This window comes from Nansenia antarctica (genome assembly GCF_963989245.1).
Source record: "Nansenia antarctica genome assembly, chromosome: 6".
Lineage (NCBI taxonomy): Eukaryota > Metazoa > Chordata > Actinopteri > Argentiniformes > Microstomatidae > Nansenia > Nansenia antarctica.
The window spans coordinates 51161254-51232516 of record NC_137676.1 but is presented as its reverse complement, the minus strand read 5'-3'; the positions used below and the strand labels follow the sequence as shown (position 1 = coordinate 51232516).

The 71263-nt window shown below is 44.6% G+C and overlaps 7 protein-coding genes across 7 annotated transcripts in view; 3 read left to right on the top strand and 4 right to left on the bottom strand.

Moving 5' to 3' along the window:
* LOC308160686 (protocadherin-23-like) overlaps positions 1-11474 on the bottom strand; it is a gene marked incomplete at both ends in the record, with an annotated part of 73220 nt that extends 61746 nt beyond the window's left edge. Inside the window, 4 exon segments of the mRNA XM_080534629.1 lie at positions 1017-1361; positions 1802-1864; positions 10430-10597; positions 11130-11474. Coding sequence (XP_080390755.1) covers positions 1017-1361; positions 1802-1864; positions 10430-10597; positions 11130-11474 — 921 coding nt within the window.
* Positions 11475-14830: 3356 nt separating this feature from the next.
* On the bottom strand, positions 14831-16808 carry LOC308160685 (uncharacterized protein; the record flags this gene model as incomplete). Its single annotated transcript, XM_080534628.1, has 5 exons — positions 14831-15039; positions 15287-15427; positions 15665-15930; positions 16293-16493; positions 16672-16808. 5 exons carry the CDS (start codon positions 16806-16808, stop codon positions 14831-14833), a joined length of 954 nt encoding a protein of 317 aa, XP_080390754.1.
* An 11740-nt stretch (positions 16809-28548) lies between these two features.
* Positions 28549-37775, top strand: LOC308159876 (serine hydroxymethyltransferase, mitochondrial-like). Its single transcript, XM_080533700.1, has 12 exons — positions 28549-28619; positions 29637-29831; positions 31312-31391; positions 31736-31936; positions 32066-32147; positions 32551-32673; positions 33089-33228; positions 33325-33487; positions 33852-33951; positions 35847-36002; positions 36691-36798; positions 36972-37775. Exons 1-12 carry the CDS (start codon positions 28587-28589, stop codon positions 37097-37099), a joined length of 1509 nt encoding a protein of 502 aa, XP_080389826.1. The 5' UTR covers positions 28549-28586; the 3' UTR covers positions 37100-37775.
* A 131-nt stretch (positions 37776-37906) lies between these two features.
* ndufa4l2a (NDUFA4 mitochondrial complex associated like 2a) lies at positions 37907-43818 on the bottom strand. The gene is made up of 4 exons (XM_080533703.1): positions 43719-43818; positions 41596-41681; positions 40976-41036; positions 37907-40637 (listed from the first exon to the last, which is right to left on the bottom strand). Exons 1-4 carry the CDS (start codon positions 43758-43760, stop codon positions 40581-40583), a joined length of 246 nt encoding a protein of 81 aa, XP_080389829.1. The 5' UTR covers positions 43761-43818; the 3' UTR covers positions 37907-40580.
* Positions 43819-47036: 3218 nt separating this feature from the next.
* actr5 (actin related protein 5) lies at positions 47037-53790 on the bottom strand (the record flags this gene model as incomplete). Its single annotated transcript, XM_080534627.1, has 9 exons — positions 47037-47354; positions 47618-47750; positions 50185-50324; positions 50504-50611; positions 51199-51360; positions 51598-51815; positions 51979-52148; positions 52451-52689; positions 53395-53790. The coding sequence occupies 9 exons, from the start codon at positions 53788-53790 to the stop codon at positions 47037-47039; spliced, it is 1884 nt and encodes a 627-aa protein (XP_080390753.1).
* An 8260-nt stretch (positions 53791-62050) lies between these two features.
* LOC308159481 (vesicular inhibitory amino acid transporter-like) lies at positions 62051-64449 on the top strand (the record flags this gene model as incomplete). The annotated part of the gene is made up of 2 exons (XM_080533278.1): positions 62051-62443; positions 63268-64449. The coding sequence occupies 2 exons, from the start codon at positions 62051-62053 to the stop codon at positions 64447-64449; spliced, it is 1575 nt and encodes a 524-aa protein (XP_080389404.1).
* A 3159-nt stretch (positions 64450-67608) lies between these two features.
* Positions 67609-71263, top strand: part of bpifcl (BPI fold containing family C, like) — a gene marked incomplete at both ends in the record, with an annotated part of 4943 nt that continues 1288 nt past the window's right edge. The window contains 7 exons of the mRNA XM_080534626.1: positions 67609-67640; positions 68572-68700; positions 69428-69583; positions 69827-69890; positions 70205-70265; positions 70493-70584; positions 70880-71056. Coding sequence (XP_080390752.1) covers positions 67609-67640; positions 68572-68700; positions 69428-69583; positions 69827-69890; positions 70205-70265; positions 70493-70584; positions 70880-71056 — 711 coding nt within the window. The remainder of the gene's footprint in view (positions 67641-68571; positions 68701-69427; positions 69584-69826; positions 69891-70204; positions 70266-70492; positions 70585-70879; positions 71057-71263) is intronic.

The window sequence follows — 71263 nt, the reverse complement described above, 5'->3', positions numbered from 1 at the left end:
TTGTTATTTTCTATACTATTCATATACGTTTCGTGAAGTGTATGTATTGTTATTGTAATGTTTATGTATATGTTTGATGACGTGGTATATCCGGGGTGTGTCCGTGACCCGGATGCTAGGTTCGGTGGTGTATATATAGGAACGGAAGTGCTCAGAGTGTCAGTGTGTGATGAGAATCAGAACGAGAGAGACCAAACGAGAGAGAGTAACGAGAAGTCAATCTAAGATGGCGGATTCAGTAACACGCACACCGTGCTGCAGCTGAAGACCAAGAGTGATTATCGAGTTCAGAACTGTTATAGCCCGTTTAGTTGTGTTCCCGTTAGACAGCCTTGCCAGCAGCCGGCTGTTAAACGTTGGACCAAGCGAGACGCCAAACTGGACAGAACCGTCGCCTCCACTAGCGGACTGCGACCGAACGCTGACTCCATCGGAGCTTCGACGTGGACCACCCGGACCTGAGCCCTTCACCCCTCGGCGCGGACTACGAAGAAGGCCCTTTCCCTCCGCGTTGCTACGTCACCCCCCCCTTTTGTCTGCTACCTTCCTCGACGCACATGCCATCCAACCAGGCCTCAACGCGCACCACAGTCCGGGACTATAAGCCTGTTCAGGCCAGATACTATGAGTGAGTGATTGAGTGTGTGTGTGGCCGGCGGGGAGGGAATGTATATATCTGGGGATGTATACATCAGTTATGTAAATAAATGTGTTGTTCATATGGGATACCGTTACCGTGTGTTTAGTTGTTTGTATGCGAAGGCTAATGCTAATTCCAAGGCTAATGCTAATGCTAATTCCAATGCTAATGCTAATGCTAATTCCCATGCTAATGCTAACGATAGTAACTGCTAGTCTAACGGTTTGCTGGCGCCCCCTGCCTGTATCCTCCTACACTGCCTATTTAGCTCAGAGTTAGTTAGATAACCAGCCCCTTCCTAAGTTCTACAGTCCTTTCAGCTACTCCCTGGTTACAATAAGCATGAGGTTGTTAAGAGCGTTCCTTCTCCTCGTACCTGGGGCGAGGGTCCTTCCTGGGCCGTGAAGAAGTAGGCCTGGCTGGAGAACACCGGAGCGTGGTCCTTCTCATCCAGGACCAGCACTACCACGGTGGCGGTGGCGTTAGCGATGCTAGCCTGGTGGCTACCGCCAGCATCCACAGCCATAGGGTTCACTAGGGTAGCCTGGACTTTGAACCGGTACATGGGCTCCGTCTCGTGGTCCAGACCCCGGGAGAGAGACAGCCACCCGCTGTCAGGGTGGATCCTGAAAGGTGGAGGGGGGAATCCCGGTTCGGCCTCCAGGGAGTAGGAGAGGCCGGGGTCCGGGTGGTGGGTGGAGCGACTGCGGTGGGCCCTCACCTGGGTGGGGGTCAAAAACGTTAACGATCCGGCTTGCTCTGCTCCTAAAAACACACTATTGTTATTTCGACGCATCACTCGGTATCGAAGCCCGGAGAGAGTGGAACATGAAGGTGAAACGGCCGGTGTAGGTACTGAATTTGAACGGTTGTCAGAATTTGAAGGGGGTCCTGCCATTACTGATGACGCATCACCCTATGATTGGCTGTGATGACGTAACACATTATGATTGGTTGCAGAGCTGTAAACGGAAGCCATTTGGGCTAGTTTGCTAATGTTAGCAAACAATGTCAATGTGAACTCCACCCTAACCCTTAACCCTAACCTTAACCCTAATGCTGACGACGTAAGCAAACTAGCCCGCTCCTATAACCCAGATGGCTTCCGTTTATGGCTCTGCAGCCAATCATAATGTGTTATGTCATCACAGCCAATCGTACGGTGATACGCATCAGTAACGGCAGGACCCCGTTCAAATTCAGACAACTGTTCAACTTGGGTACCTACACCGCCACAGATAGTGGAACGTGTCCGTTACAGGCTCCGTAGAGGGATGGACACTGGCCTTGTCAACAAAGACATGACACCCCTGAGCCTTCAACAAAGACATGACACCCCTGAGCCTTCAACCAGCCGCCACCAGGAACTCAAGTAATCTGTGATTGTGTGTGTGTATGGAGTGTGTGTGTGGAGTGTGTGTATGGAGTGCGTGTGTGGAGTGTGTGTATGGAGTGTGTGTGTATGGAGTGTGTGTATGGAGTGTGTGTATGGAGTGTGTGTATGGAGTGTGTGTGTATGGAGTGTGTATGTATGGAGTGTGTGTGTGTATGGAGTATGTGATTGTGTGTGTGTGGAGTGTGTGTTTGTGTGTGTATGGAGTGTGTGATTGTGTGATTGTGTGTGTATGGAGTGTGTGTGATTGTGTGTGTGTGATTGTGTGTGTGTGGAGTGTGTGATTGTGTGTGTATGGAGTGTGTGTGTATGGAGTGTGTGATTGTGTGCATATGGAGTGTGTGTGTATGGAGTGTGTGTGTGTGGAGTGTGTGTATGGAGTGTGTGTGTATGGAGTGTCTAATGCACTTTATACCTTTTGAGAGGAAGGCATGTCTGTTAGGGCTTTCACACCGCCACGGAACCATTCCCGCTCACGTTCTGAAACCTCTGAACCTTGGTGCTGTCTGGCAAACCAGCCCGCGTTCATACCAGTGTAACCGGAACCATCCGCGTCATCAACGCTGGGTGAACCAATTTATTTTCAGTCGGGACGCGCTGGCCGGTTCCAGACGGTTCCTTGGCGGTGAGAAAGCCCTATGTGTGTCTGAGGTCTGGGAATGTCAATCTCCTTTTCTAGGAGATGTCTGCCTCTGCCCAAACCTCTTATGGGTTCAGACCCAAGCAAAGACTCCCGATATGATTGTTTGTTTGAGGTGGTAAGATATGGAGGAGAACAACAGCATCAAAACTCCATTCTTAAATTGACCCCTAGATCCTGACCCCCCTCCCCCCATCTTCTAGACCAGGGGTAGCCAACACGCCCGCAGAGACCACGTGAGTCGCCCGTAGGGCAAGTTCTAAAAATAGCGCTATTTACCATGAAGGTCCCTTTAAAACATGGGTCTCCAACACGTTGCTCGCGAGCTACCAGTAAAAAAGATGCAGCCTTCCAAAAGAAAAAAACCTAATAAATTCACCCTGGAAACCTTTTCCAATTTCAATCCCTTACTGATGTCGCACCCCCTCCAACACAAAAAAATGATATCAGCTGTCAATCAAATTGCTACCGCCTGTCAACACGTAGTCACGTGATACGTCGTAGTGTAGACTACTACTGTATCTGGGGTAAAGTTAGCGACTGAGCTAAAGCAGAGTTTGGTGTTAGCAAGGCAGTGTAGCTTATACAGCGAGTGGCAAGCCCATGAGCTCGTTGGTAACATTAGTCCGCCAGTAGTCTCGCATAGCCAGACCTATCTCTCCACACTTCGCTTCGCGCTGTACCAGCGCTGGAGAATAGTTGTTGTTTTTTTGCGCAAGTGTGCGCGCGCGAGACCTGAGAGTTTTTGCAGGGTGAGATGTCTGTAGAAGAAAGTAAGCAAGTTGAAATGTTAGCAAATATACTTGCTGAGTGTTCTGACAGAGAAAGGTTGTTATTATTGTGACTAGTGTCTGATTATAGTTCCATGGTGTGAATAGTGTTAAAGAACTAGCTAGCTAGCTCAGAGATGATGAGATGAGCTAGTCTGCTTGCACACTTGCCAGCTAAAGAGCTAACTGGAGGCACTTTATTATTTTACTTAAAGTAGATACAATCTTTCTTATTCTGCTAGAATTGGGCTTTATGGTAATACCATAATGGCATATTTACAGTACATGGACAGTGGATTGAAGCATTGGAACAAACCCTCACTCATTGGAAATGTCTGTTTTATATAGATGGATATACAATTTATTTTTCAGCAACCCAATATTCAATTAGAATTATGTTATGAATTGATATGGATCAATGTATACCTCTTATTAAATGATAAATACTCTGATTGTTATGTTTGCCTTTTGGTTGACAGCAAAAGAGGGAGAGAGGAGGATAGAGAGGGAGAGAAGGAGAGAGAGCAGGACGGTGTTGGCACACCAAAGAGAGAGAGCAAGAACCAGGTGAGAAAGTGGACAGGTAGTCAAGACCACATACTATGGCACAGTCCATGCCACCCCCCCCCCCCAAGGCAGCAAACCTAGGGGAAACACTGAGAGCAGATAGCTGAACTGTTCAGTGTCAAGCCTGTAGAAATGGAGATGGAGGTTATAGAGAATAATGAGTCCAGCTACAATGTCCAGCTACAATCGCAACATTCACAACATTTCTGGAGCTTGGTAGACCCAGAAAACTATAAGAATATTCACCAAGCAGCCCTGAAAGTATTTGTTTTATTTGGCTCTACATACCTTTAAGAATCAGATTTTTTTTATATGAATGTAATGAAATCTACTACTTCTGAACAAGACTGACAGATGAGCATTTAAATTACTCTATAAGAGTGAACCTAAGTGGATACACTCCAGCATACACAATCTTGTAGACTCCATGCAGTGACATTCATCTCAAGTGTAGGAATGAGTGAATGCACTTATTATACACATGCACACATTTTTTTGAAAGAGACAAAAGAAGAAATAAATACTAATGTTTTCTGACTGAAAAGACTAGAAAAGGTGAATGCACTTATTACACACATGTGGACCATACAATTACAAGCTTTTGATATGTGAATGGAGGTGATGTGATACATTGATATATGGATACAGAATATACTGCTACTACTATAGTGAGCTTACACATTGACATAAACAGAGCATGCTAATGAAGAATGAGTGTTTTGATACGTTATGTGAATGAATGTAAGTAATAAGATATGAGTAGCTCTCGGTCACTAAACATTTTTCAAAGTAGCTCTCGGATGAAAAAAGGTTGGAGACCCCTGTTCTAGACACTAGAAGATCTGAGAAGTGTAAGCGTTAGGGTCAAAATAGATTCAATATTCCATCGGGCCAATCGGGTGGCAAGGTGGAGCTTCAATGATATTCCTCGCATCCAATCTGTTCCTCACAGATCTCCGCAATAGTTTAGGGAGTTGGATCAATTTGGGATTCGAGTTGAACAGAAAAGCAGTATCACAAGAATCACAGCGCTAAGCAAAGCACAGTGCAAACACCTCCCATGTCTAGAAACAAACTTTTAGTGAGGCCTGACTGTGGTGTATTGAAATACGTAATGACATATGCAGTTATTATAAACCACTAAGAGTTTAACAGTGTATGTTAAACCAATAAGAGTAATTGTTTTGATTCTCTCTTGGTTGAGCCAGTTGGGAACTGTGTGGTTCGTAAAAGGCAGTTAGGGGTAATTAAATATCTGAAGTGTATCTGATCATATCTGTATCATATCTGTATCATATCTGTATCATATCTGTATTGTAGCTGAGAAGAAAGAAATAAAACAGACTATTGAACTTCAAGCAAAGCTGACTTGGAGTTATTGATTATTAAGAACTCGCATCTGAGATCTGAGGATGCAACACCGACCATTTGGTCAGCCAGAGGCTTTGACAATGACGGGACAGATCGGCCTAATGTGCTGCTGCTTCCTCCTAACCCCCTGGGCTGATACAGACGTGGCCCCTGTCCCTCCTCCTCCTAACCCCTGGGCTGATACAGACGTGGTCCCTGTCCCTCCTCCTCCTAACCCCTGGGCTGATACAGACGTGGCCCCTGTCCCTCCTCCTCCTAACCCCTGGGCTGATACAGACGTGGCCCCTGTCCCTCCTCCTCCTAACCCCTGGGCTGATACAGACGTGGTCCCTGTCCCTCCTCCTCCTAACCCCTGGGCTGATACAGACGTGGTCCCTGTCCCTCCAGATCTGCTGTCGTAGGGAGGAGCAACTCTCCTAATCAAGGCATTAGGCTGTTAATGATACACCCAGGTGGTGCACCTTGACCACACCGTCTAAGAGGTGAATGTAGGATCACACGCACGCACACGCACGCACCCACCCACCCACCCACACACCCACCCACCCACACACCCACACACCCACCCACCCACACACCCACCCACCCACCCACACACCCACACACCACCACACACGACACACACGACACACACGCACACACTCCCTTTGGCACTTACAATGTGTGTTGTATTCTCATATAAAGATAATCAAGAATTGTGAATCAGCCCTCCCTGCCTGGGCTGTCCAGTCTGGTTTTAACACCCGTAAGCAACCAGGGGTGGCACCGTCATCTGGTGATGGACACAGACAAGACCAGAAACAGCCCAGCGAATTATTTCTTACAAAATATATGGCACTTGGCAAACATTATCTGGGCTTATACAACATCTACATCAGTGATAAGAGAGCGATCTAATACAGCTACGTCTTATCATACGGTGCAGTGGTCCGTATAAGGGGCTTTACCATGGAAACCTTCCATTGACAAACTTCTGCTCAAATTGCATATTTATGTTAATGGAGGTGTATATAAGACGTATACAGTGGGGTGCAAAAATGTGGGCACCCCTATGTCTGTTACAATTAATCTCCAAGGCCCAGTAGTTCAAAACTGTTAATCCCGATCGGATCGGATCAGATTTGGATTTTGGGTAAATTCAAAACCAAAAAACAGGATTAGGATCACTTTGATATCCGATCAGATCAGGAAATCAAATCCAAGCTTTAATCTGGATCAAATATTCAAAACACAGGATTGGGATCAGTTTGATCCCAAAAAACTGGATTATCTTGATCCCACCAGAGGGGTGAATTTCCAGTGGATTACCAGAGCAAAATGTACTATACAATTTATTTAAAAATATGTTTCAATATAAATAAGATGGCAAAGTTTGTTAACTGAAATAATACACAATTTTGGGCAAATAAATGTTATCCAAAAACTGTGGTCACGTTTGTGGTGGCCTATTTTGTTTTCAACCAAATGTTGATGACATAAATGTTTATGCTCATAAAAGTATCACAACAAAGATTGTCAATCACAAATGTAATTTAGATTAAAGAAAATATTATTATTTTTAAAACAAACTCCATCATCTGTCATCACCTTTCAAAAGTAATTGCGGACAATAGCGTCTGGCATTGCACCACCACTCAGTCTCTCATTTAGAGGGAAATCCATAGGTGGGCCGAGATCATCAGCAGGTGCAAGGGGCTCTGGGGGATCATGGATGTCAGAGAGGGGGACTCTGCGATGGACAGGATATTGTGTAGCACAATACAAGCCAGTGTTATGCGGCATGGTCGTTGGGGTTCCACTCTCAGATAGTTGAGGCATGCAAAACGCCTCTTCAGTACTCCATTATGATGTGATGTCCTTTATGTATTTAAACAAATAATTAGACATTACAGATGTCTCTGCAATGTGGTCTCTTGTCTTCCTTGTATTATTTTTCATATCCACTATATGGAGATCGGTAGGATTAAAGCACTGATATTAAGGATCTAGTCATCTTGAAAAGTCTGAATCTGGATCAGGGTGATCCTATCCTGAATTGCATTGAAATACTGGGACAAAACCTGGCCGAGTTGTCTGATCCTGGATCACAAAAAATGGGATTTCAAAATCTGATCGGATCTGATTGAGATTAAACGTTTTGAACTACTGGGCCCAAGTGATTGAAAGCAAACGCTTCTGCCAGGACGAATGTGGAAACATTCCAAAAAGGAAGGCTACAGGAAGCGTTTGCAAGCTGTTATAGTTGCCCGAGGAGGAGTTACAAAGTACTAGCTGACAGCAGGGTTCACAAACTTTTGCACAAGGCTTTCCTTGTTTTATTATTTTGAAACTGTAAAAAGTTGTTTTTGTGTCATGTTTAACTTTGTACCATTTAGAGGTTAGGTTTGCTTCTTTTCACTTAGATATAAATTGTAAAAAGCATTTTGACCAGGGGTGTGCACATTTTTGCACCCCACTGTATAAGCCTGTAGATGTATATAAGATATATAGTAGCCTGTGTATCTAAAAAAAGGATTTGTCTGTCTGAGTAGAGACATATCATGAGGAGAATACAAATGCTCATTCGTACTGTATAATAGATACAGCTATAATAGAACTGTATATGTATAATATCATATCCCATACTGTTGGTGTCCATATTATGACCTCATCACACCACACTGTAAAAACAAAGAGAGGAGCCAAGAGACCACCATAAAGATTGTCTTTGAACCTGGGGCGAACCACTTTGATGCCAGTTCATAATTGTTTATAACAGTTTGTCTTTACCATATCGTGACACTCCCAACAATAGCGTGTGAGATTGTGGGAGAGTTCCAGAACACCTGCCTGTAGATGACACGAATTAATCCGACCGGCCGCCATTTGATGAGTGGCCTTTCCCTCCGACTCCTGCCATAAAGGTGATATCCCGGCCGGCTTTATGGGGCCGTGGGACGATTAGGTGCTTTACAGCTGAGGGTTCAAAGTCTGAGAATGGTTCAGGGATGAGTCAGGAATGAGCACCAAACATGCCCACTTACTGTTTATCGAAATGGACTGACTTACATAACGGCTTATTCCAAAGCGCTTTACAATGGCCTCTCATTCACCCCTTCACACACACATTCACACACCAATGGCAGCAAGCTACCATTGCAAGGTTCAGTGTCTTGCCCAAGGACACCTCGACATGTGGCCAGCCGGGGTTCGAACCGCCGATCTTGTCATCATTAGACGTCGGCTCTACCTCCTGCACCACAGCGCTTTAACGAGACCTACACAGTAACGCATTGAATGGAAAACATGCAGGTTCACAAGTTCACTCTTTCAAACGTACCTTCAAGGAGACTCCCTTTGAGTGCATCCTCCTAGAGCGATGTAAAGACTATCCTTAGCCTGACTGCACCACATTAGAGAAAGCGTCTAATCTTTTCCTCAACAGGGTCTACCCGCACCATTTACTTAGTAAATTAGATAAATTAAAACTGAAAGAGGCCTTAGTCTATTTCACTATACTCTCTGTTCCTCTGGAATCTCTTTCCCCAATTAGTGAGAGGGCCCAAGAGGGCCCACATACCTTGAACAACAAAGACCTACATGGCAGAGTTTCCAGAAAGCAGCCTTTCCTAAAGACCTCAACACAAAATTAAGTGTCTGAAGTATGCGTACTCCAAGTATGAGAAACCTGAAGCCTATTGGAACAATGTGCTTTGGACTGACGAAACCAAAATGGAACTTTTTGGACACAACCACAGATGGGATGTTTGGAGAAAAAAGGGTGAAGCATTTGAAAAAGAGAAGAACACCTTGCCAACTGTTAAGAATGGAGCCATTATACTTTGGGGTTGTGTAGCAGCTGGGGGCACAGGCAATATTGTGCGGGTGCAAGGAAGAATGGATTCCACCAAATATCAAGACATTCTAGAGGGCCCAAGCTGCTCTCTCACTCTGTTAAGTGCATGGACATGCACTCTGCTAGTAATTACTTTTCCATCCCAAACTAAATCGCTGACATGTGTTCTCTGATGGCCGGCGACGGATGGCTCTAATCAACAACTGTATTTGGTTTGTATTGTTTTAGACCGTGGGTCCTGTCTGAAACATCCTCCTTCCCTCGCTCCCTTCCTCCAAGATCATTACTCATCTGAAATGACTTGTTTCGTTGAAAGCAATGCGGTGGAAAAACCTGACATCTTCTTCCCCCCCAATGGCATATATAGGGTTGCAAAGTTCCCTCACATTTGGGAAACTGATCATTTCCAAAGTTTCCATAGGGTTTTCCATACAATTAATCAGAAAGTTTCCCAAACGTACAGCAATTTTGCAACCCTAATGGCATCCCATCGTTCCCTCTGACTGCTCCATGCAGACAGTAACGTGGCGAGTCATCGTCCTCGGGCTCTGCCAGTGCCAGGGTAGAGGAGGTGGTGCCAGGTGACAGATCGGTCATATGACGCAAACAACAACAACACAACGTAGCACTGGGGCTAGGCTAGGCTAGGCAGGACTAGAGTGGGCCAGCATGCGTCTGTCTGTCTCCTCAGGCGGTGTGTGAGTGTTTAAGTGTGTGTGTGTGTGTGTGTAAGTTGAGGTACTTCTTTCAGAGTGAATGAGGTAACTAGATTCCATAGAAACAAGTGTTACATAATTGTGTCAATTCATTTTACTTGGAAAACAGCCGTGCCTTTTTTACCTACTAAAAGAACTGCCTCGCCCTCTTTACAATGCTCAAGCTGCTATTTACACACAACGACCACTAGTTGGCCGCTTGTAAATTAGCCTACTTCCTACACAGAAAAACAGCAAAATAGCTTTATATTAGCTTATCCTGATGTGATTTTGAAAATGTAAGGATACTGGGTGATAGAACGCACATATCTAGGAAAAGTCATGAAAGAAGGGTCCTGAAATTTGATAGAGTGCAAAGATATAACACTTTTCTTTATTCACAGGCCCCTTGTGGCTGTTCTAGTGTTAAAACCAAACCCATGGCCAGGGTTTAGGCCAGTTTGAATGAGATCCGATTATAAAATCCTCATTTGCTGAGTAGCATGTAGCATGGGTACCTGGAGGAAGCAGCTGCCTCTCCGTGTGTGCTCTGGTATGGACACCCTGTAGAGCTGCTGTTGGAACACCGGCTCGTTGTCGTTGACGCCCGCCACCGCGACTGTGACCGTCGCCGTGGACGACAGGGCATGCCCCCCTCCGTCCGCCGCCACGACCAGGAACCGTACCTGGTGAGTTGGCAGGGATTAAAGGGACGTTACACTCAAAGATCGAAATGTATCCGATTTTTTTCAGATGCGACCCACTGTGTTGTGTGTCTGTTTGGTGTGCCCCCCCCCCCCCCCCCCCCAACCCCAAATGGAAAAAAGATCAGGGGGGTATTCCATCAACGTTGCTAAAGGAAAAAATCCAGGCTTATTCTGATAAATCTCACGAGAGTTATCAAAAATAAGCCTGGATTTTCTTTTAATGACGTTGATGGAATACCCCCCCCCCCTGGATATCACACTGTGCTCATCTTTTACGATTCGTTTCAGGTAAATGTATGTATGTGTGTCATGTACTTAGGGTTGCAAAATTCCCATACGTTTGGGGAAACTTTCCGGTAATTTCCAAAGTTTCCCTATGGGTGTCAATATGGAAACTTTGGAAATGATCGGAAAGCTTCCCAAATTTACGGGAATTTTGCAACCCTACATATGTACTGAAATCATAAAAATAAAAAAATAAAGTGTTCGAAAGAAAGAAAAAACACAACACCTCCGTCTCCCTCTCGCGGTCCAACCTCGCTGCCGTGGTGACAAGTCCCGACGCCGGGTCGACATTGTCTCTGTTCTCTCTGTCCAACACTACGGCTGTGGAAATAATCCCGGTGTTTCCGTCTATCTCCAGATCTTTAAACACAGAAGAATCTCTGCTTTCCGAGATGAAAAATCCACTCGCTGGCGTCGCTAACACCGCTCGTAGATCCCCGACAACGGTTCTTGTAGGTAGTCCCTCTTCAATGGAGAGGCTGAGGTTGTACACCTGTGCCGATGTCCGAGGCATACATAACAGCAACGCGACGAGGAGCTGACGCACCGTCGCCGCGTTTTGGAGACTCATCTTTCCCTTCAACATGTTAAGCTTCCATATCTAAGTTGAATGTGCATATCTCTAAAAACCAATCTTAATCGAACATACTCACGTTTCAGACCACTTTTCGTAATGAGGGCAGGTGCACGGACAGAACATTTTCGTGTGCCGGGATAAGGTTCATTAAAGTTCACCTCTCCAACGCGTAAAACGTTCAACAAACTCACCAGAAGGTAATTTAAGGACAAGTCCGTCCAAATATAACAAATATCCAGTCCATAAGTCTTTGAAATGCATCGTATAGTAAATAAGGTCTAGTTAAATTCTCTCGAACAGTGCTCTGAATCACCGGAGGGCAGCAGTACCATGAGCTCACTGTCCACTCACCGCACTTGCTGACCTTGGCCGCGTTCGTAAATGCGCTCTGAGAGCGCCGGAGCGTCCATGTGACTGCCTCTTGTTCAATCAAATGACTTGGTTCCTTTATAACGTTGAACCCAGTGTGCGCTCTGGCGACTTTACGAACGCGGCCCTTGATTCCCATAGATGGAATTAGCTCACATAGGACATTAGATGTGTACCTTGATATCGAAAGTGAATCAATTAACTAATCAAAGTAATGATGTTAGTTACTTCCTGACATTATTGATACAAAATAAGGCTCAAGTTGGAATATGTTTCAAAACGATTACATATTTAAAAATACAGTATGTTGTGTTATTTTACAATTTAATTATTTCTCTTTATGAAGGACGCATGAATCAAGGTTGTCCTGGAAGAGAATTTCTGCTTGAGCTCTGACAATGTTCCCCAACTCTGAGGATTGTTTTTTCCAGCAGGACAATGCTCCAAACACAACCAGGTCAATCAAGGTGTGGAGGGAGGACCACCAGATTAAGACCCTGTCATCGCCAGCGCAATGTGATCAAGAGATTAAGAGCCAGATGGATGGTCACAAGCTATCAAACAATGCAGAGCTGCTTGAATTTTTGCACCAGGAGTGGCATAAAGTCACCCAACACCAACAGCAATGTGAAAGACCGGTGGAGAGCATGCCAAGACGCATGAAAGCTGTGATTGAAAATCAGGGTTTGTCCACCAAATAATGATTCCTGAACTCTTCTTAAGTTAAAACATTAGTATTGTGTTGTTTAACAACTTTTTTGTTGTTGTTGCATTATTCGAGGTCTGAAAACGCTGGATCTTTTTTGTTATTTTGACCATGTTGTCATTTTCTGAAAATAAATGCTCAAAATATTTTTATTTGGAATTTGGGAGAAATGTCAGTAGTTTAGAGAATACAATAAATCATTATACTCAAACATATACCTATAAATAATAAAAACAGAGAAACTAATAATTGTGCAGTGGTCTATTAATTTCCAGAACTGTATAATGCATGTAGCCACCTTGATAGTCAACAAAATAGCTGGATGCAACGGTCCGTTATGAAATTATAAATAATCTACGTTATTATATTCATGTTTCCCTTTTTGTTTTATTGTCAGTGAAAATAGAACAACATAGAAATTTGTGTCAAAAATGTTCTTTGCAGTGCCATAAAAACACTGAATCCAGTATGTATTTGGACTAGTATGTAAACAAGGTGTTTACAGGGGTTATTGTGATTATCATTTATCATTTGGGTTCCTAACTATTTATTCTTTGTTTTCTTTTTTTTTCTGTAATTAAGTATGTAAATACGATATTTGTATTTTGGGTACGCAGTATTTGTATATATAATGACATTGTATTAAATTGAAGCATCTTTATGATTTATGGAGAAGAGGTGGGATTGAATAAATTGTACTTCCCACTCCTTTTCGAATATGTGTATTATTTGTTTGTTTGTTTTCTGTTATATTCATTATTGTTGCTTTATCTTTTTTGCACATATTTGAAATAAACATACCAATAAATAAATCAATCAATCAAGACTAGTCTGCAGATGGACACAAATAGAGTCTGTCTTTACTGATGGGCTTTGGACACGTCGCCCTCCAGTGGCATGTCCTATATTGCACAGGACTATGTACAAGTCCATTCATTAGCTTGTGCTCATGACCATCAATCAACACATTATTGTGGCATCATGTATTGCATACATTATTGCACACACAAAAAGATTAAACAAACAAAAGCTAAGTTCCAACATCCACACCACACATGCAAGGCGTCCTGACCACCCAATCAAAAGTTAATGGGTTATTTTTCCTGAATTGTTGATACTCCGGTGGCGTGTTTGAATGTTTAATCTCATATTTACTGTAGGTCCATATATATACAATGTCTATCTATTTAGCGTTGCCCATAGCCACAACCAGTCTTGCTACCGCCCCTTATTTTTTCTGTGTTACGCTTGCATGAAAATGATCTGTAATAGTCATAGGCAAGGAAAGGCACATTTATTTATATAGCACATATTCAATATCACACATGGAGGAATGTCTTAGTGTCCCCCACATGTCTGGTAAACCCTGGGCACGTACACTTTGTCAGGCTGCCCTCGAACAGGAGGTACAGGACCCCGGCCGCTAAGACAAACAGACTGAAGGACTGCTTCTACCACAGGGCCGTCAAGGCCCTGAACACAGAAAAGGCCTAAGTTCTGGGCCCAGGACAGTCCGGACGGATTGTATGGCAGCTAGTGCTGAGGCACAAACATGTACATTTTCAAGCCTGCAAACTGTGACACTTTAAAATAACGTGAAAAAATACTTTTGTGCAATATGACAACCCTAGTTGACTATCTGTGCAGTATAGTACAGTGGATTGTGTACATAGCCTTTATTGATGTAAACCAGCTCCTTACCTTCTTGTGATTTTATGCTTTTATGCTTTTTCTAAAATGTGTTTTTTTTCCCTTTCCTAACACCAGGGGAGCCACCCCTCCTAAATTTCGTTGTTTGGTACCTGTACTGTAGCAATGACAAATAAAGTCCATTCCATTCCATTCCAAATATTGAGGATCCCTATATCTATCAGGTTGCTTTAAGGCTTGATGTTTACACTTCTATATTACAGTGGATGTGAAATCAGTCAAAACCACTGGATTACCGTAACTATTGAAATTGAGGTATTTGTACTTTCTGACTAGACGGAGGAAAGCCACCCTGGTGAGGGGGGGGGTTCTCGCTAGATTGTTGTTTCTGATACACTGTCATGGAATACAACATCAGACTTGTCTCTGGTCATTTCTGTTGAAGATTTCCCAAACTAGGTGCCCTTCCTGTTAGTAAAAGATGAAATGTACCACTTGAAGTTTATTCACAAAACACTATAATTGCAAAAACAAGTGATTTATTGAGCATAATTTTATTGAACCAATATGCATTTCTATTTTCACATGTGTATGTAGCCTACTATGTCATATTTGACTGTACTGCCTATTCCAAGTACCATTTGCAGTCTTCGGTGTAAGACGTTTCTCCAACAAAGGCACCATTTTGGACAGCTAAGAACCTTCCAGAATGTTTGTTCTTCATAACGACAGCTCTCTCATGGCTGTGGTCGCTCTGGTCCACTAGTAGTAGCCACTCCTCCGCAACGTACGCGCTGGCTTTGGTGTACACACAGTCCCCCTGGGGGTCAAACCCTGTCACGCAGAAGAGCAGAGAACATCTTCACAACAAAGTTATGTTTGGTTAAAAAAGGTTCATTTTTATATTGCTACAATAGTCGACTGTACATACAATAGATAATTAGTCTTTTTGTTGACGGTGTCAATTATGGTATGATTAAACAAACATCCATTTCTAAAATACCAAACGTGTCTTTATTTATTTGAAGTGTTATTGTTAAGGAGGAGGTTTCACCACCAACAAGGATCGTTGAAGACTTACCCAGGTAACCGTGGGTGATGACATTGCGGTACTGTTTGTAGCCGTTTCCTTTGATCTCCTCCCAGCAACCGTTGGCACCGGGGTTGCCATGGAGCTCCAATGTGTTCCTGGTCTCACTGGTTGGATGGAACTTCTGCTCACCTGTGAGATCCAGAGCCATGCATACAAACCGGAAGACACGTTTCAATAGGCTAATGCTACAGGTAAATAATTATCCCACGTTTGACACAACTACTAAGGCAAACTCCCCAATGGAGTCTTGAAATTAACTGAAACCGGTCCCCTCCCCCATGTGTTGGTAAGCCAAAAATGTAATCTGTGTGTTGTTGATACTCTGTATCCATGGTAATTGCACCAATGTGCCACGTCATGTCTTACCTGACTCCCAGAGGTAGAGGCGTGAGAGAGCGTGTCGGAACCCTCGTCCAGGCTTCCTCTTCAGGCTAGGCCTCCTGGCTAGTGTGGGTAACGGCGGTGGGGTTGGGGGTCCCTCCTGCTGGTCTGAGTGGTCCTGGTCTTGGTTCTGGTCCTGGCCACTGGGGGCAGGCTCCTCCAGGGTTAAGAGGTGGCCAGCATTGAACAGGATCTCCTCCTCCAGAGAGCGGACACGCCTCTCAAAGTCATCCTCGCTCTTCTCTGCGTTTCTGGACAGAAACAGGAGGTTCAGTCAGGTGGTGTGGCGTGTTTCTAGTCTCAGTCAGGGGGTTTAGTTTCCTGGGGGAGAGTCGTTGTATAAATGCAGCAGGACATGAAGCCCTAGGACTGACCAGACTGTGCTGTGCTGCTCAGCTGTTTACCTTTCACATCCTCTATTCCAGCAGCCATTAGATGGATTTTGGTGGCGCCAGCCTTGATTTAAACATGTATAACTATTTACAACTGAACGAGCCTGGCGGACATCCTGAAGATGTCACACCCTCCCTCCTGAGGCGGGGATCGAACCAGCGACCTTCCGATTGCTAGCCGGGCTCTCTAACCTCTAGGCTACCGCCCCCCCCCCTCTCACCTGAAGTCGAGCCACAGGAGCCCAGCGGTGATCAGGCCCAGCCACTCACTGGCCTCCCAGTTCTTGGTCAGCATGACGGGCACCATGGCGACCTGCCTGGCGTCTGCGTAGCTCAGCTCCTTCTTACAGCTACGGGAGGCCTGGTACTCTGGAGTCAGGAACGGGCAGATGACTGCTGCCTCCTCCACACCCGCCGCCATCCTGACCACGCACACGGACGGACAGACAGACAGACACACAAATGTGTCATTTTTGTACATCTGTGGCAATTGCACATCTGCAAAATACAACCCATTAACAATTACTGAGAAAATGTGACATTTACCATATGTGACAACAGGTTCATGCGTTGCTAACGTCTGTTAACGTCTGTACTCACGAGTCATTGATGTTCCCTGTCACTCCTCCCTCTATGTCCATCCACACCTGCAAGCCATCGTCCTTCAGACGGTCGTAGACCCTCTTCACCAGGGCCTGGTCGTCCCACTGGTACGACAGCATCACATGGGGCGCCATTTTACTGTCCTCCAGACTAAACAGGCCAGTTGTCAGAAGCGATACTTGAATAGATGTGTGTTCTATTACTCCTGGCAGTGACTTTAAGTAGGCAATTGTTGGAGAACTGGACTTTGTGACAATGCAGAGACGCTGTGTCTGTCTGTGGAGGTAGGAGGACCGACAGGGGCCAGTGGCAGGCGCTGCTCAGCGGGGGTCTTCTCTCTCAGTTCTCCGTGTGACTGGGGGCCTCTCTCTCCACCGTCTCTCTGCGGGCTACGCCCCCCCCCCCCCGGATGTATTGTGGCGACAGTAGATATACGTTGTTATTACTTCTACTTCTTTTCACTTTGCCCGGAAACCGGCTCTCACCCAGTCAATACGCTGCTGTCCATTCATCGCTCTTCCTCCCCTTGGGGCTTCTCCGCTCCTCCTTATCTGTGCCTCCCGTAAGGGGACCCAGGTGTGGCGCGTCAGGCTAACGAGGCCATCCGCCTGATTGCAGGATGCAGGGCAGCTGTGCTTCGTTATGGTGTAAATGGTCTTAGGCCCTGTCCACACCTATACGTTTTTTTGATAAACGTGGATTTTTATATTCGTTTTGGGGGGTTCGTCCAGACGCAAACGAGTTTTTGCCCCCTGAAAACGAAGATGTTTAAAAACGCCTGCCAGAGTGAAGATGTTTAAAAACGCTGTATATTCGCCGTATATTTTTGACGTGTGGACGAGATAGACGGAGCTTTTTGTATTCGTCACGTCATCATGCGCGGAGATTTCTATGATCATGCGCACTGCAGCTGTTTGCTGTTCCCTCCAATGTCATATCCTGCCACCAGAAACTACTATGTTTACAACAGGCAACGGTGTTCGAGGCTACACAAGCGAGGAAAATGGACGTGTACAAAGTGCTTCTAGTTCTTTCACTGTTAACTGGACTTTGACAACTGTCAATATACAAGTCTGCGTATTTATGACATCAATACTTACATACAGCGTGACATTCGCGTCAAAAATCTGTATGTGCGCATACTCAGTTGTAAACATGTACAAATCTTTTTTGCAACTTCAACTCTGAATATGCAAGTCTACAAATCTTTTTTGCAACTTCAACTCTGAATATGCAAGTCTACAAATCTGTTTTGCACCGACAACTGTCAATATACAAGTCTGCGTATTTGTGACATCGATATCATTCCATACAACTGTACCGCCCCACTTGCAGGCATCCTAGTGGTTGTGAAATATGTATGTTCCGTAAAAAGAACGTAGGCGCAGGCGTTGTCATTGTGTCTGTCAACCTCGGTCTGTGGCTGAACCAGGGACAGCGCGGTCGGCTGTCAATTTGTGCCCGCTTAAAGTATCCCCTTTCTGGTATGAATCATAACAAGCCAGGGGGTCTGGTGGAAGGTACACAGTAGCTGCTGTCAGAGAGGGTCGTCATCTTCAGGATGACCTAACACACAGTGCAACCATGCGTGTGTATTGTGTGTGTATTGTGTGTGTGTGTGTGTGTGTGTGTGTGTGTGTGTGTGTGTGTGCGCGTGCGCGCGTGTGTGTGTGTTAAATTACCGACCAAAATCCATTGCATTGAGCAAAAATGCGAAATAAATGGTTTGTAAAATTATGTTAATCAATTTAGCCTCATTATGCAAATGACAAATTAATGAGGACGTGTATCTATGGCACAGGAGAGAGAGAGAGAGAGAGAGAGAGAGAAAGAGAGAGAGAGAGAGAGAGAGAGCGAGAGAGAGAGAGAGAGAGAGAGAGAGAGAGAGAGAGAGACTGCCCAGGTATCATTTCTCAAACATGCGCCTGTCTCCCAGTTCCTCCTGTTCACATGTTACTCGATTAGACGACCTGACAAGTGTGGAATGTATGCTGAATTAAACATTGGATTTTTAAGCGACATGTTTTATTACACCTAAGTGTAGCAGGTACAAATATATGCTGCGCCTTTAAGACGAGGTCACATGAACGCGCAGGGGTGAACGCGCAGGTGTGCTTGAGAGAGGAGCAGTGAGTTGGAACGAGCAACGTGGTCGGAGCGGTAGCGGTGTGGGCTCTTTGCAAGTACATCGTTTTGATAAGAAGATATTGACGAGTGGTCATACAAAGTACGGGATACGTTGATCAGCGAGTGTTTTGTTTGGGAGGAGCCGGCCTGAACGTCGTCGGTATCGAGAGGTGAAGCGTGCGCCAGCTCACCCCTCCCCCACCCCGTGTGTGAACTGCGAGAAAAAGGAGCTACACGTGGTTGGTGTTCATTGTCCTGGACAGAGGAGAAGCGTGCGCCAGTGAGGCGTGGGTTCAGCAAGGTTTCTCGGAGTTTACCCTGCCAGCCATCAGACACTCTTGACGTGCGATCTCTGCTGGATGGGTAATCTCTGCACTACACCTTGCCATTAGCACTGGCCAACCACGCATACCGTGCGCAGACGAACAGAACTGAACTGAACGGACTAACGCTCGCACGCGCACACACACACACACACACGCACACACACACACACACACACACACACACGCACCCACACGCATACACAAGCCCACACTGGAGGAAAAGGACTGCTCATTCAGACTGAGATGTGTTACATGTCAATGTGAAAGTAAGAGTGAAATGCCTGTTTTGAGTTTATCTGCATTCAGTTAAGTTGATGATGTTGCATTTAAAGGGTATGGTTTATTAAGTGTACATTTCAAGCATTCAGGGTTGGATGGTGAATTAGAACAGATGTATTGTATGCATTGATTTGCCTTTCATGTGATTTCTTGCTAGTGACCAGTGTATTAATGAAACCATACCATATTGAATTTCTTGACCCAAAGTTAACCGTTTTGTGTTTGAATATGTTTCCATAAGCTCTGTGTAATTTCCCATTTCATTTACTTACCTGGGGGTAGGGGCGCCTCACCTGTTTAGATAGACCTAGGTAAAGTAGGGGGTAGTGTCAGGTCAGTTCGGCACTTACCTCGCACACACTGCACACACTTTTCACGGCCACCTACTAAACAGGAAACAACTTGCTCACTCACCTGAACATTGAGGCCATAGGTATTGGGTGTGGGGGACCTAGATCCTGTCCCACTCAGTCCTCCCCAGACTAAGTACTTTGTAACCCCTACAAGGCGGCGGTAATAATCCCGACCGTCACAATTGGCGTCACGAACAGGATAGAATAAGCAACCATTTTTAAGTGAAAGCCATGGCAGAATTAGAGGAACTTAAGAAGCAATTTGAGGGGATGATGGAGAGGTTCAATGACCAAGCCGAGGCCCTGATACAAGCTAGAAGCGAGCATAGAGAAGCTCTGGCATTAGCTAAAGCAGTCATAGATCAGCAGAAAGAAAAGCCCCCTGCATCTATTGTGTATATCCCCAGAGACCGCAAGATTTCAGATTTCAGTGGTAAACAAGGTGATGTAGATATTGAAGAATGGATCACATCAATTAAATCTGCCCTTCAAATCATGAAGGTCCCTATAGAGGACCAAGCCGAGTTCATCAAGCAGCATCTTCAAAACGAAGCCAAACTCACAGTCAAGTATATGGCAGACAAAGCTAAGGATGCAGAGACCATATTTGAAGCACTGCGTAAGACTTATGGTGACAAAGTCCCTTTAGGCACCCGGCTCAAAGAATTCTATGACCGCAAGCAGTTGGCAGGAGAGACCATACGTTCTTACGCCTATGACCTTCAAGGAAAGCTAATGCGAATTCGTCGTAGAGATGCCAAGCGTGTCCCTGATTCAGACGGAATGCTGAAAGAACAGCTTGCTCTTGGGCTTAGAGATGATATCTTAAGAAGAGAGATCAAGAGGAGACTGAAGGAAAATGAGAGTCGTACTTTTGCTGAGCTAATGCAAGACGCCATCTCATGGTCTGAGGAGGAAGAGGTTCAGGGGTCTGATAGTGCGCAAAGCAGTTCCCGTGCCAAAGGTGCCATTAATGCTACCAGGGCTACCGACGAACCTGCTTCGCAGTTGACAATGGAGATGTTGTATGAAGCAATACAAAAGTTAGCCATCCGTCAAGATGAACTGTTCCAGATGATGGGCCACAGTGGCACTGGCATGACACAAGGGAAAGGCGAGAAGGCAAGAAGCCCCCCTTTGAAAAACGAAGATGGGCAGTTCATCTGCTACACGTGCAATGAGCCAGGACACATCAGCAGACACTGTCCTCTGAACAGGGGAGCTATGGGCATGGCACGTCCTCCACTCAGAAGGGATGGGCCATCTGGGCCTGCAGGAAACGACCCCGGAGGGGCGATGCGCCAGAGTCCAGGTACCCCTGCAATTAGAAGTCACCTGGCAAGGCAGCCCTGTAACACTTCTCAAGCCTCAAGTGTAAGTGCCTTTGGAAACTGCTTGGTCGTTGAAGTGAAGATAGCAGGCGTGAAGACTGACTGCCTGTTGGACACAGGCTCAGAGGTGACCACAATCCGGGAATCTTACTTCAGAGAGTACTTTGGGAAGTCGGCGTTGTCCTCAGCCAACTTGGTCCAGCTTGCCGCTGCCAATGGCCTCGAAATTCCCGTCCTTGGATGCCTGGAGGCGGAGGTAGAGTGCATGGGGAAGACCGTTGGCAGGAAGTGTGTCTTTGTCCTTAAAGATGAAAGCCCAGATGTGGAAGAGATGAGAGGCCTCCCAGGTATCCTGGGAATGAATGTTCTAAGTGAACTGAAGGATCTTTTCGTTGCCACGGACGGCATGAAGAAGATGAATAAGTATCGGGAAACAGAGGCTAAGGTCCACAGGGTGATAGCGAACATCAGAAAAGAGGCAGGGTCCCTCGGACAGAGTGACCGAATAGGATATGTTAAAGTGGCAGGCAGAGAGACAGTCATCATTCCCCCACTCAGCGAGCGCATCCTGGAGGGTTCGCCTCGACTACAGAGAGGGCTCGCCTCGCCTACGGAGAGGGCTCGCCTCGCCTACGGAGAGGGTTCGCCTCAACTACGGAGAGGGCTCGCCTCGCCTACGGAGAGGGCTCGCCTCGCCTCGCCTACGGAGAGGGTTCGCCTCGCCTACGGAGAGGGCTCGCCTCGCCTACGGAGAGGGCTCGCCTCGTCTACGGAGAGGGCTCGCCTCGCCTACGGAGAGGGCTCGCCTCGTCCACGGAGAGGGTTCGCCTCGCCTACGGAGAGGGCTCGCCTCGCCTACGGAGAGGGCTCGCCTCGCCTACGGAGAAGGTTCGCCTCGCCTACGGAGAGGGCTCGCCTCGCCTACGGAGAGGGCTCGCCTCGCCTACGGAGAGGGTTCGCCTCGCCTACGGAGAGGGCTCGCCTCGTCTACGGAGAGGGCTCGCCTCGCCTACGGAGAGGGCTCGCCTCGCCTACGGAGAGGGTTCGCCTCGCCTACGGAGAGGGCTCGCCTCGCCTACGGAGAGGGCTCGCCTCGCCTACGGAGAGGGCTCGCCTCGTCTACGGAGAGGGCTCGCCTCGCCTACGGAGAGGGCTCGCCTCGCCTACGGAGAGGGTTCGCCTCGCCTACGGAGAGGGCTCGCCTCGCCTACGGAGAGGGTTCGCCTCGCCTACGGAGAGGGCTCGCCTTGCCTACGGAGAGGCACCCGTCCAGTCGCATCGTCATTTGGATGTTGGATGGCATGGCAGGGTTTCGCAGGGGGGAATGTAGCAGGTACAAATATATGCTGCGCCTTTAAGACGAGGTCACATGAACGCGCAGGGGTGAACGCGCAGGTGTGCTTGAGAGAGGAGCAGTGAGTTGGAACGAGCAACGTGGTCGGAGCGGTAGCGGTGTGGGCTCTTTGCAAGTACATCGTTTTGATAAGAAGATATTGACGAGTGGTCATACAAAGTACGGGATACGTTGATCAGCGAGTGTTTTGTTTGGGAGGAGCCGGCCTGAACGTCGTCGGTATCGAGAGGTGAAGCGTGCGCCAGCTCACCCCTCCCCCACCCCGTGTGTGAACTGCGAGAAAAAGGAGCTACACGTGGTTGGTGTTCATTGTCCTGGACAGAGGAGAAGCGTGCGCCAGTGAGGCGTGGGTTCAGCAAGGTTTCTCGGAGTTTACCCTGCCAGCCATCAGACACTCTTGACGTGCGATCTCTGCTGGATGGGTAATCTCTGCACTACACCTTGCCATTAGCACTGGCCAACCACGCATACCGTGCGCAGACGAACAGAACTGAACTGAACGGACTAACGCTCGCACGCGCACACACACACACACACACGCACACACACACACACACACACACACGCACCCACACGCATACACAAGCCCACACTGGAGGAAAAGGACTGCTCATTCAGACTGAGATGTGTTACATGTCAATGTGAAAGTAAGAGTGAAATGCCTGTTTTGAGTTTATCTGCATTCAGTTAAGTTGATGATGTTGCATTTAAAGGGTATGGTTTATTAAGTGTACATTTCAAGCATTCAGGGTTGGATGGTGAATTAGAACAGATGTATTGTATGCATTGATTTGCCTTTCATGTGATTTCTTGCTAGTGACCAGTGTATTAATGAAACCATACCATATTGAATTTCTTGACCCAAAGTTAACCGTTTTGTGTTTGAATATGTTTCCATAAGCTCTGTGTAATTTCCCATTTCATTTACTTACCTGGGGGTAGGGGCGCCTCACCTGTTTAGATAGACCTAGGTAAAGTAGGGGGTAGTGTCAGGTCAGTTCGGCACTTACCTCGCACACACTGCACACACTTTTCACGGCCACCTACTAAACAGGAAACAACTTGCTCACTCACCTGAACATTGAGGCCATAGGTATTGGGTGTGGGGGACCTAGATCCTGTCCCACTCAGTCCTCCCCAGACTAAGTACTTTGTAACCCCTACAAGGCGGCGGTAATAATCCCGACCGTCACATAAGGTTTATTTGTATGGTTACTTGCAAGAGGATTTCAGACTGATTGTTTAAGACAGCGTCCCGCTCTTTGCAGGACTTTAATACGCAGTCATTTCACAGGCGACATGAGGATTTTGTGTTTCAACTTTCTCATCCTCAGAGTATGGCTTCTACCAACGGTAAGACATTTCCATCGGCTCAACGTTCACGGAAACAAATTATAGGAATGTTGTACTGTAGTAGCCAACTAAATTACAGCCTACATAGTGAAGATTATTTGTTTCAATAGAATAGTTTTTCAATGAAGCCTGTGTACATGTAGTTAAAAATCAAATAAAGTGTAGAATCTTTGTTCCACTTAGGAATATGCAGGAGAAGGAAAAGGCTGTCCAAAGTCGCTGATGCTTTGCTCAAGAGGTTCTTTTATTGAATGTTAAAACATGATGCACCCATTCTGCAGAATAAGGAGTCTGCTACCACCACAAGCTAGGCACACCGAGCTCTTTAGGCTGAACAGCAGTTCCTTGTCTCTGAAAACGATACAAACTCTTATATGTGAACTTGTAAGTAAGTCTATCATCTGTATCTTCAAGACCATCACTTTTTATAACATCCCTACCATATGATATGATATGATATGATATGAAAATATAAAACAAAAGCCAACATTTAAATGAAATTGGACCTGTCCTGCTTTGTGTGCCCTCATAAGACTTCCTGCGCTAAGGTAGGCTGAGGGCTGTCTAATTGTTTGTGGTGCTGATGAGAGAGAGAGAGAGAGAGAGAGAGAGAGAGAGAGAGAGAGAGTGATTGAGTGAGAGAGAGATTTAATGCTGCATACATTGCCTCCAAGATAAGATTTAAGATGCAGATATATAATATAGAATGTCTATAAGGACAATAAAAGAGTAACCTGGAGATCAGATCACCTACAGTAGAGTATTCATCGTCCTCCACCATGAGCCCTAGGCAACAGATAACGGGAGGCTGGTGGAGGTAGAAGTCAGAAGACGGGCTCATAAATGCATAAAATGGAATGATAGCATTGATACCATTCCTTATTCCATTCCATGCATTGCAATGAACCTGTCCACACATGTTTGATACCATTCCTTATTCTTATTCTGTTCTGTATAGTGCATTCCTCACAAAATGTGACCCAATGCGCTTCACATGATGACAGAACACGCAAGCAGGCAAGGGCAAAAAAAAAAAAAAAAGCTATACACTCATGGCTTTGCAGCTGGGTTTACAGGAGAAATTAAGTACTACTTAAGCGATGAAGCTTTGGGAAAACTCATGCCAGATCCCCCTTTAGAGACTGCATTAAGGTATAGCGCCTTGCAAAATAAAAATTAAAAAAATCCTGCCCAAGTGACCTTTTTATGCATGCACAAATGGTCCTCCTGAGCATTAACAGTAGACTGGATATTGTTTGATCAACACCATGTTGCAAAATAATATGTAACACATCATCCTCAGAGTGTACCAGTAGAGGCCGATCGGAGGTAGAATTCATAGGACAGGCTCATTGTAATGCATGAGCGTTATCAATTCCTCATTCCATTCCATGTATTACAAAGATCCCGTCCTCCGATTTCTACCTCCACCAGCCTCCACTGCTGTACAATCTACTAATAGTCTAATGTGACTCACTGTAGTTTGTTACTCTGCTAGTGGGTGCTGCCCAACAGCTTCCATACTGTAACCAATAGGAGCTTGTTAACCTTAATGGGAGCTAGCTCGTTATCCTCCAGACTCACCTAACCTCAGCCAGGCGGCTGGCTCCAGATTTGCATGTGCTTTAACCAACTTCCATAAATGTACAGCGGGGGAGGCTGGTGGAGGTATACATCGGAGGACAGGCTCAATGGAATGGAATGAAAATGATATGCATTGCAACGAGCGCGTCCTCCGATTTCTACCTCCACCAGCCTCCCCTGATGTACATTACGTATAGCAGACGAAATATACTCATAGTTGCCTAAATCACATACTGCTCAGTTCTGGAGCCAGACTGTAGAGTACTAACATCCAACCCACTTTCGCCCCCACTACACAACATTTCCATGACAATCGCTGAGATTGTGCCAACTGTGAGCACAATATAAACCAACTAACACTATTCCACAGAGCCACAGACAGTGCTGTCAAAGTGTGGGGCCAATTAGAGCCTGGAGCCACGAGGCTGAGTTGAGATCCCGTTAATGGAGATAAGAGGATATGAAAAGAGGGGCTATAACTTCCTTAATCTGGTTATGGAATGCAACATTGGTTTGACAGTGTGTTACAGACAGGAGGGTGAAGGGTTAGTTAGTCTGATGGTCTCACGGTCTGGCGGTCGGCTGGTCTGTCATTCTGTCTATTTGTCTCTTACTGTTATACACTGTTGTGCACTTAATCTAGAAATATGATATTTGACATTTTATGACAGTTTTTTTCTGTGTTTTAAAGGAACACACCAGCAGGTGGTAGCCTTTCTAGATAAATAATCATCCCTCATTATCCATCCAAAGATAATTGTGGCGTACTCTCTTCTTTGATGTTATGTAATTAACATAGTTTAAATCTGACATCAGAGAAAACTGTTTTGTTTTTGTTAACCACTTCAAACCTCTTGAAACATCCACTTTCTTAAAAATGTGGAAAGTGTGTGTGTGTGTGTGTGTGTGTGTGTGTGTGTGTGTGTGTGTGTGTGTGTGTGTGTGTGTGTGTGTGTGTGTGTGTGTGTGTGTGTGTGTGTGTGTGTGTGTGTGTGTGTGTGTGTGTGTGTGTGTGTGTGCAGGCGGGAGAGAGGCAGAGACAGAGGGCCATAGCATCAGAAGACAGTAGGCCAGGCTGACTTCACACTCAGTTGTGGGTGAATATAGCTCTAAGTGCAGCACAACCTATAATCACCAACTCTATGTTACACTCAACCAACCAATTAAAACACTCCTGGACCAAAGGGCTCGGGGGAAGAGCAAAGAAGTTGTACTTCAATGTCATTTAAGTGCATAATGGATTGATAAGATGAACATTTTAATGGACTAGCTTTTCAGCTGGTGGTGCTATCGTCCCATCATTTCAATCATGTCTATGTCAATCACCCGTTAATACTCATGTTATGTACTCAGAACTGTATTCTATTTTCAGAAACATCAATAGATGTTCAGATGTGTAATTTACTTTATCAAGGTTGCATGAGGCCCAGAGGCATATGAGGATAGAGAGAGAGGTTATAGTGTGTTTGTTTGAATATGATTGTGTGCTTGTGTATGCAGTTTTAGACAATACGTATGTGTCTATTCCTTGACTCTTTAATTTGATAAAGGTATTGCCCTGAAGGAACCCCTCAAACTCATTACAGTCAACTTGAATGAAAATGTAATTAATTTAATTGATTAGCCATTCTTGTCTTTAAATAGAACTACAGTACTTTATACACAACTGATCCCTCATGTATATGTGTTATTTGGCCCAGGAGGAGGAAGCCACAAAGTCCTTGGACTATCTGAACCTGGGTCGATACGACTCCATCCCCCAGACCCATGGAGGACTGGAGGAAGCAGCAGGAGGAGGAGGGAGCCTGGCCTCTATGAAGGTCAAGCACCCCTCCAAAGACCTCCAGATGATATCCACCAAGTCCAAGCCCCCCGGGTACAGCTCCATAGGTCCCTATGGGTGGTCACAGAACCTCTCCCTCTCCCTGGACCCGTCTCAGTACCCATCCAAAACCAAACCGCCCATGAAAACACCCATGAAGACCAAGAAGAGTTTTGGCTGGGGTGACTTTTACCTCAATGTCAAAACGGTCAAGTTCAGCCTCCTGGTGACGGGGAAGATAGTGGACCACATCAACGGAACCTTCAGCGTCTACTTCCGCCACAACTCCTCCCGTCTGGGGAACATATCAGTCAGCATCGTCTCCCCCTCCAAAGCAGTGGAATGGGATGTTCTAGAACACAAGCCTCTAAGACCAGAGGTCCAGATCCAGGATCCCCAGCTTCCAGGCCCAGAATTCCAGCTCCGGAATCAGAACCCACAACAGTCCACCAGTGAGGACCAGCAGGAAACGAAGGCCCTCAACTGCCGAGTGGAGTACCAGAGAACCAACCGGGCCAAGAAGACCAAGCCATGCCTGTATGATCCGTCTCAGACTTGCTACTCGGAACACACCCAGTCCCATGCCGCCTGGATCTGTGCCAAGCCATTTAAGGTCATCTGTATCTTCATCTCGTTCCTCAGTATGGACTACAAACTGGTGCAGAAGGTCTGTCCGGACTACAACTCCCAGAATGACCCTCACCACCAGCATTTTGGATGGGGATAATTCCATTTTCTTCTATTGTATTTCTTTATTACTTACTGCTGGCCTACACTACAGGGTGGGGGGCAAAAGACCAGGAGGGCCCAGAGAGAGAGAGAGAGAAAGAGAGAGGTGTGTGTGTGTGTGTGTGTGTGTGTGTGTGTGTGTGTGTGTGTGTGTGTGTGTGTGTGTGTGTGTGTGTGTGCGTGTGCGTGTGCGTGTGCGTGTGCGTTTGTGTCTGCGTGTGTCATCATACTGTACAATATCTGCTTTCTGTAATTTCTTTACTTAATGTCCATTTAATGAGTTAATATGCCGTTGATATTGTATAGTTGCGTGACAATTCGAATGTAATGTTTTTTTTTACAACAACAAATGTACCTATTTGTGATGGCTTTAATATAGGCTAATGCATATTAAATATGAGTATAAGACCACAACGTTTTGTAAGTTCATTTGCCTGTAGAACTTATATTGTAACTCAACATTAATAGGAAAATAAATTGAAAAGTAACATGAGTTGTCTTAAAAGGCAATTGATTGAATAAATAAACAAAACATGATTGATTGTCATCTGTAATTCATCAAAGAATTAATGCGCATGCTCTTGCCCTGGTCTATTGATTTTACTTTCACCCGCACCTTTGAAAGTTGACGCATTACTGTCGGTGACTTCAGACATGCTCTTCCTGTCCCTGCGACAAGTGCTACGGGTGAGTACGAGTTTGTTCATCTGTTGCCCGGTCCGTTGAACGGGTGTGCATTTACTTTAGAGCTCAACTATGCCAATTTGCGCTCTGTGACGATATTGACGATATTATCGCTATTGTACGTTCGCGCATATATTTCGCATGGCATTATAAAATCTAATCTTTGAATACCATAAGGATCTGTGCACACCTGCACCGTCCAAAGCACGGCATACCCTGCATAGTCAAAGTTTGTAGAAAATAGGCCTAACTTATTGTCACAATACTAAGGCAGATTGTGTTTCGCTTGTTGGACTTATTGTACATTGGCACATAATGATCAGTTGCAGTACGGAGTATCGACGGAGTTGATGACCTCAGACAACCCGCTGTTAAACTGAAGTTCAACTGTTAGACTTTTGATTAATAAACCATGAAGTGGTGTTTGTGCTGAATAGCCATGGTCATTACCACTAATTGACTAATTAACTGACTATTTCATGAGAAGGAAGGTTGATATTCTACTTTATAATCAACTTTTGAGTTGCAAAATGTTCATGAAACTTTCTGCCGTGTGTGTGTGTGTGTGTGTGTGTGTGTGTGTGTGTGTGTGTGTGTGTGTTTATCAGGCCAAAGTCTCAAATGTTTTGTAACTCTGGTGCAGTGGTGTGGCCTTCAGCAGACTAACCAAACATTACCTTGATAACGTTGTTCAGTAACGCTGTATAGGTCCCTCTGCTGTGGTGGCAGTATTAGACTAGAACCTCAATTCCAAAATGTTCACTACTACACTTTTGTATACTTTTGCAGAAGAACGGAAGAAAAACTCATTTAGAATTTCTAAATACATTCTAAATACATATATATGTATTATATATATACATACATTACAAATACATATATATGTATTATACATACATTACAAATACATATATATTTAGACATTCAAAATGAGTTTTTCTTCAGTTCCTCTGCTGCGTGTGCGTGTGTTTGCGTCTGTGGAAGGATTGTTAGTGACATACATCTACCTCCTCTCCCAAGCCCCTATGCCTGCGAGCCCCAGGTTTGGGGGGGCGAGCGGGGCAGCCTCTCCTTCAGGCGACAAGGCGTGCCCTGACCAGCGGACAACCATGGACGGGCCAGGACAGCCTGGCCAGTGATGACCCAGAGATGTGGAGCCTTCTGCAGCAGGAGAAGGATCGTCAATGCAGGGGTCTGGAGCTTATCGCCTCAGAGGTTAGAGAGCACTGACTTAGATAGTGAGAGGGAAGTGGGAGAGAGAGAGAGACAATGATGATAATAATAATGATAATAATAATAATAATAATAATAATAAACATTAAATATATAGCACCTTTCAAAACAGAGTTACAAGGTGCTTTACAAATGTGCAGATAAATAAAAACAAAATATCGGTTGGAAAACACAGTAAAACACAAATACAAATAAAGAGTTTTAAGAAGAGATTTAAAAGAAAATGGTGATCTTGCTCAGCTATTATCCTCATTCCAGAGTGTCAGGGCCCTAATGGCAAAGGCACGGCCACCTTTTTATCTTCAGTCTAGATAAAGACGAGAGATTTCTATTATATGGAAAATGAGAGAGAGACTGGGTTAAACTGAAAAACTTTTTTTTTCTTCTATTGTGATTGGTTGGGATCATGATTAAATGAGAACGCTCATTCAACATTAAAGGAGTTCTATGGGCATGTGTGACAGGGTCTGGTGTAAAAGTTCCCATTTATTTTATTTGTTTTTCCAGATTATGAAAGTGCAGAAAATAGTTGAAGAAGATATGCTTATTTGAATGTTGGTACACCTCAAACCAAATACCGGAGAAACTCTGTTAGGAAACACTAAGTGCTAAACCTTGAAACCAGGAGACTGAGACTGATCAATCATTGATCAAGGATTTATTAAAATCTTGCTAGAGGAGCAAATGTACATCAACAGAGTGTCTCAGCACAAAAGCTCAACGGGGCAGTCCCTGTTGATCACATGTATAGGGTGACATTCAGTTCTTGCACAATATCACATGAGCAGTTTGTCCTTGGTTTCCCCCCATGTACGTTTAACTGTTGGTCAGTCTGGACTGGAGATAATATAAAAAAGCAGGAGAAGGAGATAACTTTGCTTCTTTACCTCAAATATGAATGTATGTGTGCTGCCAGTCATTCATAGCTGCAGCCCCACAGACAAACAAACTAGTCAAAAGCTCCCATTGGAGTTGATGATTGATCCCAGCAGCCACCCACTGATCCGTTGTCTCCTGTGGAGAACGTGAATGAGAGACGTGAATGAGAGAATGTCACACTGAAGACTCATTGAAATCCCACTGGTGCGACTAAAGGATCCCGAAACGCTGACAGTTCTAGGGTAACACAAGAAAGACGGAGAGAGAGAGAGAGAGAGAGAGAGAGAGAGAGAGAGAGAGAGAGAGAGAAGGAGGGAGGGAGGAAGGGAAAGAGGAGGTGTAGAAAGAGGGAGATATTCTCTTCCTGAGAGGCAGTTGTTCTTCTCTCTCAGATGTCTTTGTAACATAACTGTGACACACTGATACTGATGTACACCCAAAGGGGGGGGGGCAGTTTCAACTACATTTTAGTCTTTCCTGCCGTAACTATTGAGTATATGCACATCTTAATATCTCCAGAATAGAGGTTGCAAATAAGAGTTTTCTATCATAGGACTTGGAAAATGTCTTTTGTGTTGGTCAGAACTTTTGCAGCCGAGCAGCTCTGGAGGCCCAAGGTTCCTGTCTTAACAACAAGTACTCTGAAGGCTACCCTGGACAAAGGTAACTGTCTATCTGTCTGTCTATCTGTCTGTCTGTCTGAACAACAAGTACTCTGAAGGCTATTCTTGACAATGGTAACCCTCCCCTCCTTCCCTTTCCCCTCCTCTCCTCCCCTCTCCTCTCCTCTCCCCTCCTTTCCTCTCCCCTCCCCTCCCCTCCTCTGCTCTCCTCTCCTCTCCTCCCCTCCCCTCTCCTCTCCTCCCCACCACTCCCCTCCTTTCCTGTCCCCTCCTCTCCCCTCCCCTCCCCTCCTCTTTTGTTCCCTCCTCTCCTGTCCCCTCCTCTCCTCTCCCCTCCTCTCTCTTGTCCTCTCCTCTCTCCTCCCCTCTCCTCTCTTGTCCCAGGTACTATGGCGGTGCAGAGATTGTGGACCAGATAGAGTTGCTGTGTCAGAAGCGAGCCCTGTCATTATTCCGCCTGGACCCTGCTTTGTGGGGGGTGAACGTCCAGCCCTACTCCGGCTCTCCTGCCAACTTTGCCGCCTACACAGCTGTGCTCAAGCCCCACGACCGCATCATGGGCCTGGACCTGCCCGATGGAGGACAGTCAGTACCCCCGTCTTATGCTTTTTATGTGTATTTATGGTTAAATACTTTACTAACTTTACTTTATGAATGTAGTTATTATGAATCTCTCCACTAATATGATTTTCCACTTTATAATGTATTTTGCAGTCTTACACACGGCTACATGTCTGATACCAAGAGAATCTCAGCTACCTCCATCTACTTTGAGTCCATGCCTTACAAGTTGGACGTGAGTACTTACAGTGATGTGTTAACCCACATTCACACTGTGCCTTGTATGGATAAGAACATTGTGGGCTCCTCAGCCCAGGAAAGGTTAAGTTAGTAAATGAACTCTCTTCTCCCTCTCACCTTCTCTCCTTTTCCCCTCCCACCCTCTGACCCCCCTTCTCCTCTCTCACTCTCACCCTCTCTTCTCTCTACTCCTCCCCCCATGCTCACACCCTCTCCTCCTTCCTCTCCTCTCCTCTACTCCCCCCCTCACCCTCTGCCCTCTCCTCTCACCCTCACTCTCTCCTCTCACCCTCTCACCCCTCTCCTCTCACCTCTCTCCCTCTCCTCTCTCCTCTCCCTCTTTACTCCCCCCCCCCCTCTCTCCCCTCTCCTCCCTCCTCTCCCTCCCCCTCTCTCAGCCCCAGACAGGGCTCATAGACTATGACCAACTAGAGAGGACGGCCCGTCTCTTCCGCCCAAAGATGATCATCGCAGGCACCAGTGCCTACGCCCGCCTCATCGACTACGCTCGGATCAAGAAGGTACTGCAAGCTGTAAAACAATAGAAAAAATTTGAACATATAAATAAATGTATTTATCAGGAGTTAAGTCTACCCGTGGAGACGGGTGGAGGTGGAAATCAGAAGGAACGAGTCATTGTAATGCATGGAATGGAATAAGGAATGCTATCAATTACAATGAGCCTGTCCTCCAATTTCATTACAACAAACCTGTACTCCGATTTCTACCTCCACTAGCCTCCCCTGAAGTCTACTCTATATCAGGCAGACATAACAGGGTACAGTTATTTAAACAAATCCAGCCATAACTTACGGCTGTAATGATATCCATTTATTTACTTATTTCCAATTGTGTGATATTTTTCTATATCACTCATTTAAAAGGTTAGGGTTAGAACAATTTTATTTGTATTTCCCTCACTGGTGCTGTGTGTAGTTGTGTGTGGAGCTGAATGCATACCTGCTCGCTGACATGGCTCACATCAGTGGTCTGGTAGCGTCCGGAGCCGTACCCTCTCCCTTCCAAGATGCTGACCTGGTCACCACCACTACCCACAAGTCTCTGCGTGGAGCAAGGTGAGGGCCCCAATGCCTGATAGGAATAGTAGTTTTGCACTGCAATTACTATGATACTGGTGTGCTTTGTTAACATGCCTGAGCTCTGTGTTGCAGGGCAGGTCTGATTTTCTTCAGGAAGGGTGTGCGGTCTGTGGATAAGAAGGGTCGCGACGTGACCTATGACCTCCAGGACCGGGTCAACTTCGCTGTGTTCCCGTCTCTCCAGGGCGGGCCCCATAACCATGCCATCGCTGGGGTGGCCGTGGCCCTCAGACAGGTGGATACAGGGCCATGGTGATCATTTACAGTGCTTTCTAGGCCAGGCGTAGACTTAATCTGGGTCCGGACAACCAGCCCTTCATTTTATTTCATTCTGAATGTGGTGCAGCTGTGTTTTGAAGTTCCTTTCCTCTGGTCTTGTTTGTCATTAGTGCCGCTCCACCATCTTCTTCGATTGTTTGATTATTACTTCAGGGTGTATTGTGTTATTATTATTATATTTAAAACATGTTCCTATCCTTATATTCACTGAACTGTTGAGTGGTTGCTTGTAATTAAGAATGTCTTTGTACACTCACAGCTGTATTCTGGGCACATGACAAATAAACATTGTTTTGATTTTATTTTAATTTGACCACTAGGCGGCGACCCCCATGTTTAAACAGTACATCTCCCAGGTGATACTGAACTCCAGGACTATGGCCAACGCCCTGCTTAAGAGAGGCTACACTCTGGTTTCAGGTACTGTGTTCCTATGTATACACAGTGGGGGAAATAAGTATTGAACACATCAACATTATGTCCAGTAAATGTATTTCCAATGAGCCTATTCAAGTGAAATTTGCACCAGACTTTGGTATTAACTCAAACAACCCAGACAAAAAATCTAATGTAATAAAGTGGAATGAAACAGGAAAAAAGTATTGAACAAACTAACTGAAATTAATTCAATACATAGTGGAGAAGCCTTTGTTTGTAATGACAGCTTCAAAGTGCTTTGTGTATGAAGTAACTAATCGCCTGCAGTATTCAGGTGTGATTTTGGCCCATTCCTCTACACAGATCGTCTTTAAATCTTGAAGATTGCGGTGGGCCCTCTTGTGAATCTGGATCTTCAGATGCTTCCACAAATGTTAAATTGGGTTTAAATCAGGTGATTGACTGGGCCATTCCAACAAGTTGATTTTCTTTCTCTGAAACCAATTTGCTGTATGCTTTGGATCGTTGTCCTGCTGGAAGGTCCACCCACGTGTCATCCTCAGCATCCTGGTGGATGGCAGCAGGTTCATCTCATGAATCTCTCTGTACATGGCTCCATTCATTATTCCTTCAATGAAATGAAGTCTGCCAGTACCACGAGAGGAGAAACAGCCCCACACTATGATACATCCACCTTCAAACTTCACTGTTGGTATAGTGTTATTCGGGTGATGTGCAGTTCCATTTCTCCTCCAAACATGGTGTGTTGTGTGACAGCCAAAAAGTTTAATTTTGGTCTCATCTGACAGTAGTTCACTGGCTTGTCCAAATATTGTTTGGCAAACCTTAAACAAGCATCAACATGTCTTTTTTTCAGTAGTGGAGTCTTGCGGGCTGAGCGTGCACAGAGGCCATGGCGGTGGAGTGCATTGCCTACTGTCCACAGTTGTACCTGATGCCTCCAAGTCTTTTTGGAGCTCTTTCCTAGTGGTCTTTGGCTACTCTTCTAAGTATCCCTGATCAGAAATCTCCTGTGCGTGGCCGGTTGAAGGTGGAGTGATGTTGTTTCCACTTCCAGATAATGCCCCCAATGGTGCTTACTGGAAGATTCAGAAGTTGTGAAATACGGCTGTAGCCAATTCCATTTTCATGTTTTGCAACAATCTGGTTGCGAAGGTCTTGAGACAGCTCTTTGCTTTTACCCATCATTAGATGTTTGTTGTGTGGCACCGTGGTAACAAAAAAATACTTTTATAGCCCATCAATATATTCTATCTAACCCAGCTGACATTAATTAGCACAGATTGGAGGTAGAGTTGCCTCCTAATTAGTTATGGTTTTCAGCTGGTTCCTTGCCTTTCCTTGCTGTGGTGTACTGCTTTTTCTTAGTGTGTTCAATTCTTTTTTCCTGTTTCATTCCTTCTTTATTACACATAACTTTATTTACATATGGTCTTTAATGTTTAGATTTTTGTCTGGTTTATGTTGTCTGGATAATGTTTGTTTGGTTAATACCAAAGTCTGGTGCAAATTACACTTGAATAGGCTCATTGGAAATACATTTACTTAAATAAACATTTAAAAATATTGATGTGTTCAATACTTGAACTATTTCCCCCACTGTATGTATACAGACCTGGGGAGGCTGGTGAAGGTAGAAATCAGACGATGGGGCTCATTGTAATGCATGGAACGGAATGAGGAATAGTGTTTGATACTATTCACTGAGCCCGTCCTCCGATTTCTACCTCCACCATCCTCCTCTGATTCAGAAGCCTGATTGGGATTAATAATGTAAATATTATTATGATTTCTTTAATCTAACCAGGCAAGTCAAATATTAGCAAATGATTATTTACAATGACAGCCTGAATGATAGCACTCTGTGACTCTTATCCTTGATCTGTAATTGACCTCTCATTGACCTGCTCCTGCAGGAGGCACAGACAATCACCTGGTCCTCGTTGACCTCCGACCCCAGGGCATAGACGGTGCCCGGGCAGAGAGGGTGCTGGAGCTGGTGTCCATCACGGCCAACAAGAACACCTGCCCAGGTGACAAGAGTGCCCTCACACCTGGAGGACTCAGACTGGGTAGGTGTCATCCTAGAGGACGTTTACTGTGGCCAGAGGAGGCTGGTGGAGGTAGAAATCGGAAATCTGCATGACAATGAGCCTGGCCTCTGATTTCCTGTGCCGGATTAGTGTCAATGGGTTATCTTTATGTTTCGTAAGGAATAAGCAACAAATAAGCAGCCATTTTGCATCCACAGATAAAGAAACCTCTTTCCTCATGTTGTCATATTGTTGAAATCTAAATGCAGTGAGGCAGGAGGGAGCAGAAGCAGAGGTACTGGCTCAGTCAAATGAGATGAGTGATCCTATTGTTCATTGTTGTTGAACACAACATAACGGACAATAGGATAACTCATCAAATTTGACTCAGAACGGTCATAGTGATCCAAAATGGAAAACCACAACTCTCCTTTCAACGGATTCCTTACATTAGCCGATGGAATACATGACCAATGGGATTCAGGCATTGTACGTCTTGTCAGCTTCTTCTTATATCCCTGTGTGATGTCTGCAGTAGAGGCTGTCGGAGGTAGAAATTGGAAGACGGGCTCATTGCATGGTATGGAATTAGGAATAGTATCAAACATGTGTGTTTGATAGCGTTCCTCCTTCCATTCCATGCATTACAATGAGCCGTCCTCCGATTTCTACCTCCACCAGCCACTACTGATTATCTGGTAATATTGTGTGGTCTGCTTTCTGATAGGATCTCCTGCACTGACCTCCAGACAATTCAAGGAGGCAGACTTTGAGACGGTGGTGGCGTTTATGCATGAAGCGATCCACATCGCTCGGGATGTCAAGAAGAAGACCAGTAGGTTCACGTTGCATAGGCAATGCACAGAGCAGCTGGTCACCTAAAATTAACAACATCAGAGAAAGGGAACAATATGTAGAGATCATTTAACACAATTGATTCTGATCCATTTGAATTATTTTCTCTCTCTCTGCCTCCCCCGACTCTCTCTCTCTCTCTCTCTCTCATAGATAATCTCCAGAGCTATAAGTCCTTCCTTTTGCAGGACTCAGAGACGGTGTCCCGCATCGCTGACCTGCGTTGCAGGGTGGAGGCCTTCGCTAGGCCTTTCCCCATGCCTGGCTTCACTGACCACTGAGAGAGCAGAACACACACACACACACAGACACACACACACACACACACACACACACACACACACACACACACACACAGACACATATGCACACACACACACACACACACACATACACACACACACACACACACACACACACAGCCCAGTGAATGAACTGATTCCTCAGCCAAGTAGCCAGGTAGATTAACAATCTGCTATGGGCTTCATGAATATATAATTCCGCTTCACATTGTAATTTTCCGCTTCACGTTGCTCTTACTGTGATGGACGGATGGATGTTTTTATATTATCCTCGAGATAATATCGAGGGAGGGGCTTCTGAGAGTTCATAAACACAGCGGTAATAAACCTCTGGTATTTCCTGTGTGCTTCCTCTCAGAAATAAACAGCAAAATGATGTGGGTGTGTGTTGCCCATCTCAGCCATATTTATCCTAGTGTGGTTGTATAAGCTTATTACTGTTGGCAGAAATCTCTCTCTCACCCTCTCTCTCTATCATTTTTGTTTATTATTAGTTTTTTTTTTACATTTTTACATTCCCTCCCTCTTTCTCTCTCACACCTCTGTTTATTTGGAATATTGCGTCTCTCTCCTATTCCCAGACTCCTGTGTTGTTCATCAGGGGAAATAACTGTCTTTGTTGTCAGGCTTTATTAAAGATGTTGAAGTTGCTGCCTCTTATTGCATTGCTACATCTCTAAGTCAGTGCTCTTAAATGTCCCCCAGGCCCAAACACAACAGTACAATGTGTCCTTGGAAGACTGTGGAAGAATGTGTTAGCCTCCAATCAGAGGCTCTGACATGGGTCAGCATTTGTGTGTGTGTGTGTGTGTGTGTGTGTGTGTGTGTGTGTGTGACCTTTTGACACTATGTGACATGGTGAATGACAGGTGCTTATTTTATTAAGTTTGCATGTGTTTGTGCACGTACACAATGTATGTACAGTACATGTATACAGTGTGTGTGTGTGTGTGTTTGTGTGTGCTTGCCTGTGTGTGTGTGCCTGCCTGTGTGATAGCGTGTGCCTGTGTGTGTGTGTGTGTGTGTGTGTGTGTGTGTGTGTGTGCTTGACCATTTGACATTATGTGACATGGTGAATGACATGTGCTTATTTGATTACGTTTGCATGTTTTTGTGCACGTACACAATGTATGTACAGTACATGTATACATTATGTGTGTGTGTGTGTGTGTTTGTGTGTGTGTGTGTGTGTGCGCGTGCCTGCCTGCGTGCGTGCGTGCGTACGTACGTACGTACGTGTGTGCACCAGAGGACAGTGCTTCCTCAGAGCCAGGCCACAGTCCAGCTGCTATAAAGGTCAGATGAACGTTGAACTCTGTCGACAGAAAAACAAACATCTCCGTATCCTGCTCTTAGCTCTGTCTCTCTGCCTGTTTCTCACGGCCTGACAACTCTTTGACGCAGTGTGTGTGTGTGTGTGTGTGTGTGTGTGTTTATGTTTTGTGGCTTTTGATAATAATCATTTGGGAAATCATTCTGTCCCTTCATGTCCTTTGGTACAGGGTCACTGGGTGATGTTTGTTCTGTGGCTTCCCATCCACTCCTGCTGTGCTGAACAAAGGGGATGTACTGTATGTTGGTGTTCTATTTGTTCCTATTTACTTTACTTCACCGTAGATATAAGACAGGGCAATGTTCCTTCACCAACATGACTGTGAATGCACCAGGTTAAGCGAGATGGTTCTTTTCTCATCTGTACAACGCATTATGAATGTGTCAGTGCTGTGTCAAGAGTGAGGGTTATGGTAGGAGTGTGCATTACCTGATATAGAACTCTGTCTCTGTTTGAAACACTGAATTAGGGATGAACTTCTAGAAAGCATCACAATGCTAAATAAGATCATCATAAATCCAGTGTTGTCAATGGATGAAAGATGATTTCAGTGCTTTCTGGAATGAGGACTGCTGTCATCAAACACAAACAATTTCTCATTCTATTCCATCCATTACAATGAGCCCTCCCCCCCCTGTTTTCTGCCTCCACCAGCAGGTGTACAGGAAGTGCTGCTGTCATATATCAGCGTGTATCTGTTCCCCAGCTAGCAGAGTCTGCTCCCAAAGATGAAAGATCTAACACTGTTACCTCAGGACCAGATCTGCAACACTGTATGTCAGTGGAGGCTGGTGGAGGTTAAAATCGGGGGGGAAGGGGCTCATTGTAATGCATGGAACAGAATAAGGAATCAAACAAATATTGATGGGAACACATGTTAGATAGCGTTCCATATTCCGTTCCATGCATTACAATGAGCCCGTCCTCCGATTTCTACCTCCACCAGCCTCCACTGCAGCACGTACTCAGAGCTGCAGCTGTTGCTGTTTGTGTTGCTGACTGACGAGTATTCAGCCATGATGATCATGTTATTGTTTTGGATATGAATGAGATCTGTATCTAATAGTTGAGGACAACCATGTAAACAAGTCATTAGACCTTATTGTGTTTGAGGTAGCCCTGCCTGTGACTACTAAGCCTAGATATAGCCTTCGATGTCCTCTTAGTATAATGTTTCATGTCTATGGCATCTATGCGAGAGGTCCCTGCTTTCAAAACTTGCTGGTTACAAGCAAACTATGAGATAGTCACCCTCTATAAGAGGGATCACAGATCAGTGTGAACAACTCGAGACAGGCTAGCTTAGTTTGTTTAGTTTATTAGGATCCCCAATGGCTGTTGCTCGTAAAAAAGATCACTCAGACTCACAGAGCCGCAGGAAGATATTTTATTCATATATTTCCATTTAGAAATGAACGTCTTTTCAAGAAACATTTGTGAACAAATCTATGCACACTCGCATGTTTCATAACTCACACATTCCTTGTTGAATTTAGTGACTGCTAAACTAACAATGGAGTGTTTGATATGATAAGACAAATGAATAGATTTAATCATCACAACGATCAATCAATCAATCCCACAGTATTTATGGGTCAGTATTGTCATATATCAACTCTTTTTTTTACTTCATAAATGCATTAAAGATCAGTGACAACATCTTTAAGATTGTAATGAGGCAAATCAGGTGTACAATAAAGGTGGATGAGAGCAAAAATGCAATTCAGATGTCCATTTGTTAGTGTCCATACAGACCAATTGTTGCCTCTTACAGGAAAAGGGTAATTTTGAGACAAACCCAAATGAAATGACAGCAGATCCACATTCATCACACTGAGAGGAGGCCATTTTATTCAGATATACCTGGATGAGTGTTCCAAAAGCTTCATTGCACCAAGATCATCTTTCCTCCATTGACTACACTACAACAGACTTAAAATGGTGTCAATGCTGCAAAGCTTACAGGGAACTCACTCCTTGTCAGTTGCTGCTGCTGTGAATGTGTCTGATAGGCACAAAAAAGCACTAAAGTCTATTACTGTAGTATATGTATATACCTTCAAGGCAGCCTAGCCTCACTGGACTAGGTGCCATCAGAGCAGAGATGGGTTAGAGGTGGGTGGGGGCTTAGAAGTCTGGCCCCTGCTTCTTCAGTGCTTTGTAGTCCTGGGTGATGGCCACAAACTATATGGGAGAGAGGAAATGCAAGAGTGAACATTATTTCATCAAAAGCAAGAATTTTTATGTAATACACATTACATACACTCATATACATTCACTCTGGGCACTTTAAATTATTTCACTTTTTATTTGTCACTTGAGGTTGTTATTGTCAATGAGATCAACAGCCTGTGTTCCAGTTACATTAATTTGACAAGCTTGTGTGTCAGCTATTGTGACTATTTACTTATACACTGTTAGGTGGGGCAAAATGTGTGGCTTTTAGGGTATTTACAGTAGGCCTACCATGTACTGATAGGATCGAGTGTGTGGTTGGCTACTAGAGTATTTACGGTATGTACCTTGTACTGATAAGTAGGATCAAGGTTGTTCCAAGGCTCTGGGTTACCGGTCTTGTTCCAGCTACAATAGCACAGCATACATTAGCACAGCATACAGTAGCACGGCATACGGTAGCATAGCATACAGTAGCATAGCATACAGTAGCACAGAATACGGTAGCATAGCATACAGTAAGATGGCATACAGTAGCATAGCATATATTAGCACAACATGTAGCAGCAAAGCAACCAAACCAGGTTAGATGAGGGGTGACACAAATAGGACCAGAGGGAGGAATTGTGTTAGTCTGGCTGGGATCAACAATACATGAGACAGGAACTAGTGTCATAACAGTCTTGGCTGGGTATACAGTAGGCTGCCACTATACAGTACAATAGCCACTGACAATAGCTGTCAATCACCAAGATAGAAGTAGAAGATAGAGTAGAATGGAATAGCATATTATCTATAAATGTCCCCAAAGGACAATAGAACATGCAATTTTACAAAGCAGTAGAAAAATCATCACATCAGGGGAGGCTGGTGGAGGTAGAAATTGGAGGATGGGCTCATTGTAATGGATGGAATGGAATGGAATAAGGAATGGTATCAAACACATGTGAAAGAGAGATTGCCTTACGTGACGTGGGGTCCCCTCGCCAGGCGGAGCAAATACATGGAGGCTCCTCCCATTCCCAACAAGATAAAGAAGAACTGGGGGATGAGCTACCAGAGAAAGAAAAAAGGAGTGGAAGAGAAGAAGAGAGAAAAAAAGACAGATTCACAGTTTGTTACAAACAGAATGAAAAGCTCTACAAATAAACTACTATGGACACCAATGCTGTCACAGTCAACACAAGAAGTCTGATTGAGAGGGATTCAGGGATTAGAGTTTTGCCTTGTCATGCATAATGACAGTCACAAGACTGAGGATTGAGTGTGCTGACGCATGGAGCCACAGTGTGTGTGTGTGTGTGTGTGTGTGTGTGTGTGTGTGTGTGTGTGTGTGTGTGTGTGTGTGTGTGTGTGTGTGTGTGTGTGTGAGTGTGTGTGTGTGTGTGTGTGTGTGTGTGTGTGTGTGAGTGTGTGTGTGTGTGTGTGTGTGTGTGTGTGTGTGTGTGTGTGTGTGTGAGTGTGTGTGTGTGTGTGTGTGTGTGTGTGTGTGTGTGACTCAGCATGTATATGTATGTATATGTATATACATATATCTATGTATATGTATGGATCCTGTTCGAAGAGGTCTACTGAGCACTCACCCAGGTTGAAAATAAATCTCTCTTTCTCTTTCTTTTTGCTGAATGCTCTCTCTGTCTCTCTGTCTCTGTCTCTGTCTCTGTCTCTGTCTCTCTCTCTCTCTCTCTCTCTCTCTCTCTCTCTCTCTCTCTCTCTCTCTCTCTCTCTCTCGCTCTCTCTCTCTCTCTCTCTCTCTCTCACCCCCCCCCCCCCCCCCAACAACGAAGGAACAGTGAAATCTAAAATGTTCAATTAAATCGACCCAGTTCGTTCTCGATAGTGACATGACAAGTACACCGCTCTATCATAACGAACCCGAGGCCTTACGTGTTTATAAAATAACCATAATAATAATAACAATAATAAATCTATGGAAACACTGGATTCATTTCGGTGGAGATTAATGTGTTGGTTGTAAACTTGCCAATATATCCCCACAATCCACAGGTGGCCAATGCCATCGTTGATGCCATCAACACATGTTCACTTGTCAACCTCTACACACGGGCCGTTCACGGCAGCGTTTGGCACGAAATCAAAGTAGCCTACCGAATTAGATGTGCGGATTAGATTAGATAGTACATTTAGATTTCCGAAAGCCCTGCTTGTCAATGCGACTTGATTGACTGACTGAGTATACTAGAGTTTAGGCTAATAGCATACTATTGAAGGTTGAGTGCTTTAGAGCTGTTCTTTATTTCAAGCGAATAATACTCAGCGAACTGTTGCCCTGTGCCTTTTCCGCTGAGAAAAGACGAGTCTTTGGACTCCTGGCGAATCCAGTGGCGTGGCGCTGTCCAAATGCTGAAATGTCTACTAATGAGTAGCCTATGGTTGGCGTTATCGAGTATTTTGCACTGGTTTTCAGTGCTAATGATGTTTAATCCTGGTTTATTTGCCGTTGAGGGCACTTAGCCTCATTTGTTGGATGGTAATTGCCTCTTGAAACCCAGAGTTCTCTTGTTTGCACGCGTTTTGCCTATTTGGGTCAGTAACCTAATAAATCCAGTCTTATTTTTCAATCTCACTGTTAACAAGCAACAAGGCTCAGAATGTGCTTGAGACCTTGGGTCCAAGGTGCGTGTTCTCCTCACCAAAACCATTAATTAAAAGTAGCCTATAGCCAAAGTCTCACTTTTCTAAAAATGGAGGCTATATACCTTCTTTCTAACATCCCCAAATAAGTCTACACCAATAGGGTAACATCACAACATTGACAGAAATACATTTATTATTTAATGAATTTCTGTTTTAATAAATGACTATTTCGCTACTGGTGACATCTCCCAGGTCACTGGTGGCATTGTGCGTAACACTTAGCACTTGGTGACGAGCTGTATTTTCCCAGTTATGAACATCAGTGAATGAACATTGACAACATAGTGCCTCATTTGAATTCAATTTGGTGAGGCTAAACCAGAAACAATCTATCTTAATATTAACCTGCCATATAACCAACAACTAAGCAACTATAAATGATTGTCCTTTCTCATAAAAAATGTGATTAAAAAATGGAATAAGAATACTTACGCCAGGATGCGTTTTTGCATGTTTAATCGCTGTTCGAATCATCTTTGGTTAAAGTTGCTAAACAGCAACAAGTGCAAATGTATTCAGATGTTGCGGTCGCGTCCCCTTGTTTGAGACGGTTCTCTCTGTACGGGAGGGGCCCGGTGGAAGGAGGGGCCCGGTGGAAGGAGGGGCCCGGTGGAAGGAGGGGGCAAAGAGGGAATGAGGGAGGGAAGAAGGGACGGAGGGAGGGAGGGAGGGAGGGAGGGAGGGAGGGAGGGAGGGAAGGAGGTGAATATATGATCCGCACATTACATCTGCCGTCTTGGGACATTTTACGCCCGCACATTTGGGGGTCTACCGTAAACAATATAGCAAACGTTTTCTTTGATTGGATAACAGATTGTTGTAGGAGACCTTTTTCTTTACAAAAGTTGACTAACTATGTTAACATTGTGAATCATAACAAAGTCAACATAACAACTTAACATCTTCTGTAGGATTCTCAGAAACCGATTAGTGCTTATTTCCCTGGTCCAGCCTTTAGAGCCCCGGGCCCCACCCCTGGGACACAACAGAAGGAAATGGAAAAAAAATACTGTACAAATATGTGTCCTTCTGAGCCCATTTTACAAGCCACTGTGGCTCCTCTAACAGCAACATCTCTGCCTCTGAACTTTTGAAATGGTCTCACAAACTGTCCACTTGAACAATTTTACAAAAAGTAAAAATGTAAAGATGTCATCTGCTCCAGCCATATGATGATGATGAAAAAACACAAAAAAGTCTGAATGCTTACCATTGTGTCCCTCCAGAATAAATAAGGTGGGATGATGCATGTAGATAGACAGCTCTTTAAAAATACAGTTAGCAGTTTTCAGAAGTGTGGGTGGGGGAGGTGTTTATGAATACGGTTAGCATAATGAAAGAGAAGGGTTCTTTAAGGGTGAGGGTGAATGAAGAACCTCATATTGAAGAACTCCTAAGCATCCCTCACTTTTAATTTCTCTGCGCTTCTGGACAGATCTGAAGGACCTTGTCCAGTGCCTCTGTTCAGCTATATTATGTGTGTGTGTGTGTGTGTGTGTGTGTGTGTGTGTGCGCGTGTGCATATGCGTGCATGCTTGCATGCATGCCTGTACGTGTCAATATGTGTATGTGTGCGTACGTGTGCCTCTGCATTTGTTCACGCGCTTGCGCGTGTGTGTATTTCCATATATTCTCTCAACTGTGATGATGGTGATGGTGTGTTTGTCAGGTGGCCAATGCCATTGTAAGGCACACACCTGCAGCATCCCCGACTTGACTGAAATACAACAATACAATACCTCTCTCATTCTAACGTTTAATTGTTTTCACACAGCGGGTATGATAAAGCACGTGTTTTGTTGGTGTGCATCATAATGTTGTGTTGGTGTGTATCATACTGTTGTGTTGGTGTGTGATTATCCAGGGACAGTAGTGCCATTGTCTCTGCCAGCCAGCAGGACAGGCTGTGTTATGTCATTGTCATGCATGGAAAGGAATGTAGAATGGTATCAAGCCCGTCCTCCGATCTTTACCTCCACCAGCCTTCTTTGCATTATATAGTACTGCCTCTGACACCTTCAGAAAGGAGCTGCCAGACTTCCACAGGACTTCCACAAACTGACAGACATTCATCTGTCCCGTCAAGAGGAGTCACTTCATAACACTTTGAAGTGACGCTACCCATGACACTGTCACTGTAGTCAGACAACAAAGATCAGTCTAGACTAGAGATGAAAGATGAATCCACAGTCACCATTCTGAAGTCTTCTGTGGGGAATCTCAGTGTTTGATCACTGTGATTGATAGAATCTATCACAACAACCATTCTCCACCACAACAACTACTGATTTGACTGGACTGCTTCTGGGTATGATATTCATCAAATGGAATCTCAAATACACACCGCTTCATTGTTGAGTGAATGCGATATGCAGCGTCATGATGTCACCCCTGAAGTTCAATTAGAAGTAAAAAAAACGATGAGGCAGGTCATAGTGTACTGAGAGGGTCTATAAAAATGATTTCACCAGCGATAGATCAGTCTCTCCAGATGATTAGGTAGGATGGCACAGAACACAGACACACACAGAGACACACACACACACACACACTCTCTTTATGAGGTTGACTTCATCCCAGGCAGACTGATGTATGGCTCTGCTCTCATGTCTGTGTCTGTGTCACTAGCCTCCCCTGATATTGCTCACTTAGTATACTTCTATTCGCTCTCTCTCTCTCTCTCTCTCTCTCTCTCTCTCTCTCTCTCTCTCATAAAGCTGTTTAGAGATTAGAGTTGGTGTAACTGTTGACCTGTGTGATGTAAAGCCTCCTACTTGGCCATTTGTCAACTCTGCAGAGGCAGCATGTGTGTTTTGTGGCCTTTAATAATCCATTGGGAAATCGTTGTCCCTTCACAGTATGTTTTTTGGTACATTGTCACCAGGGGATGTGTGCGTGTGCGTGCGTGTGTGTGTGTGTAACACAGGGGGCCTGTGTTACTTACATGTACAGGCCAGATGAGTTCTAATGTGTACTAACTGGACACAGGGTGGCTGACTATACAGCAGGGGAGGCTGGTGGAGGTTTGATAGCATTCCTCATTCCTTCCACATGCTATATAGTACCATTGGGTTGAAATAAAATGTGGGCTGATCACCCTGTCAATGTTGAGCAAACTTCTGTTTGTTCTCTATAGCCAGTTAGAAGAATTATCTATTACATTGTACAACACTGCCGCCATGTGGCATGATAGTGAATTGCAGGAAAAATACCACATACAAGTCATATAATTTTTCAGCATGTATGTACATTTCAAAAGAGCAAGTCATTTAAGAGTCTTACCCACAGAAGTTTTTTTTATTTCAAATATTTTAAATGACCAATTTCAGAAATGCCAGTTGGTGCTGAAACCCACATTCTGACATATGCTACTTTTCAACATAGCTTGATTGAATCATTGTTCCTTCTAACAAATTAGAAACTCTACAAGTACATTTACATTTTACATGATGATGTATATATATATATACATATTAAAAAAACATATAGCACAATGCCACTGGACCAATGATCTTTACAACAATAACCATTCAATATGAGTGGTCCATTGGGCCATTGGTCCATCCCTCCCAAATGTCGTTGTTTGGTACCTGTACTATATCAATGACAATAAAGACCATTCATTCATTCATTAAAATCTATGCTGCTTTGTGATTACAAAACGCAATTTCGAATGTACACAGGGTTTCTCCTGTGGCATCAGGGACTAAGGGTCCATTTGGGGGGAGGGGCTCAGGTTGGGGGCGGGGCTCAGGTTGGGGGCGGGGCTGTGGCGTCAGACATTGCGGTGGACGACAAAGACGCTGAAACACCGGTGGCGGGCGAAGGAGCTACCATCGGGGTGACAGGCCCTGGTGGTGCATCCGTGGGGCGTGGTATAAGCTTTGCTATCGACATCGGGATGAAGGTGTTAGAGCAGGCGTGCTCGCTGAGGTACTCCCCTCCCTTCTCCTCGTACTCTTGTCGGCTGATCCAGCCGTCCGCTGCCCCCCCTCCAGAGGGGTTCTGCAAGGCCCAGTCCCGAGCCCCGTACCAGGCATCCAAACCTGGCCTCGATGCCATCGACACCTGGGGAGGACAGACAGTGCACTGTTTCACCATGCATGTTTATATAATGTCTACTAGAATAGAATAGAATCCAGGAGAGGGCTCATTGTCATGCATGGTCTTCCAATTTCTACCTCCACTAGCCTCTCCTGATAGAATCTGCTCTGCTCTCAACATTCCTAGACAACATATCACTACTAGTAAGCTTACTGTGCTATCTAACTAAACCTTGTCCTTATGCATTCTTAAAAAACAGAGTCCTTTATAGTTTAAAGTCTGTGCACCTGGAAGTGGGACTGGAAAGGCCTGATGGACAGCATCTCTCGTTCCATCCTCTCCTTCATGCTTGGGTACTGCATGTTCCCTCCAGTCAGGAACACGTTGCTCGCAAGCGCCTCCTGCTGCTCAGGAGTGTACCTGCACATAGTCAACCAGACATATATGAATGAATGAATGGTCTTTATTTGTCATTGATATAGTACAGGTACCAAACAACGAAATTTGGGAGGGGGGGCTCCCCTGGTGCTAGGAAAAAAAAACAAAAAAAACAAGAAGGGAAAAGAGCTGGTTTACATAAATAAAGGCTATGTACACTATCCACTATACTATACAAATAAAACACAGTGCTGTACTCTATGCTATGCTATACCTATTCTAACATTTCCTATCTCTGAACCTTATGTACCCGAGGGTTGTCATATTGCACATAGTGTTATTGCACATTCATTTAAAGTGTCGCAGTTTGCAGGTTTGAAATGTTTACAGTTGTGTTTCAGTATTGCACTTGATTTCAATCTAGTAGCTGCCATCAAATTGTCTAGATTGTCCAGGGCCTAGAACCTAGGTCTTTGCTGTGTTCAGGGCCTGAATGGCCCTGGGGTAGAAGCTGAGCTTCAGTCTATTTGTCCTTGCGGACATGGTCCTGAACCGCCTGTCCGAGGGCAGCCGAGCAAAGTGTTCGTACCCAGGGTTAGGGCTGCACGATTTGGGGAAAAAATCGAATTGCGATTATTTGGACAGATATCGCGATTGCGATTAATTTGCGATTATTATTAAAAAAAAAGGAGTTTTTGTAAAGTGTGGCCATATCTCCGGCTAGGAAGGTCGTATCAACGTGCAGTTTGTTTGTACGTCTTCAGGGGACTTGGAGGCTCCCTCCTCTAGCACCCCCACAGCCCGAGCTACGAGTGAAATAACTAAACTTACATTGGGTTGCTTTAAAGTTGGGTTGCTTTAAAATCAAGCTTCAGATTAAAACATGTGATGGAGCATTACTAACCTGACTCAGGTGGTTTGTTTCACACAACCATCTAGGAAAGCTTAATTGGAAGCTGTTTGGAAAAGGGCAGGTACTTTCAAAAAATACTTGGCAGGTGATTGGATGAATCTGTCTATCACCTATTTTCAGAGAGCATTACCACATGATACCATCAAACTATTAACTGCTCTAATTCTAATGCAAGGATGAGAACTTAAAAGATATGAATTGTATATATGATAACCTCATCTCATCTAGACAGGTGGCTACTTTCTAAGATGATCCAGCTATTAAAATGATCATTTGGGGATACACTGTGACTATAACTGAAAGGACCACATCTAGATGACTCGGTCAACAGTCGAACTGATGAATGATAGAATGGTGGTCTCTGACTATGGAGCACAGACACACGTCACCTTGACTTAGGAATCTGTGACATACTTCAGCCCAAGGCTAGGCTAGGCTAACCTCTGCGTCTTTAAAGCCGGCTGGTGTGAACGAATGGTATGAGGTTATGCATACAGGACACATTCATGTTTGACAACAGAACAGTTAACTTCCATGTATCCATAAGCCTGCTATACTATATAAACACCAACCCGCAGGTTGCTGAGACTGTCAACTCTGTGTCTGTACTTTAACGGCGGGTTAGCATGAGTAGCTAAGCTAAGCTACCGTCTCGAAGACTACAAGTTAGCTAAGCTAAGTTTAAGGCTGGACTAACAGCACCAACATGCACTTGGCTGGTACAGTTAGTATAGTGAAATTGTACACTTACCTGTCGCAATTATAACATACTAACGTTTATCATACGTCCAGTAAGCCATGTGGTGTCTAATTGTCTCCGTTACGTTAGCCCAAAGTCTCATAATAATTGGACTGACTGTCGTGACACAACCTATGCCTGCGTTCGTAAATTCGCTCTGAGAGCGCCGGGTTCAAAGTCATAAAGAGACCAAGTAATTTGATTGGACAAGAGGCATTCCATGAGTGCTGATCAAATTTCCAAAAGAGGTTTTAATCTCAATGTGACTTCCTGGTAAAATAAAGGTAAAAAAAATAAAAAATAAATAAAATAAAAATCGCAGGCAAATCGCAGGCTTTGCGATTAGCTAATCGCATCATTTCAAATCGCGATTTCGATTTAAAATCGATTAATCGTGCAGCCCTACCCAGGGTGGGATGGGTCTCTGGAGATCTTGGAGGCCTTCCTGAGGCAGCGTGTGTTGTACAGCTCTTCCAGAGAGGGGACATATATATGTCTAATATACTTCAGACATATCTACTTCTTGTGTTTTACTCAGTCCTCTACTTCATGATTTTCACAGAGTTCACACTGTGACACAACAGAATGTGTTGCTCCTTTTTTAGTTAACATTTATTTAACCAGGTAGGAGGTTAACCTCCTGGTAAAAAGGCATGGCAGGGAGCTACCAGTGTGTACATAAAATAAAATGTAACAAAGATACAAATACACATTTCTAACCTACATTTCTAAGAAAACTTACGAGAGGACACGTATGGCTTATTACCTGGGTAAGACGTATTGCAAAAAACAGAAATAGAGAAAGGAAATGTGTGATCACATACCGGGCTAAGACTAACTGCAGAGTCTCTGTCAGCCCCATCTGGTCCTCTCCTATTAGGGAGGGCTGGAAGAGGATCTCCGGGAGGCGTAGGCGCTCCGTACCCACAAACAGCTGATGGTACTCTGCCATGTTGAACACCGGCTGTGAGAAGAAGAGAGGTGAGGTGAGGAGAGGAGAGGAGAGGAGAGGAGAGGAGAGGAGAGGAGAGGAGAGGAGAGGAGAGGAGAGGAGAGGAAATTACTTTTCTGATTAACTCCTAGTAAAGGTTTGAAAGATTGTTATTTAACATTAAAATACTATATTATATGCTATTTATTTACCTGTACAATACTGATGGGCTTCTCTGCCTCTGTGTTTTCCTCGCTGAAATCTGGCTCCATCTCTGTCACTCCGTCCCCTTCATCCATTGGTTGCTCCAGCTCTGACACCTGACACACAAGATTGTTAATATAGTCAGTTTGTTTATTCAATTTACTCTTCACCAATTTCCAAGTTCAGGAAATCTACTCTAATCATAATGATCATAATCATAATGATCTGATCATAATCGTTAATAACTGACACTTCCATGGACCTCAGCAGATTCAATATAGATATAAGCTTGATGGCAACAATGAGGGCCAGGTGGAGCTAGTATATTATAATTTATACCTCAGATCTACCCAAGTGTCAAAGGGGTATAGGACCAGGGCATGGGTTCCCAAACTTCTTTGTTTTGTTACCTCAAATTGATGTCAATAATTTTCTGTGATCCCAACAACTTGATTGCGGGCTCCGCCAGCAGATATGACACCCAAGTGTATTCTAATTACCTAAATCATGCTCTTATTGGTTGTATTTTAATCCCAAAGCAATACAGAAGTGCAATACACAGACAACGTTTGTCTATACAAAATGGGGCTGAAAACTGAAAATCACAGAGGTTAGTTAGATTTTTTTCTCCGATTTCAAACCAAGTTTCGGAACTGCTGATCTAGGGGCTGGTATAGGCGTCAGTGTGTCTGTGACCCCTCACCTCAGTCTTGCCCTCAGGTCCTTCGTGCAGCAGCCGCTGTCTGCCCTGCTCCACAGCCACACCCAGCTTGTTGATGTAGGACTGCAGCTCCTCAGCAGAGTCCATGTTCAGTTCCACCAGGTTCTTATGGAACTGCTCCAGCAGCCCATCCTCCAGCAGCTCCTACACACACGCACGCACAAACACAACCACGCACACACACAGGAACGCACACGCACATGCACACGCATGTAAGTGTTACAGACAGACCTTAGGGGTCGGTGGAAGAGTGTGTGTGTGTGTGTGTGTGTGTGTGTGTGTATGTGTGTGTGTGTGTGTGTGTGTGTATGTATGTATGTATGTGCTTGTATGGCCTTTGGCTGTGTGTGTCTGTCTATCTCCATGTGTGGCGATCCTTGCCTGCACGGCCAGTAGTTTGTCCAGCCTCTCCTGATCCTGCTGCAGCTTCTCCCCCCTGCGTCTGGCGTTGATCTCCTGCAAGCGGCGCAGCTGCTGCGCCCGTCTCTCCTGCCTCTCCTCCACACTCACACAACCGCCCAGCACCTTGGCAGAGAAGGGCAGCTGCATGCGATGGACCTCCCGCTCATAGAACTCCGGACTGCGCCACTTCTCCAGCTCTGAGGTAGGGAGAGGAAGTAATACAGTCATACACTAAGACTATGTGAGTGTGTGTGTGTGTGTGTGTGTGTGTGTGTGTGTGTGTGTGTGTGTGTGTGTGTGTGTGTGCGCGTGTGTATGTGTGTGTGTGTGTGTGTGTGTGTGTGTGTGTATAACACAAACCTTGGTGGTAGTCTGTAGCCGTGTAGCTGTGTTCGTGCATCAGCTCCTCCATGCGGCTGAGGGTGACCGCAGCCAGGTGAACAGGGTACTTCAGCTGGAGCAAACGCTGCAGGTACGAGGCTGCATGACTCCCGCCCACATTCACACGCTTACTGTTCTCCGTGTCCAGCCTGAGAAGCCAACAGGGCAATGGGTATTACATATTATATTATATTCTCTATGGAGAGAATAGAGAGAATATAATATAATAGAATAGAGAATAGAATAGAGAGAATAGAATATAAAAGTTAGGCCTGTGACATACATTATGTGTATCTGCGTATCACATGTTGATACCACGCCTCATGTCATTCCTTGCATTACAATTAGCCTGTCCTTCAATTTCTACCTCCACCAGCCTCCTCTGTATCAAATGGGTGGAAGGCAGGTCAAACTCGACTTGATGTGGGGAGCCACGGAGGAGGAGTGTTACCTGCCGTTGATGACAGGGAGAATATGAGAACAGTGGTAGCCGGAGGAGAGGACTATGCCGGTGTGAGGGGGCTGGAGGCTTCGTTGAGCGTTGTTGTAGTAGAGGCTGTACATGCTGTCCACGCCGTAGGAGACGTGAGGAACCCTGTAGCATTCGAAGAGGAGCTCCGACATCATTTGGCGACAGTGCAGCGGGTTGCACACAGCCTCGGTCAACACGATAGGGTGATCCACACTGCCCTGGTCATAGGAGATGGAGAGACACGACATGACTCCCCCAAGGAACTTCCCGAGTGATTCATTGGACATTTATTTCACTCCAATAACATTCAGCGGCGCAGTTGAAGCTTCTAATCACAGGGTATATACAGGAATCTAGAGGTTAATTTCAATACCTTTCTAAGACTTTTTAAAGACCTTGTCAATAATTTTCCAGACCTCACCACCACTTCGAGCTGTAACCGTTTACATCAGTGACACCTTTTAGTTTGCAATAGACTAGACCACTATCATACAACAGAATTTCCGGTTCATCTTTGTTTTTTAATAAAACTAATAAATTCACGAACTTTTACTAATAGTTTTTAGGACTCAAACTCTTTGGACAGAGTCTAATTCAGAAAAATACCTACAAAATTCAAGACCTCATAAAATCGTGATAAGACTTTTTAATACTTATTAAGGGTCTTGATTTTCCCAAAATTGATTTATCAACTTTTAATACTTTTCAAGACACCGCGGATACCCTGAATCAATGCCAGCGCATAACAGTCCCTGTCTATCTGGATAAGATATTATTCATTGTGCATTCTGCTGCAATGCCAATTAAATGTCGAAGAACCTGAACCCAAGAATGGTACTAGTGTGTACCGGTACATTGATGTAATAAAAGCAATCCTGATTCTGATAAGCTAGTGGTAAACTAACTCTTGGCTAGTTACTCGCCTCCTCCGAGTCTGCGCCAATTCCGAGGTGCGTGAACACGTAATCGAACATCAGCTCCTGCATCTCGAAGTTCACCACCACATTTCGGTCGAACTGACTCTTCAGAAGCCACCGCAGGGGCTCGAGGCTGGAGATGTCGTTGCCGATCTGGGTCTCACTGCGCGCCGCCCCTCTGCTTCTCGCCGCCACGGACTTGAAAATAAGCTTCGGTGCTGCGCTGAGATCGCCCTCTTTGCATGCCCAACCGGCCCGGGTTTGGAAAGAACCGTTGTCCATCACAATCGGGACTGGCGATGGTTGTAAACACTGAGCAACGACCTCGTAAATTGGATCGGGAGATGATTTGTAGTCCTGAAATGAGAATATTTGACATGCTGGCTCTGTTTTAGAAGTCATTTTGAATGAGTGTTACAAGAAAATACGGCCGATGGGAAGCTTAATATGAGCGAGTATAGTTCCGGTGTGTAGAGACCAATTATGCGCTAATTCACTGTGTATATCTTCACTCAATCAATCTTCATCACGCCAATTCTATTCTATTGGTTTTTCTTTGATAGAAATTCTCTCTTTCTAAATCTGACCACAGTGAATCTGACGCTTTGGACAGATAGTTCATTATAATAAATTTCCTCACTGAACATTCCTCTCACCCGCTTTTTATGACGACAGGTTATTCTTTGCCTGTGACTGATTCAGCACAGAACTTGCTTTGCTATAAAAAATAAAAAATAAATGTTTTATTCTAAATAGCTACCACCAGAGGGCCCTAGAGCAACTGAACAACCTGCATATGAATGAATGAGGATCAACAATAAGACATTTTCATCTGTTTCAAGCCAGCTATAATGAGCTACAACTCTCAATATTGATAGAGGTTAGTGGAGGCTTGAGGAGGTAGTGGGCAGGGTGGAGGCTCAGCTGGGGATGTAGGCCAGGGTCCTACACCCTTTGGCTCACTCCACCACCAACTCTCTCCACCCTATCACTTCAATGCAGTGGAGGCTGATGAAGGTAGGAAATAGAGAGCATCTCAACTGAAATGCACGGAAGGGTGTCACACATGCTCCAATTCCTACCTCCACCAGCCTCCCCTGCTCCGATGGTATAAGGGCTCAGAAATGACTGTCTGTCAGCTATTATCTGCATCGCAATTCTCAAACATTGTCTCTGAAATGTAAGCTTGCCCAAACCCCTACATGGAATGAAATGAGTGTAAGAGATATGGGGGAAACTTCCTCACGTTTGCACCAATCCTATGCTATGCAGGGGAATTACACCAATGCACACTTTAGGGTAGAGAGTAGAGATTTGGGAAAGAGCATATTTTTGACTGCATCAGCGTCAGCAGAAGCAGAGTCACAATGCCAGTACAGCCTTTCAGCTGAGCTGTATCACGAACTGGCAGGGGAGGTTGCTGCAGCATCGTGACTCCAGTGGAGGCTGGTGAAGTTAGAAATCGGAGGACGGGCTCATTGTAATGCCTGGAATGGAATAGAATGGAATGGAACACGTGTGTTTGATATCATTCATATATTACAATGAGCTCATCCCCCAATTACTACCTCCACCAGCCTCCACTGGAGTCACGACGCTGCTGCAGCCTTTCGGCTGAGCTGTATCACAATTCACCAACTAGCCAATACTAGGAACACACATCATTTACCTAAACTGTTCATTTCCTTGCAGCCAATTTAGAGAAAACATCAAAGCATTATGACTATCATTTAATTTATAGCAAAAAACAGATATTCCTAAATCCAATGTAATGTGAACAAATGGGTTATATTTCATAATAATTTCAGTCCGGAGAGTTATTATGTGGGAGGACATCAAAGATTTGGGAGCAGGCAGGGAATAAAGCAATACTGTGGCTAGATGTAGTGTCATTGAATCAGAAACACAGTTCACTGCTCAGGCACAAAGCTGAGTGAATCGCCTTGCTCTGATGTTAATAAGCAGATCTAGGTCATGGCACACACACACACACACACACACACACACACACACACACCCACACGCACGCACGTACACACACACACACACACACACACACACACACACACACACAGGCTCCCAGAAGGCAATACGTGACATTGTAGTGCTTGCGTCCTCAGCACAAGGAGGGAGTCCTGGCCGCTTGTTGTGCTTGTCAGACACTGATGAGGGATGGAGGGACTAATAGGCTACAAGCACTCTGGGACTGCCATCAGCTCCTCCATTTTGTGGGAGGATGTAAAGACAAGACTGTGCAGTTTCCAGTGACAGGGTGGTGGTGGGTGGTAGTGTGGCATAGTAGAGAGATTGAAATGAGCTTGTCATTGGCAGTCATACTGTATTAAAAGCTTAACAATATTATGTTTTTCACTGCTTATATCATAACTATCATTCTAATTTTGAAACCATGTTATGATGTTTTATATGGCTCGTCTTCCCTCTTACAGTACAGGGCAGAACGTGTTCCCTCCAATCTACCCTTGTTCACTTGCTTCACAGATCTAATAGGCTGAGATGACTGGAGAGGTGTGAGCTGCACAGTGAGAAAGAACTCCAGCTATTGTGTTCTATCTGATCTGTGAAGGGGAGTGAACACGGGCAGGTTGGAGGGGACAACTTTCTGGAATGTAAGTGCCTATTTCCCTCTCCAGCTCAGATCATGAAATTAAATGGTGAGATGTCCGGTCGAATCTCTCTGCATGCACAGTAGGGCTAGCAAAACGGGAAAAAGACAGCATCCAACTCTGTGACGAATGAATGAGAAAGAGAGAGAAGGGAAAGGGAAAGGGAACATGTAATAGGCTGTTTACGGTTTACATAATAGACTGTATGGCTAGGGCTTGTAATGAAGATTCTGAATGCCTTTGATATCACCACCACCGCCAACACACATCAAACTAAACGCCCTGGAAACCATTCGTGCCCCCTCCCATCTCTTCATCCCCCCCGCCCTCGTTCCCCTCCCTCCCTACGCCCCCTCACACACAGGGACTGTCACTACAGCTCTCTTCAGTCTCCAGCCCTGTAAGCATAACACATCTTTTTGGGCCATAGAATGATTAATCTGTTTGTGCACCTGTCACTTTGCATGCGTCCCTCACTGGGTGTGTATTGTCTGCATGTGTGTGTGTGTGTGTGTGTGTGTGTGTGTGTGTGTGTGTGTGTTCATGTTTCCTAATGGATTCAAGTGAAGAATTCTAATTTCTGTCTCTCTCTCTCTCTCTGTGTCTCTGTCTCTCTCTCTCTCTCTCTCTCTCTCTCTGTGTCTCTGTCTCTCTCTCTCTCTCTCTCTCTCTCTCTCTCTCTCTGTGTCTCTGTCTCTCTCTCTCTCTCTCTCTCTCTCTCTCTGTCTCTGTCTCTCTCTCTCTCTCTCTGTGTCTCTCTCTCTGTCTCTGTCTCTCTCTCTCTCTCTCTCTCTCTCTCTCTCTCTCTCTCTCTCTCTCTCTCTCTCTCTCTCTCTCTCTGTCTCTGTCTCTCTCTCTCTCTCTCTCTCTGTCTCTGTCTCTCTCTCCCTCTCTAGAATTCAATTCAACGTTGCTTTATTGGCATGAAATTCAGGAAATATGTATTGCCAAAGCATACAAAGCATAATGAAGACATACTGTAATGAAGACATAATGAAGACATAATGTGTGTGTGTGTGTGTGTGTGTGCGCGTGTGTGTGTGTGTGTGTGTGTGTGTGTGCATGTGTGTGTGTGTTATTTATCTTATGGACACTCATTTTCCCTCAGGCTATAACGTGACGTCACATATATGGCAGCAAGATTAGATTTCTGTCCCTCTCCTACCATTATTCTTAATTTATGATCATCTTCCTAATCTGTAAAATGCTGTACTATTTAGTTGAATTTCACAAAGTTTTGGTCTCTTTGACTTTCTCACAGCTTAGGAGCATCTCTCCCTGGACCTCAGCTGTCAACAGCGACCTTATGTTCTTAGTTCATTAGGTAGCCATGATTTCTTAGGCCTTCGTTTTTTACTGGCTAGTGCTGTGGTCACTGAGCCCGGGGTCCTTCATTGCTATTACTCATTGTTTTGCTAATTTAACTCTAAAAGGCTTTAAACCAGCTTTTCAATGTCTTATTTGATTTTTTTGCAACCGTGGCACATAATATACTAGTTACTTGTCACCAATGTTGCAAGCGTTCATCTTATAAACCTTACTGTCCTCTGTACACTGGTCTGCATCACACATTTCATTATCAAGAGAAATATGTATCTAATTGGAGTGCCAAAGTACTTGGCTTGACTGAATTTAATGCTACATTACAGAGGTAATAAAATGGCAAAAGTATTTGAATGATATCTGGAAAAGTTAGTAAAGATGGGTCGCTGTTTGATATATCTGACAGTATAGAGATATTCAGCTAATTAAAGCCCCAGTCAGTCAGTTTAGTCATTGGTTTGTCATTCACTGAGCTATTTGGTGAAGTAACGTCAGATATAGCTAAGAGTAACGTCAGATATAGCTAAGAGTAACGTCAGATATAGCTAAGAGTAACGTCAGATATAGCTAAGAGTAACGTCAGATATAGCTAAGAGTAACGTCAGATATAGCTAAGAGTAACGTCAGATATAGCTAAGAGCAATTCTCAATAAAATGAGTCTAGAGGTTGTTTGACTCAGAGGGGGTTCAGAGGGTTATATTTGACTCTGGGCGGTAACTTTACAAACAGGCTAGTCATGTCACATCAAAATGGCTAATGTGGGCTTTTAATAACATAAAAAGAAATAATGTCATGTTCCAAATAAGAATCTTGCTTTGCGTGATTGGTTTACTCTAATTGTTGGTTGGTAAGTAGTGCTGCATGGTCTGAGACCGGTATATGTTCACTGCAGGAGAGGCTGGTGGAGGTAGAAATCTGAGAACAGGCTTATGGAATGGAATGGAATCCAATGGAATCCATTCCATAGATTACAATGAGCCAATTGTCCGATTTCTACATCCACCAGCCTCTCCTGGTTCGGTGGCACAGTGTTAGTTTGTCTGAGCACTGACTTAGGGACTCTTCTCAGAGTTCAGTTTTAGGATCGTAAGAGCTGTGTGGTGAAGTGTGGCTTCAGGACTAGAGTTCAGATGCATCAAAAAAATCTATTATCATCTCTAAATAGTATGTCTACTAATTCTGCCCTCCATTCATCTGTTGGTGTTTCGATATTTCTACAGAATTATACATGCAGAGTCTCTATTGGATGCTTGCCCCATTTAGTGTAGCTGTGGTTGAGCTATAGTAACTGAGTGGACCCCATACCTACCTCCCATTCATACAGTGCAATGGTCTGGATAATATTATCAAATCTCTCTCTCTCTCTGTGTGTGCGTGTGTGTGTGTTTATTTAATCCTATGAATCACATATCCTTGTGAGCCATTTAGCAGAAGGTCTATGTTGCCTTCCCTACCATACAAAAAATCCTAAACCAGGGGCATACTGTGTGCCTACTGCTTTTGATCCAAGTCTCCGATCCCGTCCCATTGTGAGTGAAGGCTCTTGATTGGCTCAAGTGGTCTCATTTCTCATCCAGTCAGGCTTTCAGAATAGACAACCTGTGCTCCTCTCAGGCTTCCTGCCCAATTATTGTGGCCATGGCAACTATCTCAGATTATGGCCCCCCCATCCGGCGCAGGAAGGCTGGTTGGCAGGTTCTAAGCCCCTCCGTATCTTCCTCGCCTCCTCACAGACATGCCTCCTCTCTCATCTTTGCTGAATTAATCCTCGCCATTGTAGCTTCACCCAAAGCTAAATTGGTCGCCACAGCAACCGATTTAATGCCATCTCAGAGAAGAAGAAAAAATGTGTCTGAAGATCCTTTTTTTTGTTATGTAAAAATACAAATACAAATAAGAAATGTTTTGTGTGTTTTTATTTCTCCTCATGATAGGTTTGCACATTTCACTGGATATTTATTAGGATAATTTTTTTTAACTGAAAAAAAATGGTGTTCCATTAAGGTGCAGTTCAGTTGCAACTGAATTCAGTTGGAGGAGATACCAGTGTGTGTGTGTGTGTGTGTGTGTGTGTGTGTGTGTGTGTGTGTGTGTGTGTGTGTGTGTGTGTGTGTGTGTGTGTGTGTGTGTGTGTGACATTTGCAGCCTATCCTCTGTCCCAGCATTAGCCCTGGGTTTTGCGCATGATGGGGGAGGGAGTCTTAGTCACTGAGATGCCCCAAGGACTCTCCCGGGAATATTCTTTCCTCACCGTCCTCCAACACACACACACACACACACACACACACACACACACACACACACACACACACGTGCAAACGCCCACATAAGGACATGTGTGCCTCACTCACAAGTCACAAGCATGCATGCGCGTGCGTACACACACTCGCGCGCACACACACATACGCACACTCACACACACACACACACACACTTACACACACACACACACACACACACACACACACACACACACACACACACACACACACACACACTGTGCATGCCTGAACACAAATGGCAGCTGGCAAGGCAGCCTATAAGCCAAGCATGAAAATATGCGGAACTTTCTCTGCCCTCTGGGTTGATGCTAAATTTAGATCTCTTGTCTTCTTTCACGTTTCTCTTTTTGTCTTCAAAACTCGACATACATTATTCCTAAATTAATATCTCGATATTCTTAATTTATAGGCTACAATTATGAGTTTTTGTCTTTCTTTAAAATAGGCTTATTCACATTCAACATCATTAAATTCTAAAATGATGATGAAAACACTGTTTGAAGTCCCGGTCTTCAACTCCGTGACAGAATAAATGTCCGCAGCCATGCGGGCTATGCAACCTGATAACCGTTGTGCTTACAGTAGTAATGTGTCGCGGTATGTCGGAATCGATTAGCTACGGGGGAAAAGAGATGAGATGGATGCCTCGTCTTCTTTGAGATTAGTTAGAGGCATAACATTTGGATGTGTTATCGTATGTCTCTGGTGTAAAGGTTGTACACAATGTGGGCTGTATTAGCAACACGAGTGATGTCTCTGACCTAGGCTCTGGCGATATGAAAGGAAGGGAGAATGTCTCCAGCTAGATAGATGTGGCTATAGAGGCCTATGCGGTCGTGATCTGTCATTAGGCAGCTGAATGAGCACGGAGTGTAAAGGATGCTCAACGCAGATGAGTGAACAAAAATATAAATATTATCTTACAGGTGAAGCGGCCTAGAGTGATTTGTAATCTTTTCTAATTTTGAATAATAGAAACTAGGTTATTGGACGTATAGGCCTATATGCATTTTGGCATTATGGGCATTTTTTTTAAAATCTTTCTGCGAATTTTATCAAGTCCCTTTGCTCCAAACCCTTTTAATACATACATTTAATACATAACAGGGAGAATTTAAATCACATCTCAAATAATTATTCAGGGAGGTCTACAGGAATAGGTTTAAATGCACCTAATCTAAAGGACAGGCGTTTGATCTAAATATTGTCAATAGGGAAATTAAATATAGCCTAGTAATTTTCATGTAACGAAAACGTTTCAGAGAAATAATTTAGTGCAAAAGCTCCAATAATTAGTTCATGAATATCAGCTTCATACCGCTTGATTTTATTTAGGCAGAGAGGGATTTGCATCAAAATTACTTGGCGATGACGCTCATGAGATAATTCAAATCCGTGCGCAATCTAAATCAGCATCATCTCACAAATGTCTGATTGGTTTTGAAACGCATTTTTTAAACATTGATTTAATGAGCAACACCCAATTTCTCTCCTTAAATATTGTGTGTAAGCCAATATGATTTTCGGAATCCCCAAAACATTGCATTCTTCTTGCACTCGATATTATCGCTTCCAATAACATATTAAATCTCATTATTTCAATAGCCTGCGTCATTTTAATCAAATAGGCTACATGCAACAGTTTGTGAGTTTGGTCGAATGAAGGCATATTATGCACATGTACAAATTCTTAACGAAATATTGCACTCCTTTCTACTTCCATGATGTCAAAGCTGTGCGTTTTAGAAATGTGTCCTTGATTATACTGGAGAAAATTTGAGCAAGGGGGGGGGGGGTCACACTTGTGTCATCGCTAAATCTCTCTCTCGCCCTCTATCTCCCCCTCCTCTCTTGCTCTCTCCCTTCCTCTACCTCTCTTTAACTATCTCTCTCTTTCTCTCTCATGCAACCGCTTGAGAACCGTGAGGGGTACTTTGCATGCTGAGCAAATCATTGTATTGGCAGTCTCCGCGGACACGTGCCTCGCCCCCCTCTGACACACAGATTCCACCGCTCGCGGTTTGCGACTGTCACCGCTGTGGCACAGCTGAGTGCTACATAGGACCAACACGACAACTGGATGGAGAGGTCGGAAACAGTCAACTTCGATTTGGCCGTTAAAGAGACACAATCTGACTTAATTCTGTTCTGGGGAGTATTTTGTTTTGTGCCGTTTCTTCTGTTGCCAAGTGAGCGCGCCAGTGAGAGTGACATGGATCATCAAAACCAATTGACGGGTTTGTAGCTAACGGTCTTGGATATAACGGTTGGACAGCCGTTGAGGGCAACAACAAAACGTCGAGGCGACAGGCATGCTTTTCTTTCTCTCACAACATCAGCAGCCAAAATAATCACCCCTCTGCATGTATTTCACATTTTTCATTTGACACATTAATCTAATTCACATTTAGGCTAAATCTCAACATCTAATAATGGCTCATTTAATCCGACACAAGATCGGCAACAAGCTGACCAATGCGGCCCACACGGTGTCCAATAAATCCCAAGCCAAGGTCAGCGGGGTGTTCGCCCGGCTGGGCTTCCAGGCCGCCACGGACGACGAGGGATTGGGCTTCGCCGACTGCGATGACTTGGATTATGACTATAGACAGGGGATGCAGATGGACACCCTACCAGGAGACGAGGACGGAAGAGAGATGGACGGAGATGGGATGAGGGAGGGGGATAGTCACTACCAGAGAGATGGCACCGGCCCCGCATCCTCCTCTCTCAAAAACGCTGGAGCATGTAGCGAGCTGGCCTCGGAAGATAAGCCCAAAATCACGACTTGGGATGCGGGCTGGAACGTCACCAATGCCATTCAGGTAGGCTATACAATCTCAATAAAATAAAAACGTGTGACATATTGTCTTTATGCCTGTGTGCTCAAAATCTAGCCTTATTTATAGGCCTACCTAATGTGATAAATGTTCACGAGCACAAAACATAGCTTCAGGGTCTTACCAAGAAGGACGCCTTTTAGTCACCTTGAGAAGCAACAAAACAACAAAAAGACAAAATGATGTGCAATTTAAGCCATAGCCATCATTTGATATTTCATAATGTAAAAACAAAACTCCGAGGCCGATATCACTGAATTAAAACATTGGCCTGGTATTATAGGCCTATAGCATTAATTTGATGCTGATGTCTTATACAGAAGCGGGTGGAAAATACGAATGGATTATTCGAGAATGTCTTATCAGTAAAAACAGCACCCTTCTCGTTGTGGGATCATGGCTAAAATGGTTTTGATTTGCCGCAGCCACCATGACATCATTATTCTTATCATCACGATCTAATTGAATAAAAGGCTTCAAAATAAATGTGCGTTTGCTGTCGAAATATCTTAGATTTTCTATATCTTAAAATTAAAATCAATATTTTCTAAAGACATGGGGTACGATTTAAAAACGAACACAGCAGGCATATGCCTATAATATATAAACGAAAATAAAAACATTCATGTTTTATGCTTATAGGCTATGGTTACGAAAAAGGGTTTAATTATAGGCCTATACGTTTCTGATTATTATGCAACATTGAATGTGATTCATTCATTGCATGGCTGAGGGGGGGGGGCGGCTGTCACTTCAATAAGACCCAATAAGACCATGTCCGTGACGTCACTGTGTCCGTGTGTCCGCAGGGGATGTTCGTCCTTGGGTTACCGTACGCCATCCTGCACGGTGGATACCTGGGACTCTTCCTCATCATCTTCGCCGCCGTGGTGTGCTGTTACACCGGGAAGATCCTCATCGCGTGTCTGTATGAGGAGAACGAGGACGGGGTGCTGGTGCGCGTGAGGGACTCCTACGTGGACATCGCCAACGCCTGCTGCGTGCCGCGGTTCCCGGCCCTGGGCGGGCACATCGTCAACGTGGCTCAGATCATCGAGTTGGTGATGACGTGCATCCTCTACGTGGTCGTCAGTGGCAACCTGATGTACAACAGTTTCCCGGGCCTACCCGTGTCCCAGAAAGCGTGGTCCGTCGTGGCCACGCTGGCGCTCTTGCCGTGCGCCTTCCTCAAGAACCTCAAGTCCGTGTCCAAGTTCAGCTTGCTCTGCACGATAGCCCACTTCATCATCAACGTCCTGGTGATCGCCTACTGCCTGTCCAGAGCGCGAGACTGGGCCTGGGACAAGGTGAAGTTCTACATCGACGTCAAGAAGTTCCCCATCTCCATCGGCATCATCGTGTTCAGCTACACCTCCCAGATCTTCCTGCCCTCCCTGGAGGGGAACATGTCCAGGCCCAGCGAGTTCCACTGCATGATGGACTGGACCCACATCTCGGCCTGCGTCCTCAAGGGCCTCTTCGCCCTGGTGGCCTACCTGACGTGGGCGGACGCCACCCAAGAGGTCATCACGGATAACCTCCCGGGCACCATCCGGGCGTGGGTCAACATGTTCCTCGTCGCCAAGGCCTTGCTCTCTTACCCGCTCCCGTTCTTCGCCGCCGTGGAGGTTCTGGAGAGCTCCCTGTTTGGAGAACGCGCCGTTTTACCCAGCTGCTATGGCCCCGGGGGACGGTTGAAGTCGTGGGGCCTGGGCCTCCGCTGCGGCCTGGTGGTGTTCACGTTGCTCATGGCCATCTTCGTGCCGCACTTCGCCCTCCTCATGGGCCTCACCGGGAGTCTCACCGGGGCCGGTCTGTGCTTTCTTCTCCCGAGCCTCTTCCACTTGAAGCTGCAATGGAGGAAACTCTTATGGCACCATGTCTTCTTTGACGTCGCCATATTCGTTATAGGGGGCATTTGCAGCGTCTCTGGGTTCATTCACTCAGTCGAAGGGCTCATAGAGGCGTACAGATACAACCTCCATGATTAATAACTTTAAATATCTCCCGTTACTTTAATTGCTGATCATCCTAATTAAACGCCTCTCACTTCGGCGCGCAACGACGTAATCAACATGGTCAACAACTCAAGAGGGAAAGTGTGTAATTGTATTTCTTTGTTCTTATGCCTTTCGTGAATAATGTGCAATAATAGACTTTACAAACATATAATGTACAGTTCTCATCATTAATGCATTTCAATATGTATGTTGATTAGAGAAGAGAAATAGGCCTAATGGCCTCGGAGGAATCATCAGAGAGTATTCTGGTCTGATTACGCAAGGTTATCCCAGACGTGATGAGGAAGATGGCGTCCAGTCTGGACGTACAATACTAAGTGTATGTACTGTGTGTGTTGATTTTGAGGAATGGCAGGACATTTTTTCTGAAGATTGAAAAATAAGGAAGTTAACGTTCTATTGCCGTTTTCGAGCTGCTCCATAAATCATATCATATCCTGACACGTCAACGTGGACCAGTGAAAACACGCTCGAGGCACTTTCTGAATGGTGCTGGATTAAAAAATAAAATGGACGTATTATTATTTAGTTGTTTAATCAGAACACTTCGCTTCGTTTTCAACTATACTCCTCGTTGACACATTTGGTTTTCGGTGTTTCAAGTTCTATGGTTATGGATGAAGTGAATTACAAGTGCAAGCAAGTGGCTCCTAAATGTGTTAATGAAACCGTCCGTCTAATATAGTCTATACCTGTTGAACATGTTAATTGTGCTTTCATGGAATTAATCATGATGTGTAAGAACCGAGTGTGTTGAATTGATAGATAAATAAATCGAATATTTTATGCGTTGTGTTTATATGTCTCTATGTCCAAAGATAGACCTATTATTGTTGATTGGATGGTGTGCACGAACATGTGGGGAAAATAATCGATTTTGTGAATAAAAACGTTTTTTTTTCTGGATTAATTAGTTTATTCAGGTGTTGTTTTGAAGATTTCAGAACAAAAATGGAAAAATTGTCGATGGTTGTCGATGGTCAAAAGATGGGACATGTGATGGGTGAGGTACGCCTGAATAAAGGCGGCCACGAACTGAGTTTCCATGTTTCGCTTGACTTATTTTCTCAAAAGGATGAGATGAGATTTGCACGTCATCACGTGTTGCAAATGAGTCATATCCCAGCCATAAACCCACTCCCCAGCACGTGCGCAGTGGGCTCAAGATTAGGCTACTGTAAAATGGCCTATGAAATTAACAGTATAGTAAAACGGTTAACTTGATTATAAATTGATACACTGTTATGAGAAACTAACGAATTTTCTTTCAAATACACTTGTGACAAGTACCACAAACACTTTCACTTCTACTTTTTCAGGTTAGGATATTAAAAACATTACTTCTCAGAATGAGGATATTCTAAAAATATCAGAGGTAGGCTACACAAACTGCAAGTGTCCACAATGGACCTCCAAGGTCTTTAGCATATTTTGAGTAAACAAACAACAAACTATTGAAGCAAGGAACACCCTCATCTCTCCTACTGTTTCCATGACCTCAGTGAATCAGAAAAGAAAGATGTTGAAATCACAATTATTGCATGATTGACTCCGCAAGCTGATTTCAACATCGTTCTTATTCCAAAACATATTTAGACAAAGATAGTTTTTTAATAGCTGAATAAACAAAAACCTTTGACTGTCACATTTACACATCATTACCACATTTGTTACTGTCCACTTTTTCTTATTTGAAGCAGTAGGCCTAGCTTTCAGTTCAGCCTGTTTGGGAACATGTATACCTCTGTATCTGCAGTGTAGACTAGTGGAGGCTGGTGGAGGTAGCAATTGGGCTCATTGTAATGCATGAAATGGAATAAGGAATGATAGCAAACATGTATTACAATGAGCCCATCCTCTGATTTCTACCTCCCCTGCTGCAGTATAGACCCACAGTTCACCCATGCTAGAGCCTGCACACCAAGATGGAGGAACAAGACAATGAAGAGAAGGCGCCTGCAAATAGTTTTGCTTGGAGGCAATATGGTACACAGTAATGTAGAAGTGTCAACAAACACAAGCTTATTTCATGGTACATTTCCATTAAGCCTTATCATGATATTCAATCTGATGCAGCAGCTAAGAAGAAGTGTCATGACATAAACATGCAAAGGTCTATGTGACTGAAACATTGTACTAATAGATGTATAATTTGTAAGCAGGGAGAGTGTCTATACTTCCCTCCACAAGACATAAAGCAAACAAACAAACGTTAATGACAGTAGACTTGTTAAAGCATGGTTTCCTGTTTGTCATGCTCTGTTGTGTGCCTAACTTATGAGTCAGTGTCACCACTAGGTCAGGCCAGATAAGTGTGTGTGTGTGTGTGTGTGTGTGTGTGTGTGTGTGTGTGTGTGTGTGTGTGTATTTGCAGAAGTTTCACTTCTCAAGAAACAGATGAGGAAGAATAGCAGTACAATATCTTAAGGAGAAGAGGTTTTCTCGCAGCCCCAACTCAACTACAATCTAGAGAGATAACCAAGGTAAATTCTTCATTTTATTTCACTTGTATTTGTTAATTGTCTAAACGTGTATGTGTTCTCTCTCTTCTCTCATTACCTTAACTTAATAAACTTAACTCAGAATTAAAGACCCAAGGTGCATGTCATTTAGTTGGCATTATTGAAATGGCTTGATGCATTTTATGACATACTTTGATATCAGTAATATTTGAAGAGTACTATCTTTTGTATTTCCTCATAGTTGTGTGCACATCCTGCACAATGTTGCCTCTCCTGATGCTACTGCTGCTGACCCTTGCCAGTCATGGACATGGAGAATACCCTGCAATAAGGCTCCAACTGACAGAGAAAGGACTGAAATATGGTACGAACCTGTGGTTTCCTGAAATACCAGGATCTCTTAACTTGTAGCACCCTGCGTTACTGTACATAATGGCCTTTGATATATTCATACAACCTTATACAGTCGATAGAGCATAGAAAGAACTTGAATATGGTAAGCAAAACACAGAATCCTCAATAACTATGAAAAACATTAATAAAGCAGAGAAAGCTGACTACTTGTTGTGTGTGTCTACCACCAGGGACGCATGTGGGGGCAGGCTGGATGCAGGACAGGATAGGAAATGCATCTATCCCGGATATCAAGGGTGGATTTCGCCTCGGGATGCTGGGGACTGTGGACTACGTACTCAGCGGGTAACCAATATTGTAGCATCTATAACATAAAACCACTACTGCTCAGCCCAGACTGCCTAAACTGACCTTCGACCTTATGGTCATATTATTATTGTATCATGATTTTCTCACAGCTATTTGTTTAACACACAATGTACCAGCAGATCTCAAATTTGGGGCCGGACCCCCGGGGTCCCCTGATTTCAAATTGGGTCCCCAGAGAAAAATGAACTAATCTCTATTTGATAAATAAGACACAAACATTTTTCACATTTCATATGAAGACAAACAACATATGTGTGTCACGTTCTAATGCTTTGGTCCGCATATCGGGATCTGATGTAATGATCAGACGTTTCTTTCGAAAAATGTGAATACATTTCTGCATTGTTGAAAATCAATGACACATCTCTAATCAACTAACAGAGCTTGTTTTGTGAGTCTGCTAACAATGTAAAGTAGTGTTATAGTTAACTAGGTAGCAGTGGGGATTACTCACCGAATCCATTGCGTTGCAGTATTTTGGCTTGACTAGCGAGTTTGTATTGTGATTTTAAACAACATTGAAATGTAGTTCCGTGTTTCAAAAGAAAACCATTCTTTGGTTTTGGTCAGACCATTTTGATTTGTTGCCGATATGCATACCAAAAGACTACAACGTGTCATATGTGCATTGCACCTGTAGCCAATATTGCAGTATTTTGAGATTTGAATCCAACCACTAACAACATCTTTTAGGTGATTATAAAATACACTTGAACATCATCATTATGTGTTAGCAAGTTGTTGGGGTCACAGGAAATTATTGGTGTCAATTTCGGTCCCAAGACAATCTCAGTCTAGCTGTGTATCTTATCTCAGTCTAACTGTGTATCTTATCTCAGTCTAACTGTGTATCTTATCTCAGTCTAATTGTGTATCTTATCTCAGTCTAATTGTGTATCCTTTGCAGGATCACAGTGACCCGCTGTGACTTCCCAGAACCCTCGGTGGACTTCTCTCAGGACACGTCACTAAAGATGGTGGTCAGTGGTCTCAGCATCGCTTTGCAGGGGAGGTGGAACACACACTTTGGCATCATGTGAGTGATTCTGTTAAAATGAAGTGAACTGTCTATCAAATGCACACAGTTTGGGCTACTTCTGTTTTAACCAGCTGTACAAGGGGAACTGAGAGAGTCTTCTGGGTTTCTTCTGAGGCATGCAGCCAGAGAAGTATCCCTAGCAGTGGAGGCTGGTGGAGGTAGAGGACAGGCTCATGGTAATGCATGGAATGGAATGAGGAGTGGGCTCCTTGTAATGCATGGAATAGAATGACAAATAGTCAGTGTTCTACCTCCACCAGCATCCCCTGCTCCCAAGTTCCTGCAGTAGATCATTCAAAGGCTCTTCCTCATTCTCAACCTAAGAGAGTTACCTCACAAGCTCATATGTACCGTTATTCTATTCTATTCTATTCTATTCTATTCTATTCTATACTACTCTACCCCACCCTACCATACTCTATCCTACTTGACACTACCCTACACTACTCTACCCTACCCTACCTTACTCTACTCTACCCTACCCTACCTTACTCTACTCTACCCTACCATACCTTACTCTACTCTACTTTACTTTAACCAACCAAAAGCTACTCTACCGTACTCTACCCTACTTTACTCCATCCTACCCTACTCTACCCTACCGTACTCTACCCTACTCTACTCTACTCTACCCTACCCTAGCATACTCTACCCTACTGTACTCTATCCTACTGTATCCTACCGCACCGTACCCTACTATACCCTACCCTACTCTTGTTGACAGACGTGATGGTGGTTCGTTTGACCTGGCACTGTTCAACATAGATGTGACGTTGGTGGTGCAGCTGGGGAGTGACATGGAAGGCCGTCCATCCATCACCAGCCTCAGCTGTGACTCTGCCATCGGTGGTGTCAGGATGGACTTCCATGGAGGTGGCAGGTAGGTTATACAATATACAAATACGTGCTATTCCATGCATTATAATGAGTCCGTCCTCCGATTTCCACCTTCACCAGCCTCCCCTGATGCGTGAGAGAGAGAGAGTACGCTTATAGCAACGTAAACATAATTTGTCCCATGCCAATAAAGCCCATTTTAATTGAATTGAGTTGAATTGAGAGAGAGAGAGAAAGAAAGAATGTTCATAGCCATCGTTATAACTTGTTGACTCTTTATTACCAGTATTATCTTCCAGCCCTTCGTGAACTGGTACCGGAGTCACATCAAAGACGAAATTGAGGAGAAAGTGAGTCATGGTTTATTTATGTATCATTTATAATCAGGGGAGGCTGGTGGAGGTAGAAATCAGAGGACAGGCTCATTGTAATGCATGGCATGGAATGAGGAATGGTATCCATGTATTTGATACCATATCACTCCTTATTCCATTCCATGCATTACAATGAGTCCGTCCTCCGATTTCTACCTCCAACAGCCACCCCTGTTTATCATCTATTCATTTCTTACAACATATTTATCATGTACCTGATGAATGAAAACCTCAGGAAATGAGCAGATGCTGTGTTTAGTTAACCAACTGTGTGAATGACCACTGTGTAGATCTGCCCAGCTATAGAGGACCATGTTACAGACTTGGAGGGACGCCTAGCTGTGATGCAAGGTATTGCAGCAGTAAGCCGCAAGAACACTGACATTTCAATCAGGGGAAGTTGGTGGAGGCAGAAATCGGGCTCATTGTAATGCATGGAATGGAATAAGGAATGGTATCAAACAGCATTACAATGAGCCTGTCCTCCGGTTTCTACCACCACCATCCTCCCTTGAATGTCCCAAAATGTTCAACTATTAGCTCCAACTTGGTGTTCACGGTGTTGTGGCGTTCAATAGTCTCCTTCCAGGTGAATCCAGCTCTAGTTGTGGACCTTCCTCTCACCAACTCCCCCCGCATGGATGCCTCAAGCCTGGGAATGGATCTCAAGGTAGCTGTAACCCCCCGGTTATGTCAAGTTATGTTGTTTTTCACCTTAGTTTTACATATGAGCTGAAGTGCGAGACAGGTGAGGCTAGTGGAGGATGGGCTCATTGTAATGGAATGGGGAATGGTATCAAACACGTATGTTACAATGAGTCCGTCCTCTGATTTCTACCTCCACCAGCCTCCCCTGGTGTGAGGATGTCAGTATCAGTATCATGCTTTGAAGGAGCAGCAGAATCCTCCCTCCCATTGTACTCAAACCCATAGCCCTGCTCAGATCTGGTGTATTCTGTTTCTAGGGTGAGTTCTACAGTGTCCAGAGTCACACAGACCCGCCGTTTAAGGCCCAGCCCTTTGAGCTGCCTCAGCAGGGACAGTACATGCTGTCTCTGGGCCTGTCTGAGTTCACAGTCAACTCTGCCTCCTACGCCTACTTCTCTGCTGGACTCCTGCAGGCCGACATCAACGACAGCATGGTGAGCGTGTGTATGTGTGTGCGCATAATGTCTGCCTGCCTGCCTGTCTGCCTGCCTGCCTGCCTGCCTGCCTGTCTGTTGTCTGTCTGTCTATCTGTCTGTCTGTCTGTCGGTCGGTCGGTCGGTCTGTCTGTCTGTCTGCCTGCCTGTCTGTCTATTTGTCTGTCCGCCTGCCTGTCTATTTGTCTGTCTGTCTGTCTGTCTGTC

Excerpts from the sequence above, each read along its gene's own strand:
- LOC308159876 (XM_080533700.1), top strand. The coding sequence starts at position 28,587 with ATGCTCTTCCTGTCCCTGCGACAAGTGCTACGG. Across the intron at positions 33,229-33,324 it reads AAGTCTCTGCGTGGAGCAAG|GGCAGGTCTGATTTTCTTCA; the intron begins GTGAGGGCCCCA and ends TCTGTGTTGCAG. Across the intron at positions 33,952-35,846 it reads AGGCTACACTCTGGTTTCAG|GAGGCACAGACAATCACCTG; the intron begins GTACTGTGTTCC and ends CTGCTCCTGCAG.
- ndufa4l2a (XM_080533703.1), bottom strand. The coding sequence starts at position 43,760 with ATGATTCGAACAGCGATTAAACATGCAAAAACGCATCCTGGC. Across the intron at positions 41,682-43,718 it reads ATGCAAAAACGCATCCTGGC|CTCATCCCCCAGTTCTTCTT; the intron begins GTAAGTATTCTT and ends TTTCTCTGGTAG. Across the intron at positions 40,638-40,975 it reads ATCCTACTTATCAGTACAAG|TTTGTGGCCATCACCCAGGA; the intron begins GTACATACCGTA and ends TCTCCCATATAG.